The 72,089-nt window shown below is 41.3% G+C and overlaps 1 pseudogene; it reads right to left on the bottom strand.

The window, feature by feature from the left end:
* Positions 1-36,583: 36,583 nt before the first annotated feature.
* On the bottom strand, positions 36,584-41,878 carry LOC100972747 (mitogen-activated protein kinase 6-like; annotated as a pseudogene).
* Positions 41,879-72,089: the final 30,211 nt, after the last annotated feature.

Here is a 72,089-nt window from a genome sequence, read left to right as displayed (position 1 = left end):
GCCCCCCAAAGTGCTGGGATTATAGGCGTAAACCACTGTGCCTGGTCCTTTCCTAGACAAAACGAAGAACCTTTTTGGGCTAAGCCTGGAATTTTTGAGGTTGCCTGTCCTGCAACAATGCTAGCATTATTACATTAAAAATTGTAGCAATTTCGTAATGTTCTGTAATATCAAATATTCAGTCAATGTGCAAATAGTCTCATAGTCTCCACAGATTGAATCCAAATTTCAAAATGTCTATACATTGCAATTGGTTCATATGTCTCATAAATTTCTTTATTCCATACATTCTTACTTTTTTCCTCACAATTTATTTGTTGCTAATAAATGATGAATTTGTCTTGTAGTGATTCCTTCAATCTGAATTTTGCTGATTACATTCTAAAGTAAAGACCCTTTTCAGTCCCTTACACTTGTAATAATTCAGAAGTACTTCACCCAAGAATATTTCCCAGGCGGTGTTATGTTATTTCATCTGGTTGTCTCTTTTATTGCGATGCTCATTGACAATCATTACCTTGCTTCATTATTACATTAAGGGGTGCAAAATGGTGATATTCTAATTCTGTCATTCTTTCTTCATTAATAGCTAGAGCAAGTCTATTAAAAAAACTTCCTTTGATCAATTATTTGATGACCTGAGGTAAAATTATATAGGAAAGGCAAATAAATGGATAATCCCTTTTTCAAATTTACCACTTTTAAAAAATAATGAGTTGCTTTCTTAGCATCCACCAAAGATGACCCATGAATTTTTATTATTATCATTATCAATTTCATAGATCTGGAGATTTTTGATGTGTTTCAATCCATTGCAATCATCATTATCATCAATGGCTCAAATTGCTCTATTTTTGGCCATTCAGAGCCACTTCTGAATCCTTTTGACATGACCCCAATAGTCCTTGATAGTTTTCTTGCCTCTGGTGTAAAGATATTTCAGCTTCACCATGTATATTTATATTTATCACGTATATGAAGATATATATTTATGATGATGTACGTTACTATGCTCCACTTCTACAAGGAGACTTGGTTCCTTAGTGTGGGAAAAGGTATTTAGGAAGCATATTCTGTATTCTAGAGTTGATCACTGCTATTGGCTTGTTCATTGTTTCTATACTTTTTATTGGACATAATGTCAATGATAAAGTATATCTAGTTTATACCAATATTTCCAACTGAAATTTGGAACTACAGGTTTTCATTCAGCCTTATTGATCTTAAATGTCTATTTCTCTTCTCTCATTCTGAAAATATCAATTACCAATGACATTAATACAACAGTGCATTTGCTTTTTCCCATAATACATATAGAACTTTCTCAGAAAATTAACACTATCACCAAACATATGATTATTGAAGAAAGTTGAAGATTTACTTTTGGACAATACTTTTATCTTTAGGATATATCTCTCTAAGGGTATGTGATCAAATTACTGGTTGTGAAGTTTCTTGAGAGAATCTCTACATGTGGTTATGCCACCAATTTGACATGCAGTTAGGTTCACTTATTTCATTTTGCTGTAGGGTTTTAGGAATTATCTTTCCCCTTTAATTTTGTATTTTTAACTTTTTATTTTGAAATAATCATAGATTCACAGAAATTCACAAAAATAGCATAGAGATGTCATAAGTACTCTTTATCCAGTTTCACTTTACATTATTTTTGGACAATATCAAAGTCAGAGGTTTGACGTTGATAAAACGTGTGTGTGTAGTTTTATGTTATTTTGTCTCATGGATAGATTCGTGTAATCAGCATCACAATCAAGATACAGAACTATTCCATCCACAAAGATCTCCCTAATGCTACTCCTTTATAATTATGCCCACGTCCTCCCACTACCATGCCTAACTCTGACAACCATTAATCTGTTTTCCATCTCTATAATTTTGTTCATTTTGAGAATGTTATATAAATGGAATTATACCTCATGATATTTTGGATTGGCCTTAAAAAACAGGATAATGTCCTTGAAGTACATTCAAGTTGTGTGTATCAATAGTTGGTTTCTTTCTATTTCTGAGTGTTATTCCATGATATGAAAGCACTCCAGTTTGTTTAAGCATTCACCTACTGAGGGTCCTTTTGGCTATTTCCAGTTTTTGACTATATGAATAAAGGACCTATAAACAATAGTGTGCAGGCTTCTGTGTGGACATGAGTTTACATTTCTCTGGGATAAACACTCAATAGTGCAATTGCTGGATTGAATGCTAAGTGCATGTTTAGTTTTAAGAAGCCTACCAAACTTTTCCAGAGTGGCTGTAGCATTTTAAATTCCTACTAGCAATGTATGAGATATCCAATTTTTCTGCATCCTCATCAGCATTTGATGTTGTCACTACTTTTTGCTGAACTGTTCTAAGAAGTATATAGTGATATCTCATTGTGTCTTAATTTGCATTTCCCTAATGGCTACTGACGCTGAACATGTTTTCAGATGCTTATTTGCCATCTGCATATTATCTTTGACGAGGTACCTATTTATGTCTTTTGCCCATTTTCTAATTGGATTGTGTGTTTTGTTGTTGTTGATGAGCTTTGAGAGTTCTAGATATGAGCTCTTTGTCATAGATGTAGTTTGAAAATATTTTCTCCTTTTCATCGTCTTACAGGATCTTTCTCAGAGCAAAGAGTTTTCATTTTAAGTCTAATTTATTTAGTTTTTTTTTAGGGATTATGCTTTTGGTGTCATGTCTAAGAATGCTCAACAAAAGCCTAGGTCCTAAAGATGTTCTCCTATGTTATCTTCTAATATTTTTTATGGTTTTACATTTTACACTTAAATTTATGATTAATTTTGAGTTAATTTTTGGAGAAGGTGTGAAGTGCAGGTTGAGGTTCATTTTTTAACCTATGGATGTCTAACTACTGTGACTCTATGTGTTGAAAAACCCTATCCTTCCTTCATTAAACTGCTTTTATACCTTTGTAAAAAATCAGTTGGTTATATTGCATGGCTGTATTTCTGAGTTTTCTGTTCAGTTCCATTAATCTTTGTGGATCAAATGATCCTCAGCCAACAGCCCACTGTTTGATTGCTGTGACTACATAAGTCTTTAAGTCAAGGAGAGTGACTACTCACTTTTCTTTTTTCAGAATTGTTTAAGCTCTTCTAGTTAATTTGCTTTGCTATATAAATTTTAGAATAGGTCCAGCATGGTGGTGCACACCTGTAATCTAGCACTTTGGGAGGCTGAGGCAGGCAGATTGCTTAAGCTTGAAAGTTCAAGACCAGACTGGGCAACACGGCAAAACCCATCTCTCAAAAAAAAAAAAAAAAAAAAAAAAACACCCAAAAGATTAGCCAGGCATGGTGGTGCAAGCCTGTAGTCTCAGCTACTTGGCAGGCTGAAGTGAGAGAATCATTTGGGTTTGGAAGGTTGAGGCTGCAGTGAGCTGAGATTGCACCACTGCGCTCCAGCCTGGGCAACAGAGTGAAACCATGTCTCAAAAAAAATTTTTTTTAGTATAATCTTGTCTATATCTCCATAAAAATCTTGCTAGTTATTTTGACAGATATTGTGTTAAACTAGTATTTCATATTGGAGAGAACCGATGTCTTTAAGTTACACAGTCAATATGGTATCCTCTCCATTTATTTAGATCTTCTCTTTTATCTTCTCTTTCATTAGTTTTCAGCATGAACAGTTCTGAATGTGTTTTATTACATTTTATTTTTCTTGAGCTGTTGTAAATGGTATTGTGCTTTTACATTTGGTTTCACATGTTTGTTGCTGATGCAGAGAAATACAAATGTCTTCTGTATATTGATCTTATATCTCATAACCTTGCAGAACTCACTTATGAGTTCTATATGGCATTTTTTTTGTAGATTCCTTGGGATTCCCTATGTAGACCCCTATGTCATCTGCAAATAGGGGCAGTTTATTTCTTCCTTCCCAATCTGTGTAACTTTTATTTCCTTTTCTTACCTTATTGGTCTGGCTAGAACTTCCAATATTTTGAATAGCAATGGTTACAGTGGACATCCTTGCCTCTTTCCTGATCATGTGGGGAAAGCATTTCTCCCATTTGGATTTCAATCATCTTATTTAGTATGGTGGTTTATGTCTTCTGCCAAGTTTGGGGAAATTTCAGCCATTACTCCTTTGAGCACCTTTTCAGCCTCACCTTCTTTCTCTTCTTCTTCTGACTCTTCCATGACAAAAGTATTAGATCTTTTACTATAGCCACACATGTCCTTGAAGCTCTGTTCATTTTTTTCAGTCTATTTTCTCTCTGTCGTTAAGATTGGTTAATTTATATAGTTCTTTCTTCCAGTTAATTAATTATTTCCTCTGTCTTTTCCAGTCTGCTGTTGAGTCTCCTCTTTGAGTTTTTTTTTGTATTTTGGTTATTATAATTTTTGATTCTAAAATGTCCATTTGGTTCTTATTTATATCTTCTATTTCTTTGCTGAGACTTATTATTTTCTCATTTAAGTGATTTTATATATGCTCTTGAAGCACTTTTATGATGTTTGTTTTAAAATCCTTGTCAGATAATTCTAAAGTCTTATGTCATCTTAGTGTTTTCCTCTTTTGATTGTCTCTTTAAATTCAGTTGAAGAAATAGCTGGTTCTTGGTATGATGAGTGATTTTCAGTTAAGACCTGGAAATGTTGGGTATTATAAGATTCTGAATCTTACTGAAATCTTGTGTTTTAGGTCTCTGTAACACTGCTCCATGTTTAAGGGAGGGGGCACTGTCCTGTTATTGCCAAATGATGGTAAAAGTCCATGTTCCCCAGTCAGACACTTTTGACATCTGGGAAGAAGGGGATCCTTGCCATTGCTGGGTGGGGCTGAAGGTTCAAGCTCCCCACTGGATCTCTTTTGATAACACCGTGTCTGAGAGGAAGAGGGGCATCTTGATACATTTCCCCATGTGGTCGCCACTAATACCGTGGTGGTGGGTGGGCAGTGTTCTTTACCGTTGAGCAGGGATGAAAAGTCTTCACTCTCCAGTGAAACTTCTCTGATCCCACTCCAACCTGGAGAGTGTGGGGAACCTCATTGCTACTGGTGTGGATTGGAGTCCAGGCTCCCCATGTGGTTTCCACTGGCACTACGGGATGGAGAAGGCAGAGGGGACAAAAGTCCCAGTTCCTGATTCATCCTTCCCTAACACCTCCCTGGAGGAAGGGGAGATGTGTGCTTCATTGCAGCATGGTACAGGTCTAGGTCTCCAGTTGGCTTTTGCTGGTGGGTGTGAGTGGGGCTGTTTTCTGTAGTGTTGGGCTGGAATAGAGTGGTTATTGTCAAATATATTTTCTCTCTTGCCAGGCTGTCCCTTTCCTGGTCCTTTGAGTTGAAAACGAGGCTCTTGTTGGAGAAGTTTTTTGTCTGTTTCCACTGGAATTTCTAGGTTGCCAGCTTCTGCAGTATTTGGATCTGACTCTAATCAAGATCCAAACCCCCACTTAAGAGTTGTGGGATCTAGAGCAATAAGGCTTTGTTTCCCCATTTGTTAAATGTGAATAGTAGAAGTTCCTACCTTATGGGATTTTTGGGAGCATTATATGAGATAGTATACTAGCTCCCCAAGAACAGAGTTAGAACTCAGTACACATCACATATTATTTTATACACTCTTTTGGCAAAAGAATAGAGCCCCCAATAAGGAAATCTCATACCACTAGTGACATACAACTTCAATGTTAGTAGTACAAAGACAAGACATTAGTAACATGCATTTCAGTCTTCAAGAGCTATTTTCATTTCAATGATCTTTAAATTCTTATGATCACACCAAAAAGAAAGTCTCCAGTCATTTTTAACAGAATCGCCTGTTCATCTCACTTTTTTTAACAAAGAAAGATTCAGCTGTATTATAAGGCCAGAGTATTAATAGGCAAGAGTAATAGGTGAGAATTTAATTTAAATGTTCTGTTTTCATTCCATGCAATTTTACATTTACTTTATTTACATAGTAAGAAATATTTCTTTTCCATTTTATGCTAGTGATATCGTTTACTTTTTAAATAAATTTATTGACATTGGAAAAGTGCCCAACTGGCAAAAGACAGCAAACAACTCAAAAGTCCATCAATAGAAGAGTGCTTGAATAAATTATACACATCCACACAAAGGAGTACTATGCAGCTGTGAAAGGAAGGAGGAATATCCCTATAAATACCATAAAGTCACCCTACAGCCTAGTAAGTGAAGAAAAGCAAGGTGTAGAGAAGTGCATATAGTAGTCTATCATTTTCTAGAAAGTGGGAGAATACACACACACACACACACACACACACACACACGGATATATAAACCAGAAACTGAAGGAAAAAAAAAACATTATCTAAAGGAGAAGAGGTGACAAGGTGGAGGCAACAGGAATACAGGGTAGTCTTAGTTGAATACAATTTACTTTGAATATTTGACTTCAGAAACATAGAAATGTTTTTGCATAATGATAAAACAAAATTAGTGAATGCTGCTTCCAAGAAAATGGAATGGACATACTTTTCCTTATTCCTCCTGCTAACTACAACTTAAAATCCTGCACATTATACATAAATATAAGAAGGCTAAAAAAATGGAAAGAAGGAGGCAGACTAGCAGGAGACCTTGAGACCTGAGAAAGGGCATAATAATAATAAACGTTCTTTTTGCATCAAATACAGATCTTGTAAGAACTCATTCACTAGTATGAGAATAGCAAGCAGGAAGTCCACCCCCATGATTCCAATCACCTCCCACCAGGTCCCTCCTCCAACACTAGGGATTACAATTCCGTATGAGATTTGGGCAGGGACACAGACCCAAACCATATTATTCTTCCCCAGGCCCTCCTAAATCTCAGTCCTTCTCCCATTTCGAAATACAATCATGCCTTCTCAACAGTCTCCCAAAGTGTTAACTCACTTTAACATTAACTCAAAGTCCAAGTCCAAAGTTTCATCTGAGACAAGCCTAGTCTGTTCTGCTTATGAGCCTGTAAAGTCAAAAACAAGCTGGTTACTTCCAAGATACAAAGGGGGGACAGGCATTGGGTAAATGCTTCCATTCCAAAATGGAGAAATTGGCCAAAGCATAGGGGCTACAGGCCCCATGCAAGTCCAAAACCCAACAGGGCAGTCATTAAATCTTAAAGCTCCAAAATAATCTCCTTTGACCCCATGTCTTACATACAGGCCACACTGATGCAAGGGGTGGGCTCCCAAGGCCTTGGACAGCTCTGCTTCTGCGGCTTCACAGGTTACAGCCCTCCCCCACAACCTGAACCAGCTGCTTTCACAGGTTGGTATTGAGTGCTTGTGGCTTTTCCAGGCACACAGTCAAGCTGTCAGTGGATTTACTATCCTGGGGTCTTGAAGATGGTGGCCCTCTTCTCACAGCCTCACTAAGCACTGCTCCAGTGGAGAGATTCTATATGGGGGCTCCAACCCCACATTTCCCCTCTGCATTACCCTAATAGAGGTTCTCCATGAAGGCTCCACCCCTGCAACAGACTTCTGCCTGGACATCCATGCATTTCCATACAACCTCTGAAATCTAAGTGGAGGCTCCCAAGCCTCAACTGTTGCTCTCTGCACACCCATGGGCTTAACATCACATGGAAGTCACCAAGACTTGCAGTTTGCACCCTCTGGAGCAGTCGCCTGAGACATATCTGGTGCCCTTTTAGCCATGGCTGGTGTTGGAGTGGCCACAATGCAGGGCACCATGTCTGGATGCTGCACAGAGAAGTGGGACCCTGATCCTGGCCCAAGAAACAATTTTTCCCTCTTAGGCCTCCAGGCTTGTGATGGGAGGGGCTTCTGCAAAGGTCTCTGAAATGCCTTGGAGATATTTTCCCCATTGTCTTGGCTATTAACATTCAGGTCCTCTTATGCAAATTTCTGCAGCCAGCTTCAATTCCTCCACAGAAAATGGATTTTTCCTTTCTACCACATGGTCAGGCTGCAAATTTTCCAAACTTTTATGCTCTGCTTCCCTTTCAAATATAAGATCCAAATTCAGGCCCTTTCTTTGCTTATGCAAATGAGCATAGGCTTGCTATTTATTTATTTATTTATTTATTTATTTATTTAACAGAGTCTTGCTCTGTTGCCCAGGCTGGAGTGCAGTGTTGCCATCTCAGCTCACTGCAACCTCTGCCTCCCAGGTTTAAGTGACGCTCCTGTCTCAGCCTCGTGAGTAGCTGGGACTACAGACATGCATCACCATGCCCAGCTAATTTTTGTATTTTTAGTAGAGGCAAGGTTTCACCATGTTGGTCTGGCTGGTCTTGAACTCCTGACCTCAGGTGATCCACCTGCCTTGGCCTCCCACAGTGCTGGGATTACAGACATGAGCCACCACACCAGGACAAGCATAGACTTTTGGAAGCAGCCAGGCCACATATTGAATGTCTTGCTGCTTAGAAATTACTTCCACCAGATACCCTAAATCATCTCTCTCAAGTTCAAAGTTCAACAGATTTCTAGAGCAGGGGCACAATGCCGCCAATCTCTTTGCTAAAGCATAGCAAGAGTGACCTTTACTCCAGCTCCCATCTCCATCTGAGACCTCATCAGGCTGGACTTCACTGTCCATATCACTATCAGCATTTTGGTCACAACCATTCAACAAGTCTCTAGGAATTTCCAAACTTTCTCTCTTCTCCCTGTCTTCTTCTGAGCCCTCCAAAATGTTCCAACCTCTCCTTGTTATCCAGTTCCGAAGTCACTTCCACATTTTCAGGTATCTTTATAACAGTGCCCCACTTCTCTAGTACCGATTTTCTGTATTAGTCAGTTCTCACACTGCTGTAAAGACATACCTGAGACTGGGTAATTTGTAAAGAAAATAGGCTTAATCAGCTCATGCTTCTGCAGGCTATACAGGCTTCTGTTTCTGGGGAGGCCTTAGGAAACTTACAATCATAGTGGAAAGCAAAGGGGAAGCAGGCACATCTCCACATTGCTGGAAGGAGAGATAGAGAGAAAGGGGAAGTGCTACACACTTTTAAACAACCAGATCTTGTGAGAAATCAATCACTGTCACAAGAACAGCATGGGGGACGTTTAACCCCATGATGCAATCACCTCCCACCAGGACTGTCCTCCAACACTGGGGATTACAATTCCACATGAGATTTGGGTGGGGACACAGACCCAAACCATATCACCTGAAGTTCATTTTCCTGTACTACAGGAAAGCATCACAAAGCACAGCTTGGAGAGGCAAAAATCGCTAACATTCCTATACACCAACAACATCCAAACCAAGAGCCAAATCATGAACATAGTTCCATTCACCATTGCCACAAAAAGAACAAAATACCTAGGAATACAGATAACCAGGGAGGTGAAAGATCTCCACAATGAGAATTACAAAACAGTGCTCAAAGAAATCAGAGATAACAAAGAAATGAAAAACCATTCCATGCTCATGGATAGGAAGAATCAATATTGTTAAAATGACCATACTGCCCAAAGCAATTTATAGATTCAGTGCTACTCCTATCAAACTACCAATGACATTCTTCACAGAGCTAGAAAAAAACTATTTAAAAATGCATATGGAACCAGAAAAGAGTCTGAATAGCCAAGGTAATCTTAAGAAAAAAAAAAAAAAAAGCTGGAGGCATCACATTACCAGACTTCAAACTATGCTACAGGGCTATAGTAACCAAAACAGCATGGTACTGGTATAAAAACAGGCACATAAGCCAATGGGACAGAATAGAGAGCATAGAAATAATGCCACACACCATCTGATCTTCAACAAAGCTGACAAAAACAAGCAATGGGGAGAGGAATCCCTAGTAAATAAATGGCACTGGGATAACTGGCTAGCCATATGCAGAAGATTAATACTGTACCCCTAATTCCACCATATACAAAAATCAACTCAAGATGGATTAAAGACTTAAATATAAAACCAAAAGCTATAAAAACCCTTGAAGACAGCCGAGGAACTACCATTCAGTACACAGGAATGGGCAAAGATTTCATGATGAAGACACTGAAAGCAATTTCAACAAAAGGAAAAGTTGACAAATGGGATCTAATTACATTGAAGAGCTTCTGCACAGCAAAAGAAACTATCCACAGAATAAACAGACAACCTACAGTGCAGGAGAAAATATTTGTAAGCTATGCATCTGACAAAGGTCTAATATCCACCATTTACAAGCAACTTAAATGTACAAGAAAAAACAACCACACTACCCCATTAAAAATTGGGCAAAGGGCTTGAACAGACACTTTTCAACAGAAGACATACATGTAGCCAACGAGCATATGAAAAAATGCTTAGTATCACTAATCATTAGAGAAATGTAAATCCACAGTGAGATATCATCTCACACCAGTCAGAATTGTGATTATTAAAAAGTCAAAAATTAACAGATGCTGGTGAGGTTGCAGAGAAAAGGGAATGTTTACACACTGCTGGTGGGAGTGTAAATTAGCTCATTGTGGAAAACAGTGTGGCAATTCTGCAAAGAACTGAAAACAGAACTACCGTTCAACACAGCAATCCTATTACTGGGTGTATGCCCAAAGGAATAGAAATTGTTCTACCATAAAGATGCATGCATGTGTATATTCATGGCAGCACTATTCACAATAGCAAAGACACGGAATAAACCTAAATGCCCATCACAGTAGACTGGATAAAGAAAATGTGGTACATATATACCATGCAATACTATGTAGTCATAAAAAAGAAAGAGATCATGTCCTTTTCAGAAACATGGATGGAGCTGGAGGCCATTATCCTTAGCAAACCAACACAAGAACAGAAAACTAAATACCACATGTTTTCACTTATAAGTGGGAGCTAAATGATGAGAACACGTGGACACAAAGAGGGGAAAAACAGACACTGGGGTCTACTTGAGGGTGGAGGGTGGGAGGAGGAAGATGATCAGAAAAAAATAACTATCCAGTACTATGCTTAGGGCCTGAATGATAAAATAATCTGTACACCAAGCCCCCATGACATGAGTTTACCTGTATAAAAAACCTGCATATGTACTCCTGAACCTAAAATGAAAGTTTTATTAAAAAATAAAGCCAGGCATGGTGGCGTGCACCAGTTGTCCTAGGTACTTGGGAGGCTGAGGTGGGAGGATCACTTGAGCCCAGGAAGCTGAGGCTGCAGTGAGCTGTGACCACACCACTGCACTGCAGCCTGGGAAACAGAGCAAGACCCTGTCTCAAAAAAGAAGGAAGGAAAGAGAGAAAGAGAAAAAGGAAAGAAAGAAAGAAACAGACTGTTCATTGGCATTAGTAGGTGACCATAGAAAATGTTAGTAAAATTGGCAGGTGTGTATTTATGTAGAGAAGTAAAAATGTACATATAAGGAACACCTATCAACTTCAGGACAGTGGTTACCTCTGGAGAGGAAGAGGAAAAGGTAGAAAAGGGATGTTTTAGCTGTACCTGTGCATTTTTCATCCCAAAAATTTTGAGTCAAAGACAGTTAAATGTTACTTTTATTAAGACTGTCTGGTGACCAGGCATGGTGGCTTATGCCTGTAATCCCAGCACTTTGGGAGGCCAAGGTGGGTGGATCACTTGAGGTCAGGAGTTTGAGACCAGCCTGGGCAACATAGTGAAACATCGTCTCTACAAACAAAAATTAGCCAGGTGTGATGGCAGGTGCCGGTATTCCCAGCTACTCAGGAGGCTGAGGCAGGAGAATAACTTGAACCCTGGAGGCAGAGGTTGCAGTGAGCCAAGATCACACCACTGCACTCCAGCCTGGGTGACAGAGTGAGACTCTGCCTTAAAAAAAAAAAAAAAAGACTGTGTGGTGAGTACATGGAGGTCTGTATTTGTTTTCTATACATTTCTGTACTCAAACTATTTTGAAAATTTTAATAGTGAATAGAAATTGGAAACATTGAGTTTAAAATAATTCTTTGAGATAATTAATGTGGCAAAGTCCCCAAAGAAAATAGGGGAGGGGCAGACTCGAAGAGAAGGGGTCATGTCACAATATCCGATCCTGAAGAAAAATAAGGGGATTGTGACCATCAAACAACATCTAGGAGAATGTGATATTCAGGCTTTAAAATGAGACTGTGATCATCACCCTTTGGTCCACCACCTCCCATAGCTTCCAAAGACATCCTGCCAAAATGAAAATTGGATAATGTTATTCTCCTGCTTATATATATTCGGTAGTTGCCTTTTGTCCTAAGGATAAAAACCCAAATTCTTTCCAACTCCAGAAAACAACATTGCAGACACAGCAAATTTCATTCAGTCACCTGAACTTACTCTTGTATTTGGTGGTCTCATGATTAGGAACATGTGGTTGCCTCTTCTTGGAATGTCCATCTCTGCCCCGCTTCTTAGCCACCATACCAAGCTCAAGAAAATTGGTAAAATCTACCCTAACCCTAACTGTCTGAGCTGGTCATCCCCTTTTTCATGTCAACACTGAATCCTTTCGAAAAAAATTATCACAGTGTATTGCAATTAGTGGTTCATGTAACTGACTCACCTACTAGACTGACTTAGGTCAGAGTAGCTACCTATTAGATTCCGGTTCCCCAGGGCCTTAGACATGCCTGGTATATTGCAGGCTCTCGGTAGTATTTGATAAATGAATTAATTAAGACACATTTAAGTGAACATCAAGCTTTTATATTTAGTAAGATAATTTAGTATCAGACTTTCTCAGAATTTTTTTCAACTTAACAAAGTTAAATTGAGCAAAGAACAATTTTCAAATCAGGCAGCTCCCAGAACAAGATTAGGTTCAAAGCAATTCCAAGGCTGTCATGTCTGAGAATTTTTAAAGCTCTGAAATATTATACCTATCTTTCAGGATTAGAATCTGATGCAATTTAGAGAAATAAATTTGTGTTACTTTTTCAGCAAATGTTTAAATATAATTAATCAGAACTTACCTTTGAAACTAAGTCTACTGAGCCATGCTTTTTTATAAATGCTATTACTCTTTCAATAAGTAAACTAGTTTTTAAGTCAACTACTCTATTAGATGATGTAAATTACCAGGTCTCCTGGGCTCTGAAATCCATGAAATTCATTCTATACTGCCTGCTTGGTCTGGAAGAGTTAATTTTCTTTGAATACATGAGAAACTTCCTTATATAGGCTGATTATTTTACCATAACGTTAAGCCTCTATTTCACTTATGTATCTGCATTTGTTTCTAGAGTGCTTTGTTGTGTATTTCATGAAGAGCTGTTAATTATATGGGTAAGGATTGTGTTTTCACTCTCAAATATATCACAAAATGAATTTAATTAAGAATGTTTTAGAGGTCTGCTTTTTAGCAGGACATATGCAAATTACTCTGTGCTTTAACAAATTAAAAATCTGTTCCATGGAGTCAAATTATTATAGAAACACCAAATTGAACTTTGGATGGGTTTGTAACTTAATCACTCAGGGTGAGTTTCATGATGCTTAATTTCTCCTGGGTTTGTTTAATTATGAGTTTAAAGTACATTTATAATTACCATGAATCTTAACTTGGTTAGCTGTACATACACTGATTTTTTAAATTTATCACCATAAGGTCGTAGCAGACATTTTCTTACATATTCATGCTTCCTGAATAGACTTTAGAGTTGTTTACATATATTCTCTACAAAACTATATATTCTTGATTAGGCTTCATATTTATTATCGCACTTAAAAACCATAGAATACCATTTATCTGGCTAAGGGTGATCGGCATTTTATAGATGGAAAATAAAAAAACAAGGCTGGGAGGGTAGGGAACTTGCCCAAGTTCAAATGCCAGAAATGGTAGAACAGGATTTGGACTTGTGCCTTTCTGATTCCAGAGCTCATGCTTTCTGTCACTATTAGGCTGAAAGTGTCTTTAGCTGGGGCATCTGCCAGTGTTTCAGCACTGTGTCCTCCACAGCTGGCAGTACTGCATCTGGCTAGTAGGAGGTGCCGAATACTGTCTGGCTGAATAAATGAATGAATAAATAAACACTTGCAGTATTAAGTTGTATGAGAATATACAATGAAGAAATTCTCAAAAGAAACCTGGGATATATATGAATATTGTCTCAATTTTACAGGTGAAGAAACCAAGTTACAAATAGTAACTGGCAGATTTGAGTCACAGCAGGTTTTTTTGTCCCCAGAACCAGTTCTGTCTGCTTGCTGTATTAGTGAGTTCTCGCACTGCTATAAAGACATACTTGAGACTGGGTGATTTATAAAGAAAAGAGATTTAATCAGCTCATGGTTCTGCAGGCTGTACAGGCTTCTGCTTCTGGGAAGGCCTCATAAACTTACAGGCACATATTTACATGGCCAGCAGGAGAGAAAAAGAAAACAGGGAAGTGCTACACACTTCTAAACAACCAGATCTACATTGATTTTTGTACCCTGAAACTTTGCTGAAGTTGTTTATCAGCTGAAGGTGCCTTTGGGCAGAGACTGTGGAGTTTTCTAGATATAGAATTCTGTGATCTGCAAACAGGAATAGTTTGACTTCCTCTCTTCCTATTCGAATGCCCTTTATTTCTTTCTCTTGCCTGATTGCCTGATTAGAAGTTCTGGCCAGAACTTCTAATACTATGTTGAATAGGAGTGGTGAGAGAGGGCATCCTTGTCTTGGACCGGCTTTCAAAGGGAATGCTTCCAGCTTTTGCCAATTCAGTATGATGTTGGCTGTGGGTTTATCATAGATGGCTCTTATTATTTTGAGGTATGTTCCTTCAATACCTAGTTTATTGAGACTTTTTAACATGAAAGGATGTTGAATTTTATCAAAAGAGTTTTTGGCATCTATTCGGGTAATTATGTGGTATTTGTCTTTAGTTTTGTTTATGTGATGAATCACATTTATTGATTTGCATTTGTTGAACTAACCTTGCATCCCAGGAATTAAGCCTACTTGATCGTGGTGAATTAGCTTTTTGATGTGCTGCTGAATTTCATTTGCTAGTATTTTGTTGAGGACTTTTGTATTTATGTTCATCAAGGATATTGGCCTGACATTTTCCTTTTTTATTGCGTCTCTGACAGGTTTTGGTATCAGGATGATGCTGGCCTCATAGAATGAGTTGGTGAGGTGTCACTCCTCCTCAATTCTTTGGAATAGTTTCAGTAGGAATGGTACCAGCTCTTCTTTGTACATCCAGTAGAATTTGGCCGTGAGTCTACCTGGACCTGGGCTTTTTTTGGTTGGTAGGCTATTTTTTTACTGATTCAATGTAGGAGCTTGTTTTCGGTCCGTTCAGGGATTCAATTTCTTCCTGGTTCAGTCTTGGGAGGATGTATGTGTCCGGGAATGTATCCATTTCTTCTAGATTTTCTAGTTTGTGGACATAAAAGTGTTCATAGTAGTCTCTGATAGTTATTTGTATTTCTGCCAGGTCAGTGGTAATTTCCCTTTTGTCATTTCCAGTTGTGTTTATTTGGATCTTCTCTCTCTCCTTCTTTATTATTCTAGCTAGAAGTCTCTCTCTCTTATTTATTTATTTTTTTTTCAAAAAACCACTCCTGGATTCATTAATCTTTTGAATGGTTTTTTGTATCTCAATCTTCAGTTCAGTTCTGATTTTAGGTTGTTTCTTCTGCTAGCTTTTGGGCTGGTTTGATCTTGCTTCTCTAGTTCTTCTAGTTGTGATGTCACATTGCTAATTTGAGATCTTTCTAACTTTTTTATGTGGGCATTTAGTGCTATAAATTTTCCACTTAACACTGCCTTAGCTGTGTCCGTGAGATTCTGGTATATTGTATCTTTGTTCTCATTAGTTTCAAGTAACTTGATTTCTGCCTTAATTTCATTGTTAATCTACATGTCATTTCAGGGGCATCTTGTTTAATTTCCATGTAATTGTATGGTTTTGAGCAATTTTCTTAGTCTTGTATTTTATTATTATTGTGTTGTGTCTGATAGTGTGGTTGGTATGATTTCAGTTTTTGCATTTGCTGAGAATTATTTTGTGTCAGATTGTATGGTCAATTTTAGAGTATGTGCCATGTGGTAATGTGAAAAATGTGTATTCTGCTGTTGTTGGTTGAAGAGCTCTGCAGACATTATTAGGTCCATTTGGTCAAGTGCTGAGTTCAGGTCCTGAATACTTTAATTTTCTGTCTTGATGATCTGTCTAATACTGTCAGTGGGTTGTTGAAGTCTCCCACTATTATTGTGTGGGAGTCTAAGTCTCTTCATAGGTCACTAAGCACTTGCTTTATGAATCTGTGTATTCCTGTGTTGGATGCATATATATTTAGGATAGTTAGGTCTTCTTGTAGAATTCAACCCTTCACCACTATGTAAGGCCCTTATTTGTCTTTTTGGTTTAAAGTCTGTTTTGTCTGAAATTAGGATTGCAACCTCTGCTTTTTTCTGATTTCCACTTGCTTGGCAGATTTTTCTCCATTCATTTATTTTGAGCTTATGGGTGTCATTGCATGTGAGGTGTGTCTCTTGAAAACAACATGTTATTGGCTCTTGCTTCTTTATCTACCTTGCCACTCTGTGCCTTTTAATTGAGGTGCTTAACCCATTTACATTCAAGGTTAGTATTGATATGTGTATATTTGATCCTGTCATTGTGTTGTAAGCTGGTTCTTATGCTGGCTTGTTTGTGTGGTTGCTTTATAGTGTCACTGGTTTGTGTACTTAAGTGTGGTATTGTATTGGCTGGTAATGGTCTTTCCTTTCCATATTTAATGCGCCTTTCAGTAGCTCTTGTAAGGCAAGTCTGGTGGTAATGAATTCCCTCAGCATTTGCTTGTCTGGAAATGATCTTATTCTCCTTCATTTATGAAGCTTAGGTTGGCTGTATATGGAATTCTTGGTTGGAGATTTTTTTCTTTAAGAATGTTGAACATAGCTGCCCCCTGCCCCAGCCCCAATCTCTTCTGGCTTACAGGGTTTCTGCTGAAAGTTTCACTGTTAGTCTGATGGTATTCCCTTAGTAGGTGATCTGCCCTTTCTCTCTAGACACCTTTAACATTTTTTCTTTAATTTTTGACCTTGGAAAGTGTGATGATTATGTGTCTTGGGGATGATCTTCTTGGATAGTATCTTGCAGAGGTTCTCTGCATTTCTTGAATTTGTATGTTGGCCTCTCTAGTGAGGGTGGGGAAGTTTTCATAGACCATATCCTGAAATATGATTTCCAAGTTGTCTGCTTTCTTTTCATTCCTTTCAGGGCCACCAATGATTCAGAGATATGGCCTCTTTATATAATCTCATATTTCTCAGAGGTTTTGTTCATTCCTTTTCATTCTTTTTTATTTATTTTGTCTAGTTATCCTATTTCAGGAAGCTAAGCTTTAAGCTCTGAGATTCTTTCCTTTGGCGTGGTCTATTTTACTGTTAATATTTGTGATTGCATTTTGAAATTCTTTTTTCTTTTTCTTTTTTTTTTTTTTGAGACGGAGTCTCACTCTGTCGCCAAGGCTGGAGTGCAGTGGCACCATCTCAGCTCACTGCAACCTCTGCCTCCCGGGTTCAAGTGATTCTCCTGCCTCGGTCTCCCAGGTAGCTGGGACTACAGGTGCATGCCACCATGCCTGGCTAATTTTTTGTATTTTCAGTAGAGACAGGGTTTCATAATGTTGGCCAGGCTGGTCTTGAACTCCTGACCTCATGATCTGCCCACCTCGGCCTCCCAAAGTCCTGGGATTACAGGTGTGAGCCACCGCATCCAGCCTTCAAATTCTTATCGTGTGTTTTTCAGCTCTATTGGATGTTAGGTTTTTTTTTTTTTTTTTTTTTTTACTGCCTATTTTGTCTGTGAGCTCCTGTATCATTTCATTGTTATTCTTAGATTCCTTGGATTGGGTTTTGATGTTCTCTTGAATCTCAATTGTCTTCTTTCCTATCCATATTCTAAATTCTATTTCTGTATTTTCAGTCATCTGAGGCCAGTTAGGAACCCTAATGCTGTCGTTTGGAAGACAGAAAACACTGTGGCCATTTTAATTGCTGGAGTTCTTGTGCTGGTTCTTTCTCATCTCTTTGTGTGGATGTTCCTTAAACTGCAGAATAGTTTGAGTACAGTCAGTAGACTTCTTTTCTGGATGTTTCCAGAGAGCCGAGGCTTTGTGCAGGGACTTTATTTGTAGCTGACTTCTTGTTTTTTGTTTCATAGCGGGGTATGTTAGCAAAGTATTTTTGGTGTTGAAGTTTTGGGGTGTGATCCAGTAGGTGGTGCTTAGGTGTAATGGTCAGTAAGTAGGCTCTTACTCAGCCATGTGACTCCTCTGTATTAATTTCTTCACAGTTACAGCCATGCCCCCTCTCAGTGCTCTGAAAGTGTGGGCTCTTCTCCCATCTGAATACTGGCTACAGATCTCAGCTTGGCATTCCCGGGTTACACACCACAGCTCTGGGGTGATCTCAGGGCTTACATTTCCTCTCTAAGTTGGAGACAGTAGAAGAAAGGACCCTAGCAGTGGTTGTGGTCAGGGGTCTTTCACTTGTCTCCTAGGGCTCCACCCTAGAGAGATGCCAAGCTGCAATCATTTGGTATGATCAGCCTGGGACTGGGGAGCTGTGCTGTGAGCCCAAGCTGGGGGCCCCGACTGTTGATGAGTTGGGGAGATGGTGGGTGGGACTTCTGGGAGACAGACTGGCCTCTCCTTACAGCAACTCCAAGTTGCTGGAGGTGTGGAAGAGGCACTTAGGTTCTTTGCTCCGTTGCCAGTCTTAGGGCAGCAGGGGCAGTACCACTGCTGAGGAAGTGGGAGAGAGGCTTTTGGTCGTGCCTGGGAGCTCCACCTCTGAGAACTGTGGAGCCACTGCTACTGGGAGTGTTCAGCCAGAAGGTGGGGCAGCTGCACTGCTGGCTTTAACTGGGGGGCTCTGCTTGTTGGGGAGTAGGAGGGTTGAGGGCTCACTGGGAGGAGACTGGGCTCCTCTCCACATAGTGACTGTGGTGTGCTGTAAGCTCAGCTGTAGCCCTCAGGCTCTTTGTTTCTTCCCCAGGCGGAGGGTAGCTGGCACAGAACCGCTGCTGTGGCAGTGGCAGAGGGGCTGTCAGTCGCCCCTAGGAACCAACCTCTTCCCAGGGAAATTTAGAGCCACTAGCAGTGGGAATGCTCAGCCATGGGTGGGGCAGCTGTTCTGTGGTCCTGATCCCAGGCCTTGCCTGGTGAAAAGTCGGGGATGGGATTCTCAGGGTAAAGGGACTGAACTCCTTTCTGTAAGGTGGCTGCTGTGTGCTGGAGGTTTCAGCACAGAGACTAGGACCTTTGTTCCTTCTCTAGCACTGCAGCTGCAATGGTGGAAGGGTTGTTTGCCTGTTGACTCTGGGATTTCCTCCTGGGAGAAACGCTGAACCACTTCTAATTGAAGTGATCAGGCAGGGCAGGGTGGCTGCGCTGGCAGGGTCTGGACCAGCCGCTAGCCCCTGTGGACTCTCCAGAGCCTAGAGGTAGCAAAGGTGAGTGCTGCAAGACAGCAAAGATGGCAGTCACCCCTTCCTCTGGGAGCTCTGTCCCAGGGAGGTGCAGAGCTGCTTAAAGCTCGATAGCCCCAGCAGTGGGTGGCTGGAGTCCCAGCTCATGAAGTCCTGCCTAGGGAGGAGAAATGAGACCATCTGGCTCCTTTTCCGCAGGGCGGCTGCACTGCGCTGGGGTCCGATCCAGTCCCTGGTCACCTTGGGCTCCCCAGGCCCTGAAGGCAGCAGCAGTGAAATCGTGAAACAGCAAAGATGCGCACCCACCTCTCCCTCTGGTGGCTCAGGCCCAGGGAGGTGCGGAGCTGCTGCCAGCCCAAGAACACCAGTACGGGGTGGCTGGAGTCCCAAGTTGGGAGGTCTCACCCAGTAAGGAGAAATGGGTTCTGAGAGCAGCGTAAAAAAAGCAGTCCGGCTGCTTTTCCATAGAGTGGGGTCTGCTCACCTAGTCACCTCGGACTCTCTAGAGCCTGAAGGCAGCAGTAACAAAGGCTGTGAGACCACAAAGATGGTGGCCCACCTCCCTCCAGGAGCTCCATCTCAGTCAAGGCTTGGAGCTGCTGCCCGAGAACAGGCCTGAGAGCACCTGCTGTGGGTGGCTGGAGTTCCAGGCCAGTGGATCTTATCCCGTGGGGTGCCGGGGAAGTGAGGCCGCAGACCCTCACTGCTCAGTCCCCTGGACTCAGCCCCTTCTCTGGGTGTGTGAGGGAGCCTGACCTCCCTGCTTTCCTGAGGGGGTGTGAAGGAGCCCGACTCCCCTTTTGTGAGGGAGCCTGACCCCCTCTTTCCTGGGAGTGTGTGAGGGAGCCTGACCTCCTCCCTTTCCTGGGTGGGGGTGTGAGGGGGCCTAACTTCTTCCTTTCCTGAAGCTGCAGCTGCCATTGCTGGGATTCCCCTGGATCCAAGGCTTCCAGGGTTCCACATATGCCTGATGGGCAGTTCTGCCAATCTCTTTGTAGCTCTGCATGTCAGAATGAAAACCCTGGTGGAGTGGGTTCACAAATGGGTGTCCTGGCCTAAAGATTGTGAAGATCTGTGGATGAGTGTGGGCCCCCGGAGTCTCTCACTCACTCACCATTTCCCTGGGTAGGGAGCCTCCACGGACTCCGAGTCACTCCCAGGTGGGCAGTCGTCCTGTCTTACTCCTGTCCATTCTCCATGGGTCAAGTTGTTTCCTTGATGAATCGCAATGCATGCCCCTGGATGAAGTTGTAGTATTGAAGTTGTAGTATTTACTCTCCTGTTTTATTTCTCTCCGTAAGAGTATCACACACTGGCTGCTTCAAGTCGGCCATCTGCTTTTTTATTTTCTTTTTGTAGAGATGGGGGTCTCCCTGTGTTGCTCAGGCTGGTCTCAGACTCCTGGGCTCAAGTGATCCTCCAACCTTGGCTTCTAAAACTCTTGGGATTACAGGCGTGAGCCACTGTACACAGCCAACAGGTTCTTTTAGTTCTTGTTTTGTTGGATCTCTTTGTAATTGAATGTTCTTTTCTTACAATTATCTATTATTATGTTGATTTAATTGACATTGAAATCCTCAGATTGTCATTTTATTTCAACACATGTTTCCCTTTCCTGCCAGGTTCTTAAATAATAGATTCATTCTGGAACCATAAGACTACTTTTGATCAGAGCCCTGGACAGCTACACCACCCCACAGCCCCTGCTCCCCACAAATTTTCTGTGGCTGACATTCCAGTTTATTTTCTTCATCTTGTTCTAGAAACCCTCCTCCACCCCTTTACTGTTTTCTATAACCACATGGTACTTTACTTTTAAAATGTCTTCATTCTTTTTTTTTTGAGATGAGTTTCACTCTTTAGCCCAGGCTGCAGTGCAGTGGCACGATCTTGGCTCACTGTGACCTCTGCCTCCTGGGTTCAAGCGATTCTCCTGCCTCAGCCTCCCAAGCCGCTGGGACTACAGGCATGCACTGCCATGCCCAGCTAATTTTTGTATTTTTAGTAGAGAAGGGATTTCACCATATTGGCCAGGCTAGTCTTGAAATCCTGACCTCGTGATCCACCCGCCTCGTCCTCTCAAAGTGCTGGATTACAGATGTGAGCCACCGTGCCCTGCCAAATTGTCATCATTTTTAATGTTCTTTTTGATGAAAACCTTCAGTGCTCACACATACGTGACATTTGACCCTCCTATGCCATTGAGAAGCAGGAGAGCAATAACAATCTATATATGTTGGGCTTATTTTTGAATTATTCAGTGCTTCTTTAATTATGAGCTGGCTGTAGATGGTTGGAAGGAAAATGTCGGGAAGGCAGACTCATGATAGCATAACAGGTTAAGTGAACCAACATAGTTAAAACTCATAGCCCAGTGCCTGTCATGTAGCAAGTGGGAATCAATATGAGGGATGGTGATGATGGTGTTCTCCATGGTTCCCCCTTGGCTCAATGCTCTTCTATATCCAAAGACTCTCCGTAAATAACTCCAGTTATTCTTGTGGTTTACAAATTTCCTTTCACCATCTAATGATTTCAAGTTAGTCTACTTCCCCAGGTTTTAGACTAATGTATACTTTGACTGCTGGATATCTCTTCTCGGACGTGAGAGACAACTCTCAAATCCAGCATGTTCCCAACTCATCTAAACTGGCTTCTCTACATTTTTTCTCTCAGTTAAGTGTCTCATCCTCTACCTAGTGAAGCCAACTTAACAGCACAAGGAACACAGCTGACTTTCTGTTTTAACATTACTCAGTCATTGAGTGCTGTGTACTTTATCTCTTAAATATATGTCATAAAAGTTTCAACTTTTTTTCTGTCTCTATCATTGGGGTTTCTTATTTTGTCTCTGCCACCAGGGTGCATAATCCAAACCAAAAATGTTAGCTTTTCACTATCCTACTTAAAATTCTTCAGTGCGAAGTCTTGGCTCTTAAGCATTATACATAAGGCTCTGCAGATCTGCTGGTTGCTCCATTTCTGTTGCTATGGACATTTGTAGTTCCACAATTGCAGGTAACGCTTTTAGTTCCAGGAATGTACCATGCTGTTTTTCTTCTCCCTATCTCTGCCTATGCTCTTTCTACCTAAAATGGGTTCCTCATTCCCTATTACTTCTATTGCTGTTAATCTAATAATCTCTCCAGACCCAGCTCCATGCACATGTTTCCCAGACACTCTCACTGACAATGTAATAGACACTGGTACGAGCAGGGCTAAATGTTAAAATGAACAGTAGTATATGGTTTGGGGTGCTATTTTAGACTGAGTGAGGAGTGGGCATCTGAGCAGAGATCTGAAAGGAAGTGGAGTCAGGGAAATAGTGTTCCAGGGAGAAGGAAATCAAATCCAAAAAAAGGCCCTGAAGTGAGAATAAATGTAATCTATTGAAGAATAGAAAGAAAGACAATATGTCTGCAAACGAGTGGGCAGAGGGAAGAGTGGGTGGGAGATGAGCTTTGAGGACCAGATTGTGTAATGCTTTGTAGCATGTAAAGGAGATTGAATTTTCTTCCAAGTGGGATGTGGTGTTACTATAGAGTTGTAAAGACAGTTTTATTTAAGTGTAATTTAATACAATAAACTGCACATATTTAAAGGACACAATGCGATATATTTTAGCATATGTATATACCTATTACACCATCACCACAATCCACAACCAAGATAGTGAACATATCTGCCACCCCTTTGTAATCCCTTCCTCACACCCATCTCCTCCTCTAACCTCCTCTCCCAGCACACCCGTCCACAGCCAACCACTCACCTGCTGTCTGTCACTTTGGATTAATGTGCAATATCTAGAATATTTTATATAAAGAAGATGACACAGAATGTACTCTTTTGTGTGTGGCCTCTTTCACCAAGCAAGACTACTTTGAGATACATCCATGTTGTGGCATACATCAATAGTTATTTCTTTGTGTTGCTGGGTAGCATTCTATGGTATGGATATGCAACAGTTTATCCTTTTACCTGTTGATGGACATCTGAGATGTTCACAGTGTTTGGCTCTTACAAATAAAGCTGCTGTGAATATTTTTTATAATTTTTTGCATGGACATATGCTTTCACATCTCTTTGGTAAGTAACTATGAGTGGAATGCTTGGGCCATATGATAGGTGTGTGCCCAACTTTTAAAATAACTACCAAAGTGGCTGTACCATTTTACATTCTCATCAGCAGTGATGAGGGTTTGAGTTCTTCTGTAGAGTTCCCCACATTTAATATGATCAGCCTTTTAAATTTTAGTCTTTCTAATAGGCATATGTGGTACCTCACTGTGATTTTTATTAGCATTTCCCTTATAACTGATGATGTTGAATGTCTTTTCATGTGTTTATGGGAAATACACATATTGTCTTTGGTGTGATGCCTATTCAGATTCTTTGCCCATTTTTTAAACATTTTTTTCTTATTATGAATCCTGTATCAGATAATATTTGAAAATACTTTGTCTCAGTTTGTAGGGTGTCTTTTCATCCTCTTAACAGTGTTTTTCAATAAGTAGGTGGTTTTAATTCTGATGGTACCCAAATTATCAATGTGTTATTTTATTGTGTTATATTAAAAAGTTTACTTAGGCCATAACATTTTCTGCTATTTTTTCTTTTAAATTTTATGTAGTTTTAAGTTTTACGTTTAGATGTATGATCCATTTTGAGTTAATTTTTGTATATAGTGGGCATTATGTATTGAAGTTCTTTTTTTTCACGTAAAATATCCAATTCTTTCAGCAGCGTATATTGGAAAGACAATCTATTCTCCACTGAATTATTCTGCACTCTTGTTAAAAATCACTTGCTCACATATGTACCAATCTGTTTCTGGCTATTCTCTTCAATTGATCTTGATACCAACACATTGGTCTTAACACCAATACATATGTCTTAGTTATTTAAACTTTATATGAAGTCTTGATAGCAAACTGAATTAGTTCTCCAATCTTTTTTAAGTTGTTTTGGTTATTTTAGGTCCTTGGAACTTCCTTGTGAATTTTAGCATCAGTTTGTCAATTTCTATACAAAAGCATGCTGAGATATTGACTGTGATTGCATTGAATCTATAGATCAGTTTAGGGAGAGTTAAAATGTTAATAATGAGTCTTCTGAACCATAAACCTAGTATATCTCTCCATTCATTCAGGTTTTTAAATTTTTTCTTGATGATATCTTATAGTTTTCCATGCAAGCATATTTGTTTTCTATGCCACACATCAAAGTACTACAAACTTAACAACTTAAAACAACACACATTTATTATCTGGTAAAAGGAATCTAGGTAGAGTTTAGTTGGAGAATCTGATCAGGGGTTCCCAAGGTTGTGTGTTTGGGCTGCAGTCTCATCTGAGGTTCTAATGTCTCTTCAAAGATTAGCTCATTGTTCTCTATGTTCCTTTTATTGCAGCTGTGGAAATCGTGGTGGCTTGCTTCTCAGAGCCAGCAAGGAAGAGGGGAGAAAGCGAGAGAGATAGAAAGATAGATATACATAGAAAGAGAGACCAGCTTTTAAACTACTCACCTGAGTAGGTCAGGCCTATTTAGGATAGTCTCCTTTTTGATTAATTTAGTCAACTTATTAGTGACTTTAAATCCATCTGAAAAGCCCCTTCACCTTTGTCACATCCTATTTGTTAGAAGCCAGTTAAAGGTCCCGCCCACACTCAAGGGGAGGGAATTATACAAAGTCATGGCTGATTGGGGATAATTTTAGAATTACTCCTACTGTGACAGGTCTTTCACATCTTTTGACATATTTATCCTAAAGCAGTTCATATTCTTTTGATGCTATTGTGAATGGCATTTAAAGATTAATTTCTAATAGTCTGTTGTTAGCATACAGAAACAAAATAGATTTTTGTCTGTTGCTCTTGTATTCTGTAACCTTGACAAACTGATTTGTCTAAGCCTCAGTGATTTCACATTTAGGATGATAATGACAGCACATAGTTGTTAGGGTCATTTGAAGAATTTGACGTAATAGAATCTGACACATTATAAATACTCAATAAATGTTAACTATGACAATGATTAACTTTGAGCTTATTTTTGTGTGTTTTTCTCTCTTTGTAGACTGTGACCTCCTTGAAGGTAGGGACTAAATTGAATTCATTTTTGGATAGTACCTACTTACCACATTACTAGGTGCTCAATAAACATTTAGTATTTGTTGACTGAATGGTAGTGCAAATGAATAGAAGGATATTGAAGGAAGAGATATTAAATAAACAGAATAAACAAAAAGCGTTCAGCTTGGGAATGAGAATAGCATGGGAGGGGTGGAGTAGGTGAGATTGAGTCCTATGTTTCTGGCTTCAGTGATTACTGAATGAGAGTTCTGTTCACCATCAGGAAGGGGAAACTAAAAGTTTGTGGGAAAGAATAAAGCATTTGATTAGAACTCAAGAATTGAAAATGACAACAGTACATCTAAGTGTTGATATAATGAAGGTTTTGGCAATACACACACACACACACACACAGACATTTAAGTTGAACTCTTGATGCTCTAATTTTGATCCACTCTTGAGAACTTTGATCACAGCTGTTTAGAAAGATCAATTAAATGAATTATAGTGGAAGATTATTTACAAATAACATCATTTTAATGGATAAATCTAAAAAAAGTATTGTAATGATTGAAAATGATTTGTGGTCTTTGCATAAGATTCTTATTATTGGAGTTAGTTTTCAGGCAAATACCTAGTCATATATACAAGCTGGCAGAGGCCAGGACAGGTCATTGTTACCTGTTCTCTCTGGAAAGGCAAGAGTGAGACCATATCCTAAAGATTTATATGGGTTTTTTGAAGTATTTTTCTTTCTTTCTTTCTTTTAATCATTGTGTTCTTTGATGTTAAGAGGTCTCAGTCCCTGATATCTGGTCTTGGAATGTCAGGTCTTGAACATTTCAGATAAATGATTCTACTGTGTATAATGAAGTCAAGGTCAGGACAGATGCTCTATGGCTGAATGGATCTAGTTGTCTGAGGGTGGAGACCAGCCTCCAGTGTATTGACTGGGACTCTATGTGGTCTGGAGGCTCTGAGAGAATGAGGGGGCAGGTGATGGTGCCTGGGAGACCTCTCACCACAGTTGAAGTGAAATGTCGTTGTTAAATTTTCAAAAACCTTAAAGTTGCCTTTATAACTGAGATCTCCTGTGAGGTTTATTCCTTTGGACTTCTCAGAGGGAATTTAAGGCAGATAATGGAGATCATTCTCACAAAGGTAATGTGGGTTCTTTTGGGATGCTGGGAACATCTGGTGCCAGGAATACAAACAGTGAGGACAATGGGTGTTGTAATAACACACAAAAGGTTGCAAAGTGCTTTGATCCAGACTATTTTAAAGCGTGCTACAAATGCCATTGCTGTAAATGAAGTAAGGATGCAAGGTTTCTTCATTCTGGCTGGACTGCATCTGGCTGGGACTCCATATGTCTTCAGCTATTGCTCATGATGAGTGATTCACAGGATGGCTTTATTCAAGATAGATAAAGGGAGCAAGGAAGTGACATGTGCTTTTAGGGTAGGCCAATGATTGTGATCTGAAAAAGATCTATTATACTTATGTCACTTTTTCTTTCAAATCCCAGTTTAACTTGCAAAAAGAAAGATGTCTGATAATAAACGCCTTTTAAAATGGCTTAAACAAGACTATTCTAGCAACACAAGCATGGCAGACCTGGCTCTGTCATCCTTTCTGTTTACATATCTGTGATCCCTGAAATTATAGGTCAAGTTGAAAGCAATGCAATCATTGTGATTATTTCATCTGTTCATAAGAGCGGGTCAGTGTTTGAAATGAAGTGTCTTTCATTTTATTCTTGCACAAATGAACCTTGTCATTAAAAGAGTTACTTAAATGGCATTTGTTAATTTTGTGCTAACCTTCTTTTTGGAGGTGGGACAGTTCTACTTGTTAACATCAGCCACTATAAGAATGAGACTCCCAGTCCTGTCCCTTCACACAGGTCTCACCTGAAGCTGATGAGGACAAGGGGGGGTTGCTCCATGTAGCTGGGATCCAGGCACTTGGATTGAATGAGGCTCTGATGTTTCGATGCATGGCATCTATGGCTGGCCTGGTGCTGATGTCCAACAGGGAAAAGGGAGAGAAGGGAAAGTATGAGAGGATCACATGGGAGGTTTACTTGGACCAGACTTGGAGGTGGCATCTTCACTTTCACCATGTCCTGTAAGCCTGAATCTCATTCCTCGACACCTGGATGCTGCGTTCCCTAGGGCATGTCATCACTTTGCAGCAACATCTCTTCTCTGTAGAAGTTGGAGGACTGGCCATCTCTGCCATCAGTGTCATGTGAGACGAGCAAATAGTATATAGGTAAATTGAAGGAGTTGCAAAAATTTATGCATAAAACTATAGAAATTCATCTAAATTTTAATATTGGTTGTAACTGAAAAATTAAAATGAGTAAAGCTTTATTTATTATACTTTTAAGATATTTCTCAAATTGTCTTTAATGAGCACTTATTTTTATAATAAAAATAATCAATGTTTTATAAAGTGTACTAATCTGTTTCCTGTTGAAGTCAGAGCATGTGTAATATGCAGTTTAACTTAGACTTTTTCATATGTAAATTAGGTAAAAAAGGCTAACTACTCTTTGCAGTTTTCCATTTGGATATCTTTGTATAAAAATAATTTGCTGCAAAATTGGCATAAAAGTGAATAAATTTTATAAACAAATTTATATTTAAGAATAATATATAAAATATATCTTCTAATCTGCTGAAATCTCTAGATTATTGTGTAAATATTTATTTTTATTATGTTAGTTGCCTTAGAAGCTCATGGGAAGGAATCATACCTTTAATTTGTAATTCCGGAAGGTAAGATGAGAGATTTTTTTTAAAAAATTATTTTCTGAGACAGGGTCTTACTCTTTTGCTCAGGCTGGAGTGCAGTGGCGTGATTTCTGCTCATTGAAGCCTCAATCTCCTGAGCTCAGGTTATCCTCCCATTTCAGCCTCCCAAGTAGCTGGGCTTACAGGCATGTGTCACCACGCCTGGCTAATTTTTGTATTTTTAGTAGAGACAGGGTTTCACCATTTTGCCCAGGCTGATCTTGAACTCCTGACCTCAAGTGATCTGCCCACCTCAGCCTCCCAAAGTGCTGGAATTACAGGTGTGAGCCACCACACTTGGCCGAGAGATGTTTTAAGTTTATGTTGAAATATAGTTTAATAATGCCTCCAACTTAACTTGACCTTGGCTGGGAGGCCTTCTCTCTCTCTTCCCCCTTCCCTCTCTCTCTCACACACACACCATTGTTTTCACTGCTGATAGTACTTTCTGATGACAGGATTTGCTTCTGGATGGTATCTTTGGAATGCATTATCTTGATGTTCTGTCTTATATGTTTAAAATACCATAACCGAACAACTCACTTCCCAGTGAGCATGGTGCCTCTCTTATTCTCGGCCGGTGCTCTCTCCACAGGAACTTGACCAGCATTGCGACGCATTGTGACCCCTGATGCTGGATTTTATCTCTTCATGGAGTATCTTCTGCTTCTAAGTTTCCCCAGCCTGGCTGGTATGGAGAAGGAGGGATCCTTTCCCTTGTGTTAAAGCTATTTATGGCTGGAGTGTAGGTAGGGTGGGGATAGAAGGGAATTCAAATTTGTTTTAATGATACCTGGGATTTGTTTTAATCGAGTATGATAAGACATGCGGCCAGTCCTTTATATAAAAATTAACTGGGTGTAGTGGCCCTCCCTCCATGGGGGCCCACCTGGGGAAGCACTGAGGCGAGATGATTAGGTGGAGAGAGGGGGCTGCTGGTGGAAGCCTTTACTGTGCTGTCCTGGGAAGGAATGGGTGAGCAGGTTTAGCACTTGCTGACTTGAATCATTTCAGTGGGCTCTGGCACTTAGGGGTTGTTCCTAGATATCTTGTCCCTGGTCTGGGGTGACCAGAGCAGGGGGACAGGAGACAGAGCGTAAGAGCCACGTAGAGGAGGTGGTGGGAGTGGGCTCTGGATTGGCTTCTTTGCATTTGAAAGTCGCGCTCCTAGGTGAACTATTTGCTTTCTCTAGGAGAGCAAACTCTGGGAGGGGCAGTGTCTCCAGGGTAAGCAAGGCCCTAAATGCTAAAGAATCAAGAACACAGAAAATAAGAAAATGTAATTAATACAAAGTCCAATACTGCACCTCAGTACTTTCCCTCCAGTGGAGTAGATATGAGAATGCAGAAACCAACCAGAGGTAACCTGCTCAAATTACTTTTATTTATAGCACAATTACAACTAGGCCTTCCTATGGATACACACCTCTCTCTCTCTCTCTCTCACACACACACACACACACACAGAGTTCTTTAAAAATATTTTTGTATATTTTTATTTTTATAGATTTAGGGGGTACAATTGCAGTTTTGTTACATGGGTATATTGTGTAGTGGTGAAGTCTGGGCTTTTAGTGTAAGTATCATCCAAATAGTGTATGTACACATTAGGCAATTTCTAATGGATGTATACACTATTGGGATGATAGTTACACTATTTGGATGATAGTTACACTAAAATGGCTGAGCGTAATACCCATTGGAGACTTGGAAAAGTGGGTGGGTGGGAGCGGAGTGAGGGTTGAGAAATTACGTAATGGAGCACCAATGGCTAGTATTCCACAGTCAATGTCCATGTGTTCACATTATTTAGCTTCCACGTATATGTGAAAATATGTGGTATATGACTTTCTGTTTCTGAGTTATTTCACTTAGCGGCCTCTAGTTACATTCATGTTGCTGCAAAAGACATAATTTCATTCTTTTTCATGGCTGTTTAGTATGCCGTAGTATATATGTACCACATTTTCTTTATCCAATCATTGGCTGATGGACACTTAGGTTGTTTCCATATCTTTGCAATTGTGAATAGTGTTGCAATAATCATATGAGTGCAGGTCAGTTTTTGATATAATTATTTCTTTTTGGGGGGGCAGATACCCAGTGGTGGGATTGCTGAGTCAAATGGTAGTTCTATTTTAATTCTTTGAAAAATCTCCATAATGTTTTCCATAGAAATTATACTAATTTATAGTCCCATCAACAGCATTTAAGCATTCCATTTTCTTGACATTGACACCAACATCTGCTGTTTTTTTGACCTTTTAATAATAGCCAGCCATTCTGACCAGTGTAAGGTGGTGTCTCACTGTGATTTTAATTTGCGTCTCTCTGATGATTAGTGATGCTGAGCACCTTTCTTGTGCTTGTTGGTCACACACAGAGTCCTATGGGAGAGGCATGGAAGGCCGTGGCCCTAACATCTAGGTGTGAGTCTCCCTCGATGGGCCCTGAGGCACTCTCTGGGTGTAGAGACTTCCTCTCTTGATGACCGCGGGTACCATCATTGTCAAATGAATCCCATGCAAGAGCGAGTGTCTGAGTAAGGGCCTAGTGTCTGGCCAGAGGCTGGATTCAGAGCATGAGGAGAAACCAGCATTGAATTATGCAAGTTCAGGAACACAGCGTCATTGAATTATGCAAGTTCAGTGTTTTTATACCATGTGAACCCAATGTTGATCCCAGATATAATTAGTGCATGTTGTGCCTGCTTACATGCATGTGATACTAGATTTCCCATGTATGTAAGCTACGCACGCTATCATGTGGATCCTCATGATATGGGGCAGCCCTCACCAGGTGTGACTGCTGTCGTGTACTGGCATGACAAAAAGCTGTGACCAGCCCTGGGAGTCAGAGATGTAACTCAAATGCATGGGCACTCTACACCTGGCTTTGTGTTTCTAAGTGCAGAGACCTCTGCTCCAGGGACATTCCTTTCTCCTTCTGCTTCCCCTCCAGTGAAGGAGTGAGTTGCCCGATTGGCTGCTGACCTTCTTCCCCGACTGGGTGCAGCTAATCTATGAACAATCTGAAAGCACTGGAGGTTTGTTCCCTTCTCTCCTCCCGCAGTCCTGGCTGGGCACCCCAGCTGTGTGGCCCCCTGATTTCTTCCCAGGCCCCTGGGACACATACACAGAACCACCCCCTCACATCAACTCATCAGTAATGAAGGTGCCATTATGACCTCCATCTAGTGGGTGTCCAGTTGCCTCCTTTCTCAATGGTTACAAATGGCACTGGAGAAGAAAGTAATGCTGTTTGCTGTCCCCTGTCCTCCAGCATCACCAGCGCTTGTCCACACGTGTGGTAGGATGCAGAGTGCTCTGGGCAGGCCACTCAGAGGCCCAGGTCTGCTCCATGGTCCCAGGCGTTCCCTGGACCTGCTGGTGGTCTCCTCATTTGTTGAATGGATGGCTTCGTCTGAAGGCATCTGTGACGATGTGTGGTTTCTGCCTGCACTTCTTACCCCAGTCATAGAGACACTTGGAGGCCTCTCCCTGTGCCTCGACTTTGCCTCCTTTGTGCTCCCGGGGGACTTCCTGAGCAGGGTAATTTTATGCATGAAGGCTGAGGGTTTCCACACAGTGAGACTAGGGCCTGGCAATCATCTAAGCTCAAGATGAGGGAATGGGTTTCAGAAGGTCCCTTAACCACCTGAAATTGTGCGAGAAACGGTGTATATGAGGATTTTGGGTGTGTGAAAGAATGTTTTTGCAGGTCTTCTGAGGTTCCCTGGCTTCCCAAATGGGAGGAACTGCTGCTGTGGAGAAGGACTCCAGGATAGCGTGACCTGCAAGGGGAAATCGAGAAGCACAGGCAACTGAGATTGGCCATGTTACTGGGTGCCCTCCTGTCTCATCCAGTGACAAATGCAACCACAGCCTGAGGAAGTTTAACACCATCTCATCATGATATGCAGTCATTCTCCATTTTCCACCTGTTTAGTTGGACTTTAAGGATAAAGAGAAGATCCTAAATGAGATAGCTGAGATTTCAGACCAAGATATCATGGTTGATTCTAATATCAAAACACAAAATGATTATATTCTCAAAAGGATTAAGAAAAACCTTAGATTTTTGGTGACTTACGCCTGTAATCCCAGTACTTTGGGAGGCCAAGGTGGGTGGATTGCTTGAGGTCAGGAGTTCAAGACCAGCCTGGTCAACATGGTGAAACCCTGTCTCTACTAAAAATACAAAAAATTAGCTGGGCATGGTGGTAGGTGCCTGTAATCCCAGCTGCTCAGGAGGCTCAGGCACGAGAATCATTTGAACTTGGGAGGCGGAAGTTGTAGTGAGCCAAGATCACACCACTGCACTTCAGCCTAGGTGACAGAGCAACACTCTGTCTCAAAAAAAAAAAAAAAAAAACATAAACATAAAAATAGAAATAAAAAATAATAATAATAAAAAGAAAAACCTTAGATTTTATTCTCATGTAGAGGTCTCTGTAGAGCAAATGCACCAGGTAGTTCTCTATCTAATTTTGGACTGTGTGGGCATACTCTACTTTTTATATTACTTGCCAATCTTCTAGTTCAGAGACTCTAAAAGGATTGTCTTTTATGACAAGCCAGTTTAAAGCCCACAGTCAAACCTTTTTCTACTTCATTGAACTTTAGAAACTCCTATTGTTCTACACCTCTGTCTTATTTCTCTTGCCATTTCTGTTTATATTGGTCTCAGGAGTGACCTATATGACACATTATCCAAAGCCTCTGTGTTCATGAACTATATAATTGTAAGAAAAACGGTTATCCTGTTTTTGAACTATATGGGCTTTCAACTTGACATCCACCCAATCAGTGAATTCAGATTCTATTCAGTCAGAGGAATAAATGATGTCAAGAAAAAATAAGTGGTTATAACTGAGCAAAATATTTTACTAGCAAAGAAAACAATCCTAATGGGGACATTTGCATGTTCAGTCAAGGTGTAATTAAATGCCTGCAGAAAAATAACTGAAAATCATACCTGTCTCAGTGCTTTTAGACAGGGTTATAATGTGCATTGATTTTGTTTCTTGATGATGAATTAGCCCTTGAATTTCTGAGAGTTGAATTTGTGAATGCAGAAACACCAACATGTTTGCTACTTAGTTGAGGACCAAGAAATTGTCTTCAGCTCTGCATCAGTTTTGGTAGAAGCAAAAATTGCAACAAAGAGATGAATAGAAAAGTTGTTTCAATAATCTAGACATTTATTTCTCCCTCACATAACAGCCCAGAGCTAACCAGATAGCCCAGGGTAAATTAAGTGGCATTGCTCTCTGAGGCCACCCTGTTACCAGGTTCCTTAGGTGGCTCTGCCATCCTCAACAAGTAGATATCTCAGGGTCCAAGCAGGCTTCTCTAGCAGTTGCCATTTTCCAGCCAGTGAAAAGTGGGAAAGAGAAAGTGGATGTAAGCAGCTTCCTAGCGTGATGCAGAAGTTGCACATAACTTGCTGCCTGCCTTTATTAACTAAGTAGCAGTCATGTGGCCACACCCATGTTCAAGGAAGGCTGAGAAATGTCTGCATTTTATAGGTCAGGAAACCTATAAATGATAAATCAATGGCTCTATATTATAGAATAGTAACATCCTATTTTATGACTCTTGGTCCAGAGTTCTTCCATCATACTACTCAACAGGCATTATTATGCTGTTTTAGAGAGCTATCTAAGGAGAACACAAACTCCTTAGATAATTTGTACATCCTTCAGGTGGCAGCTCATAAGAGGCCTTCTTTATGATGCCTTCCCTGACTACTGAAAAATTGCAGTGTTCCTAGGGCTCCCCCTGAAGCTGGTTTCCCACTAATGTCTCATGGGTGGGGTAAGCCAGAGACACATAGCATGGTGGTTCTCAAGCTTCCTGGTCTCTGATCCTCTTTACATTTTTAAAAACTGTTGAGGACACAAAGGGCGTGTGTTTATGTGGGTGATATCTATATTTTCCAAGTTAGGGAATAAACCCGAGAAGATTAAAAATATATATTTATTAAATCCATTTAAAAATGAGAATGACAATTATACGACATATACATAATACATTTTAATAAAAATACCTATAGGCCAGGCGTGGTTGCTCACGCCTGTAATCCCAGCACTTTGGGAGGCCGAGGCGGGTGGATCACCTGAGGTCAGGAGTTCGAGACCAGCCTGGCCAGCACGGCGAAACTCCGTCTCTACTAAAAATACAAAAATTAGCTGGGCATGGTGGCGGGTGACTATAATCCCAGCTACTCGGGAGGCTGAGGCAGGAGAATCGCTTGAACTTGGGAGGCAGCGGTTGCAGTGAGCCGAGATCGCATCACTGCACTCCAGCCTGGGTGACAGAGTAAGACTCTGTCTCAAGAAACAAAAACAAAAACAAAAACAAAAACAAAAACAAACCCTATAATTTCTCAAACAAAACGAAACCAAAAAAAAAAAAAAAAAAAGAAGGAAAAAGTGGCATGTGTTACTTTTTTGTGGTTGTGTTACACTTTTGCTAATTAATGTCTGGCATAATAGGAAAGCAGTTGGATTCTCATATCTATTTCTGCATTTAGTCTGCTACAATGTGTTGTTTGGATTGAAGTATATAAAGAAAACCCAGTCTCACACATATATGTAGTTAGAAAATGGATATATTAATATCAAAAGGCTTTTCAGAAAATTGTGGATATTTGTCTTTGATACTATACCAGATTGGACCAGTGACAGTTTCTTAAAGGCTAATTGCAGCGTGAAGTCTGAAACCCTGCCAGTATCGTTTTATACTCCATAACATTCAAATCCAATGGGTTCTCTCACTTTGGATGGAGCTTTATAACCCATGTATGCTTTTGAACCTTCAAGCATTGGTTATTTGGAAAACATTGGTTCACCAAGTTATGCAGATTTTCCAAATGTCAATGTATTTCATTACGTGATATCAAAAAATTATATTTGTTGGAAGGACTACTGACTTTACCATGAAAGTCTTTATTTTGGAATGTTCTAAAATTTAAGTTTTGGCTTGAAAGATTGGATCTTATATCAGCAAGAAATACTGTCAGTTGTTTTCCTTGAAGTGACAAGCTCACTTGGTTCATCTTGGAAAAAATAAGGCCCAATTCTGAATAGCAATAGGTGGTTTGCAATATTTCTTTAAGTAAAAATGGTGTTGTATGAAAGAAGTGGTTAGTACAGCTTGCGACTCAAATGATCACATGTATTTTTGTGTGGCACAACCGTTATACTTTCCCATGCAGCTGAAGTGCTTCATACATACTTCCTATTTCATCACACAGAATATTACAAAGATGCGTACTCAAAGGTAGAGACTTAAAGTTAATAATTGTTACAGCTTCATCAATAAAGTGAAGTGCTTATGTAAAACTGGCAATTTTTTTAAACTTCAGCTTTGAGCTCACTGACTTCTAGCACAGTTTGGTGTCATTGTCTGATTCCTGCTAAACACCAGCAATTTAACCCACCATTAGTGCAAATGGCCGAAGAAGAACGAGATCATGTCCTTTGCAGGAGCATGGTTGGAGCTGGAGCCCATTATCATTAGCAAACTAATGCAGAACAGAAAACCAGATACCCCATGTTCTCACTTATAAATGGGAGCTAAATGATGAGAACACATAGGCACAAAGACGGGAACAATAGACAATGGAGCCTTTCGAGGATAGAGGGTGGGAGAAGGGAGAGGATCAGGAAAAATAACTATCGGGTACTAGGCTTAGTACCTGGGTGATCAAATAATGTGTACAACAAACCCTGGTGACATGAGTTTACCCATGTAACAAACCTGCACATCTACCCTGGAAGCTAAACTAAAAGTGAAAAAAAAGGAAACAGTTTTGATCTTGCAAGACCTCTTAGAGGGTCTCAGCACCCTCTCAGTGCTTGTGGAGTGGCCTGAGTGTTTTGGCACCCTGGTCCTGGAAGAAGGGCTGGGGAGGAGAGAGCTGTGGAGTGGTCAAGAGGAGAGCCATGAACCCCAACTGACCCAAGCACAGGTGCTGTCTTAGCCTGTGCAAGCTGCCGGAATACCATAGCCTGGGTGCCTTACACAGCCAGCATTTATTTTTCACAGGTCTGGAACTGGGAAGTCCAAGATAGAGGCAGTGGGAGATTTGGGGTCTGGTGAGAACCTGCTTTCTGATCATAGATGGCCACTTTCCTGCTTTGTCCTCACATGGCAGAAAAGAAGCGGGTGTCTCTGGGGTCCCTTTTTATAAGGGCACTAATTCCATCCATGAGGGCTCCACCCTCAGGATCTAATCACTTTCCAAAGGCCCCGCCTTTTAATACTATCTCATGGGGGGGTTAGGATTCTGACATTTGAATTTTGGTAGGACACGAGCATTCAGTCCATGCAGACACTGAATGCACAAGCAGGTGCTGTGGGCAAAGCTGGAGATGACAGCAGGGAGGAGCCTTTGATAAGCCAAGGGCAGCAGGCTCTGGTTGAAAAGAAGAGGGTATCAAAGACAGCAGAGCTTAGTGAAGAAGAGCTGGCTGAGATCAGCCAGGACGGATTAGACAGCTGGCAAGTGACCGCCTCCCTGAGACGACTTCAGTTTGCGGGAGTGGCTGTAGGTGGTACCAGTGGTGAGTGGGTGCAAAGCTCTTATGTTCCTAATCCCGCAGCATGCTCAGTATTGTATTGTCCTTTTTCTGTGTGCACCTAGGCTCTCCCCTCTCACGGGTAAGTGCTGGAGGGCAGGACCCATATCTACTTATAGCCTGGCCCAAAGTAGCTGCTTGATAGAAGTTTTCAGAATGAATAAAGATATAGACAACATTGTTTATTATAAACGATGATAAGTTCAGCTTAGCAGGACTGGCTATTAAAGAATAATGAAATAGAACAGGTTCAGGCAGAGAGGTGGGAAGAGAAAACTACATTGTGTTGGGCTAAAGGAGAAGCACAGTCTGCGTGGACAGCAGTCAAATCTGCAAGCAGTGAAATCTGACCCATTTCACTTCTTACCATCCTTAGCGTTTCTCTCTTTCACCGACTCTGGTCTTTTATTTTATTTTATTTTATTTTTCCTGGCCATGTTTTATTTGTTCTTTTTCTTCAAATAGTATAACTGAAGATGCAGATAGTATGCAATAAAATAAAATAGATGAAACAAATTCTAAGAGACTGTGATGCCACATGCTACGTTTAACCTAATTTTATTCATGCTTGCCTTGGGATGGGGAATAGATCATTCAGTAAAAATATACATTACTAAAATCAAAATATCTTATCATGTACAACTTTTAAACTACAATAATGATATACCTTAATTACTTCCATGCACACAAGTCTAACATTAGTTTTTTTTTTTAAATAAACACAATTAGGACTTCTAGGAGCATTTTATAATAAAGCATTTCCTAACGTTTCTTTGTAGATAGACCAAGCACCTACAAAATACAAATTCCTATACACAGTGAGCACGTTAGTTAAAATGAACACTTAAGTAAATTAAGTACTTGGACAGCCTTAGGATAAGCTGACATTATATACTAAGCTAGGTAGGCAACAAACCATAGTGTCAAATTGAAAAAGTGTATTTGCAAATAAATTTTTAAAACCAAATTAATTTTTATAATTAAATACAGAAAATATACTGATATGCTAAAATCAATAAGATGTGATATAGTAACACTTCACTATAAAGAATGCATACCAGAGCTTTTATAAACAGTGAGTGAGTCTTATTAAGAATAGTTTACTACAATAAACACTGGCTAAATAGAAGTGCATATTGTGAAGCACTGTGGGTGGTATATGTTTTGCTAATTACTCTTCTCACCTTGAGGTAGATAACACATGTGTATCAAATTTGGCATTCATTTTCAATTGCTACTGGTATCATGTCTTTTAAGAAATGTGTACGGTATGAAAAACTTGAAAATACTCATGAGTGAAAAACGTTTTTGGAAAAAAATAGATATTTTCATGCAATTATGTAGAGTCTCACTGTGTAAATTTCAAGGCAAGGTTTGTTTCCTGTAAAACAGATCATCGTTCTATGAGGGAATGTTCTTTACTCATCTTAGCGAATTTCGTCTCCTCTTGTGTTGCATTATTTTGCTTTATTCTTTAATTTTGTATGCAAATGACATGCCAGTTAAAATGAAAACCATGTCACATGTAGAAAAACAGTCTAGATTTTAAAAACCAATAATAAAATAAACCAACTAATAAAACCCTTACTAAATGACACCATCTGATTAAAGTAAAAAGTGACTTAAACACTAGTAATAAAAAAAGGCAAAACACATTTCATGAAGAATTCAAAGATAAATGTCTGCTGAATGTTTTAGCTCAGATGTTTCAGAATGCTGCTGTATGTTTGATGAGGAATTTGAGGGGAAGATTTCACAGCAGAAGGTGTTCCTGTGGCCTGTGTTGACTTAAGTGGTGACCCAACTGGACTGTGAAACTGCGGGATGCCTATGGACTGGAGCTGCTTGTTAGAGAGGAACTCCCCACTGTTGTTCAGAAATCCTTCCTCATTTCCTCTCTCCCCAAGCTTCTCATCCTCTACTGGCTCAGTTTCTAGCATTTCAGGATCTTCTTTCCTGCTAAAGAACTTGTCCAAGTAACTGGTCTAAGAGTTTTCCTTCTCAACTTGTTCATCCTTCCTTACCTCACAACAAAACTGATTTATGAGAAAACAGTCCTCCCCACCACTCACAAACTGGCTGTCTCAAGAAGATTGGTACGAGGCTTCTAAGTGAGCCAGATTTGTCCTTCCTTTTTCTTGTTTTTCTTGGCTTACTGACTTTGATATCAAACTTTTCAGTTCTAGTTGGGACACCGAGCTATTCAAGTCATTTAATTTATCAACAACATCAGTAGGCTCATTTTGGGAACTAAGTTGAATGGTTCCTGCAATAATGGAATCAAAGTCAAATCACTGATTCTTTTCTTTTTCTTTTCCAGCCAGTTGCTTTGATGCTTCCTCTAGTGCTATCTGGGCTTTAACCAATCCATTCCTTTCACATTCCGATTTGCCTTTCTTATCAGATTTTTTCTTTGCTTTGTTCTTTCCAGTTGGAAAGATCTATAATAAGCCTGGCTTCATAGTAATGGTTAACTTCACTCTCTCCAAACTAAGTTATCTAAATATGATGATGACCTCATTTTGTAGTTACAAACATGGCTACACTCCAGATGACAGTATTTGTTTTCATGATGATCTGGCTCACAAGGCTCAGTAGAGTAATTGATATCAAAAGCAGGATCCTCCAGATACTTTTCCCGATCTCCATTCAAATATTTTCAGGGATCAAATTGTACTTCTTCATCAGTGACATAAAACAGAGATCTTGGATCAAGCTGAACTTAATCAATATCAAAGTTGTTATGTATAGGCCAATCATGTTCTGAAAACTGACAATTATGGTACCTTTCCCAGTTACAAATGTGACTGTGAGTTTCATCCATAAGTAAAACATCATCAACTTTATCTTCAACATGAAAAGGATGACTTGAAATTAGCTCATCCATTGGAAAAGAGCATATGCTTATTTTCGGGGGAACCAGCCCCCAGTATTTCAACGTACATTCTTTTCTATTTTCCCTAAGTGTCGGCCGGTCTGAGAAATAAAGAGAAAGAGTACAAAAGAGAGAAATTTTACAGCTGGGCCTCCAGGGGTGACATTACCTATTGGTAGGTTCTGTGATGCTCCTTGAGCCACAAAACCAGCAAATTTTTATTAGGGATTTTAAAAGGGGAGGGGGGTACGAACAGGGAGTAAGTCACAAAGATCACATGCTTCAAAGGGCAATAAAAGATCACAAAGGCAGAGAGGCAGAGCAAGATCACAAGGCCAGGGCAAAATTAGAATTACTGATGAGGTTCCATGTCCAGCTGGGCATGCATTGTCATTGATAAACATCTTAACAGGAAACAAGGTTCGAGAGCAGACAACCGGTCTGACTAGAATTTGCCAGGCTGGAATTTCCTAATCCTAGCAAGCCTGAGGGCACTGCAGGAGACCAGGGCATATTTCATCCTTTATTTTCAACCGCATAAGGCAGACACTTCCAGAGTGGCCATCCATAGACCTCCCCTGGGAATGCATTCCTTCCCCAGGGTTATTCCTTGCTGGGAAAAGAATTCAGCGATATTTCTCCTATTCGCTTTCTGCAAGAAGAGAAATATGACTGTTCTGCCCGGCCCCACAGGCAGTCAGACCTTATGGTTATCTCCCTTGTTCCCTGAAAATCGCTGTTATCCTGTTCTTTTTTAGGATGCCCAGATTTCATATTTTTCAAACACACATGTTTTACAAACAATTTGTGCAGTTAACACAATCATCACAGGGTCCTAAGGTGACATACATCCTCAGCTTACGAAGATGATGGGATTAAGAGATTAAAGTAAAGACAGGCATAGGAAATTATAAGAGTATTGATTGAGGAAGTGATAAATGTCCATGAAATCTTCACAATTTATGTTCAGAGACTGCAGTAAAGACAGGCGTAAGAAATTATAAAAGTACTAATTTGGGGAACTAATAAACGTCCATGAAATCTTCACAATTTATATTCTTCTGCCAGGGCTCCAGCTGGTCCCTCCATTCGGGGTCCCTGACTTCCCACAACAGCTCATGTAAGGACAGGAGAGCACTTCTGCTGTTAACTGACCCATGGGGCTAAATGTCAAAATTTGTTTCAGGAAGCCCAGTGCTTCTCAACTAATTCCTGGAAGCAGCTGAGTTAAAGGTTTGTTTGGCTCAGTCATGTCTTTTCTAATGTAAACTGGAGTTATGCTGAGAAGCTCCTGACAATCTTTCTCATGTACAACAGGACTAGATTCTAAAATCAGCTGCATCTGTTCAAGTTCATGTGCACCTGCAAAAAGGATTTTACCAGTCAGCATTTCGAAAAGATGCAGACTGCAGCCCACATGTCAATGGCTTTAGTATAATTATTATGAGAAAGTAAATGATGTGGAGATCTGTATCATTTAGTAATCAATCCTTCAGAAAGATGATGCTTATGGGAATAATGAGGATCCATGATCCGTGCAAGACCAAAGTCACCTATCTTCAGCACCAAGTTTTCAGTATTAATGAAAAGAATAGCTGGTTTGAGATCTCTGTGCAGTACATTTGCAGAGTGAATATACTTGAGCCCCAGTAGCAGCTGATACATGAAAAACCTGGCATGCTCTTCCAGTAAAGGGCCTTGCTCCAGCACATTAGCCAAGTCTGTCTCCATGTACTCCTGAGCAATGTAAACACTGTTCAGCTCTGTAAGAGAGCCCACATTGTCTGTTAATTGGCTTCTGCTGGGACCAAGAATTTCAGACACTTTCACAGTGTTATTATGGTCAGGTCTTCTAATAATTTTGATATCATGTAGAGCATGTTGACACTCTGGGGATCAGTAAGGACAATTTTCTTGATGGCCACTCTTTTGTCACAGTCATTGTCTACAGCAGAAAAAACCAAGCCATTGCCTCTACAACTCAATGGTTTTAAGTCTATATACCTAGAGCCCAGATCAAAACCATGAATGTTCATGAAACTTTCAAATTTCTCTGCCATTTTGAAACCCTTACTATTGCCTTTTCTTTTCAAAATGTTGAACTTGTGTAAACAAGGAAGAAAACTGGCATCAAAAGGAAAGATTTTTCAAAAAGGGAGAAGAAAAATAATTATGCTTCCACAGCAAGATGGTTTCTTGATGTTCACTGCATATGCGAAACAGGCCTGTTGACTTCCCCTTAGACTGAAATCAAAAAGCTCTACTCATATCGAGAATTAAAAAGATTGCAGTACTCATAGTTCAAGAAAGGGGCAGCAACTCCACAAACATTTAAAGAAAACACTCAAGAAACTCAAATGGAATGAAATGACATACTATGCACTCATATTACTGTGTTAAACGATTTAACATTTAACAAACATGTGAATAAATATGCACACAACAGTCTTCTATGAACATTCTCCTCACAGTGCAGATCCATTCAGTGTTGGACTAGTCCTGAGCAGTGTTGTTCTAAGGAGCTGGTAGGCACCATTTCCGTTTTGCTTCTTTGCTTCCTTTGTTGCTGTATATTTCAACAGGAAGCCCTGGCGGCTGTTGCTTAACAGAAGATGTCTTTTGTTAGTGATCAGGTGGCTCCAGCTCAGCACACTCACAATCAAAGCTACTGTCCATCTTACTCTGATACAACGGGACTTCTCCGACTCCTCGAGAGAATGCGGGGCTGGCGGACAGCCCCCAGTGTCGGCTCAGGTCTCCAGTGTCGGCTCAGGTCTCCAGGCTCTCACTTTGCCACAGTCGCCGCCGTATAACCACGAACCAACTCTGGTCTTTTTTAAATGTGTGTTCTTTGGTGGGCAGGGGAGGATTGCGTGGGGTGGAAGTAGACTCTCTGTATCTGTGGGGAGCTTTGGTTGATGCTTCCAGAACCAAACCAGGCTAGAAGACTTTATGTTTGTGCTGCAGGTGGAAATTGGAAACCAGGAAATTGCATCAGCTAAATTTGATAGTGGAATGGCACTCCTTCCATAAGGGAAAGTCTGTCTTGTAGATTTAATCTCACAATCCTGCATTAGTCAAGGTGATACTGATGGATCATTTATATATATATATGCTGGTCTTTGCACGTATTGTCTCATGAACACACACAATAACCTTATAAGATTATTTTATGGATACGAATACGGGCTCAGAGATGTTAGGAAACTTGTTCAAGGTCAAAGAGTGTGGAAAATTCAAGCCCAAGTTGTTCTAAACGTGGTTGTTTTGGGAAGGAGGGTGGGATGTGCTTTCACTTGAAATACTAACTTTGACTCTAAAGGGCAACAGTTGAATTTAATTGCTGGGAAATCTAAGGATTTCTCTCCGTAAATAATACTAGGGCTCACTTCACAAGTAAAGAGGGAGTAAATTATCTACCTTTTAGAGGTGGATGATTAGCCTCAGGGTATTGGGCTGCTCTTTAGCTAATTAGTTTGCTGATGTATTAAATGGCTATTGATTCTAAAAGGTGAGCAGTTCATTTCCTACAGACCAATCAGGTCAAACATAATTTCTGTAATAATAATAATTATGAAATGTACATTCATGCTAGAAAGGGAGCTTGTCACGAGTATAATCTGAAGCTGCAGGAGGGTGAAGAAGTACAAGAGGGAAATCATCAACAAGAATGAACTGAACATGAATCCTTAATGGAAACCTAGCTACCCATTAAACAGCAGAGGTAATTGAGCTGTTTAATGGATATTTTAATTTTTACAGGCTATGAGATTGTAGTTTGAAAAATTATCTTTTGAAATAATAATGTGCACATAATTGATATACTGAGTTACCATAGAAATCACCTTCAGTACTATTAACACTGCTAATCATGTTGCCTCACCTTTAATGTGTTTCATAAGTCTAAATGCTTCCTAGCAGCTACATAAATCTATCTTACTTTATAGTTTAAGACTACTCTTTTTTCTGATTCTTTGATAAATTTAAGTCTCTGAAAGACATCCAGCTTATAAATTTAAACAAACATAAAACAAAACTCATATTTTCTGGTAGCAAATATCAGTTTAGAATTCTATTACTTGGGTTCCATTTTTCATATTTTTTTCTGTCACCTTATATCTGTAGAGTCTGCTTGAAGTCATTACTCCATTTGTCCATGCATTCATCTATCCATCCATGATCCATCATCCATCCATACATCCATCCATGCAACCATCCATCCATTCGTGATCATCCATCATCCATCCATCCATCCATCCATCCATGCATCAACCCATCCATCCATGCATCCATTCATGAGCCACCATCCATCCATCCAACCATCCATCCATGCATCCATCCATGCATTTATCCTAGCCATCTTTTAACTCATCACATAAATTAAGCACGAATTACATGCAAGTCTTTGTGCTATACAGGCACTCTGGAGCTTATAAAAATAAATTACACAATATGCCTCCTATTATCAAGTTTGCAATCCAGCAAGAAAAACTAGACTCAAATATACACTGTGTATATAAGAAAGTTTTTGGTAAATACCAGAAGAGTATACATGTAAAAATGTTATTGGAGAAAGAAATCTCTTCTGGATAGAGGCTGATATTTCTTCTTAGTTATTTCATATGCAATAGGCAACACAAATTGTACATTTTTCAAACTAAATTCACTAATTCTTCCTTCACCTACCACTAAATTTTCCCATCATCTGCATTCCCCATACTCAGTGGTTTCACTTGCTACCCACTTAAATTAGAAACTAGAAATAATAGAGTCATCTTTGACTCAGATTTCTACTGTACCTGAATTAATCACCAAATGTCAAATATTTTGCTTTCTAAAATTTTCTTGGATCTATTTCGTTCTTGCCATACTTCACACAACTATCTTGATAGAAACCTTCATGAGTTTACCCATTAGATTATTGCAATAGTTTATCAACTAGTTTTTCTGCCTCTTGTGCCTTGCAAAATCTCCTTTCACATAACAGCTGGTGTGATATATTTAGACAAAATCTGAAGTCCGTTGATCAAAAGTCTTCAATGGCTTCCGATAGCCAGCAACTTCCCTACTATGTTGTGTACAAAGCCAACCTCGACCTGTCCTCTGTATTTCTCTAGCCTCGTCTTCTTACTTAAGAGCTAGGATTTAGGATCTCTGAACTATGTTTTTTTTTCTTTTTGTAAATTATTTTAGTGCTTCTATGATGATTTAGAGGGACTATCTTCAAATCAATACAAATATTTCATAATTAATATCTGGCTGTTTTCTAATCAATTGAGTAATTTGTTGCACAGTAAGCCACCTCACATCTTTCAGCAAGAAATACATTACATTTGAATAGTAAATTACAGAATGAATTAGGACAAAATTCAAATTTGCTTTAAATATTTCTTTGGAGGAGGAGACGCCACACTTCTACTCAATGAAGAGAAACATTTTTACAATCCAGAAGTCTTTTATTTCATTTAAACAGTTAATATGCCATGAATCCATAGGGAATAGCTTCCTCAGCTCAGGCTCCTTCCCACTGGTTCTCACACAGTGCGTGTCTCTGGGTGGAGCAGGATGGCACTTCAGTTGAACCCAGGTACCTTTCTCTTTGGCTTCTTTCTTTTTCTGATCATGTTCCTTCAGGCGTTTCAGGAAGCTATCTCGGCTCTTAGAGTGCTTAATGTGCTCAATACGCACATTAATTCTCTTGGCAAGAATCTTTCCCTTAACTTGTTTGTTACAACAATGCCAACAGCACGCTGGGCAACAGTGCAGACTCTTCGTTTTGCCATGGTAACACTTGTGGGGCATTCCTTTTTGAACAGTACCCCTTCCCTTGATATCTACAATACCACCTCTCTTACAGATTTGCATAAACATGGCCAAAGAAACAACTCCATGTTTCTTTTTGTTGTTGTTTGGTTTTTTGAGATGGAGTCTCACTCTGTCACCCAGGCTGGAGTGCAGTGGCATGATCTCAGCTCACTGCAACCTACACCTCCTGGGTTCAAGCAATTCTCTTGCCTCAGCCTCCTGAGTAGCTGGGACTACAGGCACACGCTGCCAAGCCTGGCTAATTTTTTGTATTTTAGTACAGATGGGGTTTCACCGTGTTGCCCAGGCTGGTCATGAACTCCTGAGCTCAGGCAGTCCTCCTGCCTCAGCCTCCCAAAGTGCTGGGATTACAGGCGTGAGCCACTGTGCCCAGTCAACTTCATGTCTTCTAAAAGGCCTAGAGAACACGGGTCAGGTGTCTCTCCTCTTTCCCTTTGTGTTCGTCATTTTGGTGAATTACTGGAAGATGGTGGTTCCAGCTGAAAGGCCAGTTTTTGCTTTTAATTAGACAAAGTCTTGCTTTTTCACCCAGGCTGGAGTGTAGTGGTGCCATCGTGGCTCAGTGCGGCCTCGAACTGCTGGACTGAAGTGATCTTCCCACCTCGGCCTCCTGAGTAGCTGGGACCACAGGCATGTACCACCACACACAGTGAATTTTGGAAGTTTTTGGAGAGTAGGGGGTCTCACTGTGTTGCCCAGGCTGGTCTTGAACTCCTGGCCTCAAGCAATCCTCTTGCTTCAGCCTCCCAAAGTGCTGAGATGACAGGTGTGAGCCACCATACCTGGCCTAGTTCTGTTTATACAACTGCTATTTCTAGATTCTCTGCCTTGTACGTCATTCTCAAATACATTTCTGCAATTCACCTATCTGATTCCCATGTATCCTTTGAGTCTCAACTCAAAAGTCAATGTTCTGTAAGAAGCCTTTCCTAATCAGAACCGAGGGAGTAGGAGCCCTGCCTCTGTGCTTCTGTTTTATCCCATGTATCCCTATTATGCCCTCAAAAAAGATAAAGACTTCTCTCAGAAACATCTGGGCAAACACGGCAGAATGAAAATGGATCATAGAATCTCTGTCACTTAGTACCTGGTAAAATGGTCAAAAATTGTAAAATAAACCCCAAAGGCTCAGACTCCCTAAACTCTCTTCCTTCCTGCCCCCAAATTTACCACCACAAGTCAAACAATGAACAAAATCTAACACTAGTGACTTCAGAAAGTGATGAACAGGGGAAGGAAGAAGGTCCTTCCAAGGGAGGGTCACTTAAGTCCAGCCGTTCCAGGCTGCAGTGAGCCATGACAGCACCACCGCTCTCCAGCCTGGGTGAAAGAGTGAGACCTTGTCTAATTAAAAACAAAAACAAAAACAAAAAACCCCACAACAACTGTAGTTATTCCAGAGATCCCAAAGCCGAGCACTTGAGTAAGGAGATAAGGCTAGAGAGATACAGAGGATGGGTCAAGGTTGGCCTTGCACACACCACACTAGGGAAGGTGCCAGCTACAGGAGACCATTGAAGGCTTTTCATCAAGGGACTCCAGATTTTATTTAAATAGATTACACCAGCTGTTGCGTGAAAGACAGATTTGCAAGACACAAGAGGCAGAAAAACAGTTGCAATAATCAAATGGTAACTCATGAAGGTTTCTACTAACATAGTTGTACCAAGCATGGAAAGAAAGGGATAAATCTGAGAAAATTTTAGAAAGTAAAATATTTGGCACTTGGTGATTAATTCAGGAAGGTATAGTAGAAATCTGAATCAAGGATTATTCTATTGTTTCTAGTTTCTACTTTAAGTGGGGAGCACGTGAAACCACTGAGTATAGGGAATGCAGATGATGAGAAAGTTTAGTGGCAGGTGGAGGAAGAATTAGTGAAGTTAGTCTGAAAAATGATGGAGTAGAGGGCATTGCTACTACCTCCGTCCTGGGGAGCTGCTTCCTAGGAGTATCTTGACTAAGATCCAGGAGCAGGCTGGCTGATGAGGGTATGAGGCTTCCTGCACTGACGGTGGCTAGTGAAAGAGAAACATGAAACCTGGGACCCAGTCTAGGATAATATCTGAGAGCACAGATTTTGAAGTCAGGCAGCTTCTACCTCTAGTTATGTGATTTTGGGCATAACCAAACTTCTAACTTAACTTCTCAGTGACTCAGCTTCCTCATCTGTAAAATGGGGATGAAAACAGCTCCCACCTCAAAGTGAAGCTGTAATGGTTAAAATTGGTTAATATATTTAAAGTAATTAAGACAGCATGTGCATGTAGTACCCCTAGGTAAGGGTCAGCTACTCCCATCTCAGACTCAGGATAAAAGTGAACTACATGGGCATTGTTGTTTTTGCTCTCTTCTGTTTGGTAGGCAGCAGAAATGCTGGAGAAATGGGAGAAGCACATTCTCAGGCCCTTCCCTGAGTTAGGGGAATGATCCACCATCTGCTGTTATCCTCTGAAGAGAGAATGGAGCCCAGGCGTCCTCACAGAGCCTGTGCTGGGCCTCTGCTGGGCTTCTCCATCTGGTCTCCTGTGCCTTCAGGTTAGAGGAAAGTGTGTACAGCTAGATCTTCCTAGGCTTCAAACTATAGTGCTGAGGGGGATAACAAAGAGATGCCTCCCACACTGTGTATCAGCAAGCAGAGTCTGGTCATGAGCACCCTGCCCAGGAGGAGCACCAAGAGACAAGTTCTGAACGTGAAGAAAAATGCACCAGGACAGTGAGGGGTCAGCCTATCATCTGGAAAATCCAAAAACAGGGGACATTCCACTCTAGTAATTTACACTATAGAAAACCCTGGAAAGCTTACATTCAATAAGGTAAGGCCTTAAAGAAAAGCTGATAAGGGCTGGGCGCTGTGGCTCATGCCTGTAACTCCAGCCCTTTGAAAGGCCGAGGCGGGCAGATCACGAGGTCAAGAGATCAAGACCATCCTGGCCAACATGATGAAACCCCATCTCTACTAAAAATACAAAAATTAGCCGGGCGTGGTGGCATGCGCATGTAGTCCCAGCTACTTGGGAGGCTGAGGCAGGAGAATTGCTTGGACCTGAGAGGTGGAGGTTGCAGCAGTGAGCGGAGATCACGCCACTGCACCCCAGCCTGGGTGACAGAGTGAGACTCTGTCTCAAAAAAAAAAAAAAGAAAAAAAAGAAAAAAAAAGCTGATAAAACTGGCATGAATATAACAGAACTAAAGGAACAGGTTAAGAACCCAAACAACATCATCCCAGAACTATTACCTATACTGAGAAGAACTAAGAGGAAAATAGGCACAGCTGAACACAAAATGATAAATAACTGGCTTGAGCTAATCAACAGGAATCCAAAGAAAACTGAAAAAGATGCATTCATTGAGAGCAAAAAGTAATTGATAGAGAAGACAAAATAATCCAGCTAAATGATAGAGTGCTGGGAGGACAGAGTTCACCAAATGGGACAGAAAAATAATCGTGAGTATAAAATAAAACAAAAATCTCCTTAATGAAGAGCCAGGTGCGTGGGTTAAAGGTCACTCTGTGCTCAAGGGAAAGCAGATAAAGAATTGCTGACCCTGAACTCAATCCTCACGAAGTCATTAACCTCGCTGAAAACAAGGGCAATCTTCAGGCATCCAGGCAGACGCAGCAGCACCTACCCCGGAGCTGGCCTCATACACCCCCGCTGCCAGGCTCAAAGTAAGAACACAGTGTCCACAGGTTTCCATGGTAATGAAGCTGTGCCAAAATATACACCCATCAGAATTAACATTTCACCCTGGTACTCTGGGGCAGCATAACCAGTTCTCGGCCGCGCAGTCGCGGTCAGGATGGGATTGGACGTGTGGATGGAGCTGCGGCGGGAAGCTTGTTTCCTTTGTGGTACTGCATGTCTGGTCTCGCCCTCACCGACGTGCTCCACCGCCCTGGCTTCCTTACCATGCCGTGGGCACTGTGAGCTCCTCCCCACGTTGAGGTTTGACACTTGATGTTTCCTGGAGTGTTCTTCTCCTGCCTCTGGCCTCATCCAACCCCGAAAGCTGACCTCTTCCATCACCTCATCACACAGCCTGACCTGTCATCTGCTGTGTCCCCTCCTCCCCTTCCCACCTGCAGCTTTTGTTCATTTCCTTTATGGCCCTTACTTTTTACTGTCTGCCTCTCATGGAATGAAGCCCATAAGCTCAGGGGCCTCACTTTCTGTATCCTTAGTGCTTAGAGCAGGGCTTGGCATCCATTAGCTGCTCAATAATCATTCGCTGGAGAAGAGAAGGAAGGAAAAGATGGAGTGAGGAAAGATGAAAGGAGGGCTTGGGCTGAGCCTTTATAGGTGGATTGAATGTTGGACGGATTCAGAGGATTCCAGGTGTATGGGGTGTTGACTAGAAAGAGAAGAGGAGAAATAGGCATCTGAAAACCAGATCCAAGTCTCATGAAGAAAACAGCTCATCAAATATTGCCCTTTACTTGGGCTTTGAATTAAATGTTAACTTTTTATTCCACTACCTTTGAGATTATGATAAATTATAAAATACTGTTTATAGCTATTTTATTTTAGTTTTTAAGACATGGGGTCATGCTTTGTCACCCAGGCTGGAGTGCAGTGGCACCATCAGATCATCCCTCACTGCAACCTTGAACTCCTGGACCTAAGTGATCCTTTGGCCTCTCTCCTGAGTAGCTGGACCACAGGCATGAGACACCACGCCTGGATAATTGCAGCTCTTTATCCTATCAGTACTCAGAGCTCTAAGTAGCTGTATAACAGGGACTCTCATGAATTGGGCATCAGCCACAGAACACTATAGAGCAGGTTATTTTATGGGTAGCTTGGGGTGGATGAAATAAATCCTGGGATAAATTATGACATGGAGATTTGAATGCTTGAACTATAGATTTTGTCCAGAAAAGGCTTCTTGCTAGCTACTGGGATTTTAAAAAATCAATGTTTTCTGTTATGTGATTATTATCTTAGAAATATACAGTTGCTTCTTCTTATTAGTGGCAGTTGTATTCTATAATGTCGCTGTGAACTCTGAATTAGTAAATTCAGAAGCATTGCTCCCAGGAAAAATACAGGGTTAGGTCACTGCAAGCCTCTAGTCAAAACATTTTTGTCCACTGATCAATACATGAGCTTGTTTTTTGTGTGTTTCTATTTAAAGACACCTTGCTTAATACATATCATTGATTCATTAACATTGAACTCATGGACAACAGCACTGTAACTCGTGTCTGAAGGAAGCTTATCTAATGCATGTATTTTTCCCCTTAAATAACATCACAGCCTTCTTGCACTTAGGAACCATAGACAGCACCATAGTTAGGGTGTTATTTTAAACAGCAGAATCATCAACAAAAAGCCCCCCAAAATGCAAAAAACATGGCACCAAATGGAATGTGGGGAGGATACTTGTTTGCAGTGTGAGAGCTGAAACAAGAAGGCAGAGGGTTTGACTTCAGCTGGGAGCGTGCATTGGGTTTCTCAAATTTTTTGCCTCTCTATCCATGTCTGCAAGGACTGTACAAACACTGTGAATATTGACTTTGGAGTGACAAATACATTTTAGTAAGCAGATGAATTCACAAACCTTGAATCAGTGAATAGCAAAGATGGAGTGTATTTTCTAATTTCTTAAGATGTGAGTCTGAGTTTGGTAAATGTTAGTAAAGATAGGTAGTCCAAAGTCACCCAAATCGCATTAGAGCTCTGTTGCTGCTATCACAAGACCTTGATTACGGTTTAGATTTTTAAAAAGTTTTGAAGCATTTTCAGCCCATGGTGAATATATGTATTGATTCATTATTGAACAAATATTTGTAAGAATACATGTTTTCTACTATTCTGGAGGCTTTATAAAAACATAAAACTTTTATAATAACATATAGTCTCTTTGTGATTTACAGATTTTTAACTACTTTCATGAGCACATCTCCTTTAATTCCCCTCACCTCTTGAAAGGTGCTTGGGAACCCTGTCATTAGTGGAAGGTCTGAGAATGGGGACAGCTCTCTAGATTCTGGGGGTAAAATGTAAGGGGGGACCTGGCCTAGAGAAACTTGTCTTGCTAGGAGCTAGAGTATATTATGAGGCCAGCACCAGAAGCCAAGTTTTATTTTAATGACCACATCACATGGGCCCCTTAACCAGTCACCAGTGGTGTGATCCTAGAGCCTTCATGTGGGCCAGTCGGCCCAGGCACCAACAGCCCCCTAGAGAGGTGGGCAGGTGCCTGCAGGAGACTGTGAAGTACTCTGAAGGCAAATGATAAACTAAGCAAGGTGTGGTGAGGTAGACCAGCTGTTGGTCAATAAATGACACCTTGCCCAGTGTTAAGAGCACAGTTTCTGGAGCCAGATATCTTGGGTTCCAAATCAGCTCTGTTTCTTAATAGCTGTGTGACTTTCAGGGATGATATGTTTAGCCTCTCTGTGCATCAATTCATTTATCTGTGAAAGTGGGACAATAATATACTAACATCATAAGGCCATTGTAATAATGAAATAAATTACAACTATGAAGTACTATATAAGCTCAGACTGTGACAGGTACACCCCAAAAATATTGTGGGTTCCATTCCAGACCACTGCAGTAAAGCAAATATTGCAATAAAATGAGTCACATACATTTTTTCCCTAGTTCATATAAAAGTTATGCTTACAGTGCACTGTAATCTATTGAGTATGCAGTTGTGTTGTGTGTAAAAAATAATGTACATATCTTAATTTAAAATATTTTATTGCTAAAAATGCTAACAATGATCTGAGCCTTCAGCAAACCATCATCTTTTTGCTGGTGAAGGGTCTTGCTTTGACGTTGATGGCTGCTGAATGATCAGGGTGGTGGTTGCTGAAGGTTGTGGTGGCTGTGGCAGTTTCTTAAGACAACAATGGAGTTTGCCAGAGCAATTGACTCTTCCTTTTATGAAAGATTTCTCTGTAGCATGCAATGCTGTTTTATAGCATTTTACCTGCAATAGAACTTCTTTCAAAATTGGAGCCAACCCTCTCAAACTCTGCTGCTGCTTTATGAACTAAGTTTATGCAGTATTCTAAATCCTTTATTGTTATTACAACAATGTTAATAGCACCTTCACCAAGAGTAGATTCTATCTTAAGAAACCACTTTCTTTGCTCCTCCTTCATAAGGAGCAGTTCCTCATCTGTTCAAGTTTTATCATGAGATTGCAGAAATTCAGTCCCACCTTGATTGTAGAAATTCAGTCCCACCTTCAGGCTCCACTTCTAGTTCTCTTGCTATTTCTATCGCATCTGCTGTTGCTTCCTCCACTGAAAGCTTGAACCCGTCAAAATCACCCATGAAGGTTAAAATTAACTTCTTCCAAACTACAGTTAATGTTGATATTTTGATGTCATGAATCATGAATGTTCTAGAGTGGCATCTAGAAGAATGAATACTTTCCAGAATGTTTTCAATTTCCTTTTCTAGTCCATCAGAGGAATCACCATCTATGGCAGTTATAGTGTTAGGGAATGTATTTCTTAAATTACAAGACTTGAAAGTTGGAATTAGTCCTTGAACCATGGGCTTCAGAAGGGATGTTGTGTTTGCAGGTCTGAAAATATCCTTGTACCTCTCTGTCAGGACTCTTGAGTGACCAAGTGCATTGTCAATGAGCAGTAATATTTTGAAAGGACTCTTGTTTTTTTTTTAAGTCATAGTGAGGAAGGAGACCACCAGTTCTGCTGCTCTCCGCCTTGCCTAGTTTATAAGACAGGAGAAAAAGGAGAAAGCAAAAAGTTAAAAAGAAAAAAAGTAAGATAAATAGCCAGATGACCTTGGGGCCACCACCCTGCCCTGATGGTTAAATAATAATAATAATAATAATAATATCAACCCCTGACCTCAACTATTTGTGTTATCTGTAAATTCCAGACATTGTATGAGGAAGCATTGTAAAACTTTCTGTTCTGTTAGCTGATGCATGTAGCCCCCAGTCACATTCCCCATGCTTGTGACCCTTTCACGTAGACCCCTTAAAGTTGTGAGCCCTTAAAAAGGCCAAGAATTTTTTTTGGGGAGTTCAGCTCTTAAGATGCAAGTCTGCTGAAGCTCCCGGCCGAATAAAGCCGCTTCCTTCTTTAACCTGGTGTCTGAGGAGTTTTGTCTGTAGCTCGTCCTGCTACATTTCTTGGTTCCCTGACCAGGAAGCAAGGTGAGGCAGCCCCTTAGGCAGCTTTTGCCTGCCCTGTGGAGCATCCCTTTGGGTGACCCTAGCTGGCTTGAGTGACACAGATCCTGAGAACACTCCCAGGTAGGCATTTGCCCTGGTGGAATGTCTCATCAGAGCACTGCGCCACAGGCCCCCATGGAGGATCAACACAGTGGCTGAACACTGGGAAGGAACTGATGCTTGGAGCTGGACATCTGGAATATGGTAAGACTGGTCTTAGGAACTTGCCCACTCCATTTGAGTGGAAGCGTGGCCTGATCACCCACAGTGTGCCTTTATTGGCACTTTGGTTTTGGTTTTGATTTTGACTTGGCTTGAATTGCTTGGTGAACAGGTGTGCATTTATCGGCACTTTGGTTTTGGTTTTGATTCTGATTTGGTGTGAATTTCTTGATGAGTGAGTGACCTTTTTACCCTTTGCCCTTTTTCCCTTCTTGTGGCAAGAGTGGCTCGCCACCCCAATTATGAACATAGGAACTGAAAGTGTGTGAAAGTGTGTGAATGGAGGGGCCTAATTAGGCTCATCAGCTGAGAAGTGGGGAGTCACAGATCTCTTAGTGTGAACTGTGTGCTCCGTGAAAGTGTGGGGCTGACTAAGACTAGTGGCGATCTACATACCGCTAATAGGAGCTGCCCTACAGCTCAGAGTTGTAGTGGGAATAAGGACCTCTCCAAAGCCAAGCAGCATCTAAAAACTCCCATAATAGGAGATGGTGTAGTCGGCCAAAACGAGAGAAAGAGTGAGTGTGCAAGAGTGAATGTGCTGCGTCATAAAAGGAGCAATAGAAGAAAAGTCGTCAAAACATCAAAACTGACTCTACTGGAGTGCATGTTACAGAATCTTAAGAAAGGTTTTGGAGGGGATTATAGAGTTAAGTTAACCCCCCAGAGGTTGAGAACTCTCTGTGAATTAAAATTGCCTTCTTTTGGTGTTAGATGGCTGACTGAAGGAACTTTAAACAAGGAACAATTGGCCATGTATTTAAGGTGGTGACAAGGGTTGGAGGACAGCCAGTGTACCCAGATCAAATTCCTTTATATTGACTCATGGCTAAATATAATATAGACAAAACCGGCATAGATCCAGCCCTGTTTAATGGCTTATTGCAAAAAAGCCAAAAGTGAAAGTAAGAGCAGCTTTGCCAGCAGACACAGAGTTAAAAGGGGAGTCCCAGAGACAGCAAGAGAAGCCAGTTGTACAGGAACTGCCAAAGGCAACAGAAATTCTTTCTCCCTAAGTCCCAGCCGACCCCCACTTTACCGAGGCCAACAGCCGCCTCAGAAACCAGATTCAGGAGCTAACATGCCCCAGGTCTCACGAGGATCAGAGACTCCAGAGGCCAGGGAAGGAGATCAAGATAGTCAAGCGGGGGCCGTCTCAGATCTGGTTGTGCTCGAGCTATGAAAATGCCTCTCACGGAGATGCGAGGACCTATCTATTATGATGACCAGGGCCACATCCGGAGGGGGCAACCGACTTTCATCTATCAGCCCTTTTCAACCACTGATCTACTAAACTGGAAACACTCTGAACCCTGCCACCTTGCTCCCGGTATCAGAGAGCCCTGTCGTGCATAACTGTGTGGAAGTATTGGACTCAGTTTACTCCAGCAGACCTGATCTCCGGGACCAGCCTTGGGCATCAGTAGACTGGAAGCTATATGTGGACAGGAGCAGCTTCATCAACCCACAAGGAGAGAGATGTGCGGGATATGCGGTGGAACCCTGGACACTGTCGTTGAAGCCAGATCATTGCTCTAAGGCACTTCAGCCCAGAAAGATGAGCTCATTGCTTTAATTCGGGCCTTAGAACTCAGTTAAGGTAAGACTGTAAACATTTACACTGACTCTCGGTATGCCTTTTTAACCCTCCAAGTGCATGCAGCATTATATAAAGAAAAAGGGCCTGTCGAACTCTGGGGGAAGGACAAAAAGGACCCGGAGGATGCAACTCAGCTTCAACGTTTGCAGAGGTACCAAGAGGCACTTCTGCAGGGGCTAAGAGTTAGTAGAAGGAAAGCAATTAATATAAGGAAGATTTCAGAAGTGCTTCAGGGAGCTGAAGAAAGGCTAAGTCAGTTTTATGAAAAACTCTGTGAAGCATTCTGGTTTACACCCCATTTAACCCTGAGACTGCTGAAAATCAGCTTATGGTAAATACTTCATTTGTAAGGCAAGCCCAGGGTGACATCAAGCAGAAGCTGCAGGCATGAATACCACCCAGTCTATAAAAGTAGCTACCAAGGTCTGTCTTAACTGTGACCAGGGAACAAAACAGGAAAAAGCAAAAGCAACAAGTGCAGCAGCTAGGAATGCCAAGGGTTAAATCCCTATCCCCAGCCCAGCTGTATCTGAATAAAAGGGGGCTGGAGACCGGTATTAGGAGAAGAACAAAGGAAAAAGAAAGGAAAAAATAAAAGTGTGAGAAAGAAAACAAAAGGTAAATCAGAAAGAAACGAGAGACAGACAGCAGTGCACGGGGGCAAGGCCCGTGCCGTTGCCCGGCCCTGCCGGCTGGCCGAAGGAGCAGGAGAACTCAGGAATGAAAAAGGAAAGTAAATTAAAGGCTTAAGAAAAAGGCCAATCTGTTGGCAACAGCTCTTATAGAAAGAGAGATTAGCAATGTCAGAGGATGTAGACGCAGATGTAGATGTGGAAGAAATCAAGTTAGGCAGGGATTCAAGAGCCAGACAAGGCTAGAAAGAAATTAATGTGTGAGATGCAAAAAAGGACACTGGAAGGATAAATGTTCAGAAGACAATGAGGGAAATGGCCAAGTGCTGCCCCACCTTGGAGGAACCAAATACTGATCTGATCAGGCTGGCAGGAGCTAAAGGATGTAAGGACTAGGACAGACTGGGCACCTTCTCATTAGGCTCCCAGGAGCCCATGGTCACATTAGAAGTCAAAGGCAGCAAAATTCTGCCGTATCTGGATTCCAATTTCTCACTGATAGCTAAGCCACTAGATAAAATTACAAAGAAAGAAAAAAAAAAATCCTCCTCTAGGAAACTGAACAGGAGAAGGAGCCATGCCTTGTGAAAACTTGCTTATAAACTTTACAGAATTTCCCCGTGCTGGCGGCTATCGGTACATGCTGGTGCTTGTTTGCTGCTTTTCAGAGTAAGTTGAAGCTTTCCCTATCAGGACAGAAAAAGTATGAGAAGTGACTAAAGTACTGTTAAAAAACATTATCCCCAGGTTTAGACTGCCTCCAACTTTAAAGTCAGACAATAGGCCGGCATTTGTAGCTGAAATAGTGCAAGATTTAACAAGACTATTAAAAATAAAATAAAAGTTGCATACAGCCTATCAGCCGAAAAGTTCAGGAAAAAGTAGAACACATGAACTGGACACTCAAGCAGCTACTGAGGAAATATTGCCAGGAAATTCATTTGAAGTAGAATCAGGTTTTTGCCTATGGTCCTCCTCCGAGTCAGGTGCACCCCCACCAAACAAACTGGGTATTTGCCCTATAAGATTTTGTTCGGTCAGCCACTCCCAAATCATAGGTCAAATTAAAAATGACCTCCAGGAACTAAAGGAATTAACCTTAAGAAAGCAAATGCAGGCTTTAGAAATAGCCATGCAAAGTGTTGATAATTAAATATATGAAAATGCCTATAAGCCTGACACCCCTTTAAATCTGATAAATCTGTTTCAGTTAAAAAGTAGAATCTAATTTCTCTAGGTCCCATATAGGATGGGCCCTATACTGTAATCTTGTCCACTCCCACTGCTGTTAAAGTTGCAGGTGTTATGTCTTGGATCCACCACCATCGGCTAACACCATCAGCTCAGGACAGGTAAACCAGCCAGCAAGACCCAGATCATCCAACCCGGCTAATCCTGAGATGAGACCAAGCTGCTGCTGAGGACAACAGCCCTGCTCTGATTACTCTGGAGGCTGACCAGTCTATGTACGGCTGAAGCTTGAAGAAACAATAAGCCCTGCATTAGTCATACACCAGAAGCTGAGTAGTCTAAGCATGGCTGAAGCTTGAGGACTTGTCAAGCAAATAATGTAGTTAGAAATCTTAGGACTAGGGGTTTTCCTGTATACTAACTGTTTTACTATTGTTCTGTCACTGTGCTCAATCTTTTTCTCAGGTAAGGACCTATTTTGTCCTTGCTGGATATAAATATGCTGTACATTGCTTTGTTGTTGTTACCCCCCTTAACTATGCTAAAAGAAACACCTATAGAAAGGTGTCCCCACTGTACACATACTACTTGGTCAAGGAACCCAAACCCGTCTGGCCCAGCAACAATTCTGAGCCTTTAAGTCATTCTCTGAGCATATAAACTAGAAGTTACCAGAGCCTCCTCCTTTAGCAAAAAAAAAAAAAACCAAAAAACAAAAAACAAAAAAAACCCCAAAAAAACCCAAAAAAACCAACCAACCAAAACAAACCTATTTATTCAGCTAGCTGAAAACATTGCCAGCAGCCTAGGCGTTTCCTTATGTTATGTTTGTAGAAAGGCTAACATAAGAGACCAATGGCCTTGAGAAGCAAAAAAGTTAATGCCTCAAGATAACTTTACTTTAACTGACTCTTTCCCCAAACAGACACCCACAAGTTCAAGCGTCTGGCTCTTAAAAACTTCTATTATTAAGAAATACTGTGTTGCTTGCTAGGAAAAGGCTTTTACAAACAGGTGAGCTCCTAAGTTTCCCTATCTATGCCTTCCAAGAAAAAAAAAAAGCATAGCTATAAAACATTAAAAAGATAATAAGTGGCCCCCTGGAAAGGTTGTACAGTACTATAGGCCAGCCATGTGGGCACAAGATGGCTCATAAGGATACTGAACCCCCATCTACATGCTCAATCAAATCATATGGTTGCAGGCTGTCTTAGAAATAATCACTAATAAAACTGGCAGAGCTTTAGAAGAATTTCAGGGATGAGATAGCTCCTAACTCCTTTGATTGATCCTTATGTTACCTATGTTGGGCGTTATAACAGAATCCCATAGATGGGGTAGCTTAAACAATACAAATGTACTTCTCATAGTTCTGGAGGAGGGGAAGTTGAAGATTAGGGTGCTGACATATCTACTGTCTGGTGAGGCAGCCATTTTGTTATAGTACCCTTACATGTCAGAGAGTAGAGAGAGAAAGAGGTGAGGAGAAAGAGAGAGCGACAGAGCAGAGAGATGGAAAGAGATAAAGAGTGAGTGAGGGAGCAAGTACTCCTGTGTTTTCTTATAAGGTCCCTAATCCCATTCATGAGGACTCCACCCTCATGAATCACTCTCTAAAGACCCCACCTCCAACCACCATCAATTAGGAGTTAAGATTTTGACATTTGAATTTGAGTGGAGTGGTAAAGGAAAGTGATTTACCCACAACACTTGTGAAACCAAAGAACAGCTTTTCTTTTTTCTTTTTTACTAAAATTTTATTTTAAGTTCCAGGATACATGTGCAGAATGTGTAGGTTTGTTACATAGGTAAACGTGTGCCATGGTGGTTTGCTGCACCCATCAACTCATCACCTAGGTATTAAGTCCAGCATGCATTAGCTATTTACCCTGATGCTCTCCCTCCCCCATCCAACACTGACAAGCTGTGGTGTATGTTGTTCCCCTCCCTGTGTCCATGTGTTCTCATTGTTCAGCTCCCACTTATGAGTGAGAATATGCAGTATTTGGTTTTCTGTTCCTGTGTTAGTTTGCTGAGAATGATGGCTTACAGCTTAATCCATGTCCCTGTAAAAGACATTATCTCATTCTTTTTTATGGCTGCATAGTATTCCATGGTGTGTATGTACTACATTTTCTTTATCCAGGCTATCATTGATGGGCATTTGGATTGATTCCATGTCTTTGGTTTTGTGAATAGTGAATGAGCAAGCAGTTCTACACCAAGCAGTTATCCATATCTTTGCAGAAACTAGTGAATGTTTTACAATTTAATTCACTTCTGACACTAACTACCCACAGTGCAGGTTCCAAGGTTAAGAGGTAAATCCCACAAACCTGTGCCCCACTTCAGATGCCAATCACAAGTAATGGGTACCCAGGGTGCCTACACTTCTCTCTGACTTGGCTACAAATTGGTGGTTCCCATGACCTCTTCCTAAGTTTCAATAATTTGTGATAATAGCTCACAGAACTCAGGAAAACACCTTCCTTACAATTACTGGTCTATTATAAAGGATGTTTTAAAGAATACTGATGAGCAGCCAGATGAAGAGGTACCTAAGGTGAAGTCTAGGGTGATCCCAAGCATAAGAGCTTCTGTCCCATGGAGTTGGGCCACACCACCCTCCAGACATATGGATGCACTCACCAACCAGGGAGCTCTCCAAACCCCATAGGTTAGGGATATTATGGAGGCTTCATTGGGTAGGCATCATCAATTATTAACTCAGTCTCCAATCCTTCTCCCCTCTCTGAAAATAAGGGGGTAGGGCTGAATGTTTCAAGCTTCTCACCATGGCTTGTTATCTCTGATGAGAAGTCCCTATCCTGAAGCTCTCCAGGAGCCCACCAAGGGTTACCTCTTAGAATAAAGACACCTGTATTACCCTGGTAATTTTAAGGGGTTTAGAAGTTCTGTGTCAGGAACTAAGGGCAGAGATCAAATATGTTTTCTTGTATCACAGAAGGACACAAATGTTCAGCCCTTAACAATCCTCTTGCAGGTTTGTGTGTCGGTTGCACAAAAGCATGGCTTTGTGGAGAATATATATGGTGCATTTATTTAAATGTGATTTCACAGCTGAAAGTATTTTTCTAAAAGTCTAAATTAGTTTCAAAAGATTGCACCAAATCCCTTAGAACATGCAGCAAAACAAAAACAAAACTCAGCAGGATTCTAAATGCTGTTCTGAAATATATATAATTTGTGTTTTAAATTGGCCTCTGATTCTATTCCTCACAGCAATGCTTCTAAATCCTAATCACCACCCTTTAAGTTACATCCCACCTCTCCCCTTCCTTCACTTGACCCTTCCTCCTATTTCCTGGCAAAAACACACATCACCAGACATGAGTTCCCTTTGCTGGTGCTTTCTAGCTTCAGGCACATGTGTTTCTATATTGTTCCCTTCTTTCCTCTCTCAAAGTAAGGATGATCGCTTTCATATTTTGGTCCTTTCTTTTTTTTTTTCTTCGAGACAGAGTTTTGCTCTTGTTGCCCAGGCTGGAGTGCAATGGCATGATCTCAGCTCACTGTAGCCTCCGGCTCCAGGGTTCAAGTGATTCTCCTGCCTCAGCCTCTTGAGTAGCTGGAATTACAGGCATGCACCACCACACCCAGCTAATTTTTTGTAGTTAGTAGAGACGGGCTTTCACCATGTTGGTTAGGCTGGTCTCGAACTCCTGACTTCAGGTGATCAGCCCACCTCGGCCTCCCAAAGTGCTGGGATTACAGGTGTGAGCTACTGCGCCTGGCCTTTTTGGTCTTTTCTTTTAAAAATTTTTATTTTAGTAAAAACACTTAACATGAGATCCACCCTCTTAACAAATTTTAAGTGCACAATATAAAATATAATATAATATAATATAATATAATATAATATAATATAATATAAATAAAAACGTCAATGATCATATAGTGAAGACTGGCATGGTGGTTGCCAGGGGCTGGAGAGGGGCCATGGAAGTTGCTATCAGTGAGCATACAGTTTCAGCCAAGCAAGATGAAGCTCTAGAGATCTGCTGTCCCACATGGCACTCCTTGAATTGTCTGTCTGTCATTTTATTTTCATTTTAAGTCTGTCAGCTCAGCTTGTTCTTTGGGTCAGTTCTTCCCACGCTTCCTTCAGGCTTGCTGCAGAGACTATTCTCCTTGTTCTGGTATGTGTTCAGTGTTTCTCCATAGGCCCCCTGTTTGTCATCAATAGCCATGCTTTTGGGTCTTCCTTCCAAAAACATGAGTTCTTAAATTTGCTGTCTTCTTGAGTTACCACTTGATTTCTCTCCTTTCTGATATAACAAAGCTTCTTCAAAGAATAGTCTACAAAAACAATCTGCACTTCTGACCTTTCCTTTTGCATTCCCCAATGTGTCAAGCATGGGTTTTTTCTTGAATGATGTTTTGAAGCTTGTGTCTTAAAGGTTGGCCCTGACTGACTCCCACACCTGCCATGGCCGAGCCCTCTTCTTAGTGCTCTTTCTGACTGTCTGCAGCTCAGGACACACATGACTCTCCAACCTTCCCCACCCTCTCCCGCAGGCCTTCTACGGTCCCAGGCTTTCTGCTGCATACACTGAAGGGCCACGAAGTACAGTCATCTGGACTTGGCACCCGGAATACAAGGATGGAAAGCATCATTTCTGCCAGCTTCTTATGGTCCTGAGGCGAGATAGTCATGAGAGAGGAAAACTGCAATGACTTCTGACCACTGCCAGCCTCGCTTCCTGCGTTTTCTTCTTCGGCTTACTCTTGCCAAGTTGGAGTTGCCTAACTTCCAAGAGGTTATTTGCTCTTTTTTTTTCTCACTCCACAAACTCTTCCCAGGCAGTTCAGTCCACTCCCATCTACCAGTCACTATACGCCGATGAATGCCAATATTATTATTTCCAGCTTAGACATTGTTCTTGGATTGCAGATGTGAGGTTTGACTTGTTTACTAGACATTGCTGGCTGAGGATCCCTAGCATAACATGGCCCAATTTCAATTTATTTCCAAAGCTGTCTCATCTCCTTTGTTCTCTGTAATGATGTTGCTATCCATTCGATCAACATACTCAGAAATATCACCCCCTCCTTCCTTCTTCCAAGATAAGTGAGTTGCTCACGACATGATCATGTTTTGGCAGTGTACTCTGTCCATTCCCATCACTTAGTAAGAATCATCTAGGTTATGCTGAAGTATGAAGTTAATCTCCAAATTTCTCTGGCTCAGTACAGAAAAAGTCCATTTCTCCCTTCTGCAATGCACCCAATGCAGGTCTGCAGGGTCTCTGCTGTGCGTTGTCCCTCAGGGACTCAGGCTGAAGAGGCCCCCTTGTCTTATCTGGCCACCTCCTCTGCACATGGCTCAGGATTTTCCAGGAAAGGGGTTGAGCAGAGGCTTTTCAGTGCTGGGCCTGGATGTGACATAAGATGCTTCTGCTCACAGCCTTGTGGTCAGAACAAGTCACATCATCCCTCCTACTTGCAGGGGTGCTGGGCAGCGTAGTCATCCACAGATCAGGAGAGGGAGCAGAGGCAGGTGTTCCCGGGCTGCAGCGATCTCCACTGCACTGCTGTGGGCTGAACTGTGCCCTCCACCCCACCAAGCTTATATGCTGCCAGCCTCACCCTCCACACCTTAGAATGTGGCTGTATCTCGACATAGGGTCCTTACAGAGGTAGTTAAGTTAAAGCAGGGTCGTTAGGGTGGGCCCTAAGGTACTCTGACTGGTGTTTTTATGAGAAGAGGAGATTAGGACTTACAGGGAGAGACACTAGGTATGTGAGCACACAGAGAAAAGACCATGTGAAGACAAGAAGAAGGCAACTGTCTCCAATCCAGACGGAGATGCCAGGCACAGCCCTTCTGTCACAACCCTCAGAAGGAACCAACCCTGCCGACACCTTGGCCTTGTACTTCTGGCCTCCAGAACCGCAGGAAAGTACATTTCTGTTGCTTAGGCCGCTCAGCCTGTGGCACTTTGTTACAGCTTCTCACCCAGTTCAGGCCCTTTTAATTGATTGCTGGGCCTTTGCAGTTGTTTTTGCTTCTAATATATTCATCTCTCAATTTATTTCTGGAGGCTGCCACCCGAGGGGCAGAACTTCAATTGTGTCCCTAATCGGAAACCTTGCTGGGATCATGTGGTCTACAGCACAAGGTTGCTAAAGCATCTTCCGCCAGAATTCTGTGAGTATCTGGTTAGGTGGGTCTGGAATATACTGAGTTTAAAAAAGTTAAATAGGTTTCTTTACTGCAAGATGTTTCAGAGACTTTAATATGCTACTCTGCTGTATGAATCTCCAGGCAGGAAATCTTATAAAATGTGTTTCTGAAATGAATTTGCACATAAGACCCTGTTTTCTTGGAGCCTGTGATAGTGGGTGAATGCCCAATCTCTAGTGGGACTTGCAAGACTTTGCAATTGGGCAGACATATTTCTTTTCACCTTATCTCCCTCTGTCTCTATGGAGATGCTCCCATCGCATCAAAGTTCTTCTTATTACTTACACATGGGGTGGCAGCTGTGACATGCACCCATCACATCTCCCTCCAAGAGACCCTACAGGTGAGCACAGTTGGTTGGCAGCCCCTGGTGTCTGCGCCTCCAGGCCCACTGCTCCCTTGGGCGGCTCCCAGTCAGTGGCAAGGTAGCGGGGTTCTGGAGGAGGCCCATTTCTACCTGAAGTGGGGAAGCTGGGCTCCTCTAAGAGGCAAACTTCTCAGAGACTCCACTGTGGCCCTGCTGAGGCTGAGAACTGTGCTTTTGGTCTGAGCGCATTCTCCCCATTCTCCTTCCTGCCCCCGTTCCTTGCGCGGGCCTTAGACCAGCTAGCTGTCTGCAGGCTTTCCCTGCCCACGGCTGCCCCTCCTTTCCCCTTCACAGCCGTTTCCGCCCACATGCGCCGTGCATGGTTAATCGCACCGTGCCATCCACTTCTCTGAGGACCTGAGTTAGCACACAAAGTATGTTCGTTCCCTGTGTCCTCACCTCTCCCTGATGTATCTTCTCCCTTCCTCTGCTGGCTGTCTGTTGGGAATCTTGGGAAAGGAATTTATGAGTAATGTTCCAGGCAGTCTAGCTTTTAGGGTGAATGACTGGTTCTGACTTATGTCAATACATCCTTGAGTCATGCCAAGAACTGTGGGATGATCAAGGACCACGGACCAGTGACCTGGAAGCATCGATGGCTCCAAGCTGCTGGCACCACTGTCCTTGGAATTACCGAGTGTGATTTTTAGAGTTACGGGCACATTTCTCAGGTCCCATAAATGTGTTGGATGGTGAATTACAGGACTTTTGAGTATATAGTGAGCGGACTACAATTGTGCTGTATGTAGCCCACTGCTTTGTGCGTGAGGCGATTTTAGGCCATTGAAGGAGTTCAGCTGTCCTCCATATGAGTCATTTCCTAGACAGTGTACTCTGCAAAAGCCCAAATAACTTCACAAATGTAACAGTTTAAGCTCTTATCAGCCATGTATACCACACTGAGATGAGTATATCATATTTCACATAATATAAAATAGAAGTAACATCATACATTTCACTCTTATTTCTCCTTCTGGAAGCCACCATGCCCTAACTCATTCTCTTTCTAAATTTCAAAACATCCAAACATTTCCCAGCTTATTTTATTTGCAACACAAACTAGCATTTTTCTTTTTATTCATAAGCTAAAAACTTTATCACTGAAATCATTTTATACTGCCACGTCTCATTCTTCACTCTCTCAGTACAGTGCTCTTCTCATTGGTTAGTCAATAGTTTATAAGAGTTCCATATTTTTATCTTTGATTGAGATATATTAATTGATTAGAGATACTTTTACAATTGTAATTAAAAAGTTTAATCATTAAATTTAATGAGACAGGTATACGGAGGTTCAGAAGAAATGTAAGGAAGTGAGACAAGAAGAGAAAGGGCCTGGGATACGAAAAGTGAGGTTAGGAAAATAAACGGAAGACCACGTTGATACTGACTTGAAAACGTGGAAGGTTTGCTAATTAATCAGTGCTAACATGACCACAAAACATATGTTACTATTTTTACTACTGGAACCCACTGTTGAGTAGTCAGAGTTGCAGGATAAAGTGTCTGAAAACATATAAAACAGATAAAATGATGAAAGTGTAAACAGGCACATCTTTTCTGAAGGCAGTTTGGTGTGCACTAAAGTGCAGAATATACCTTGCATTCTACTCCCATGAATATAACAGAAAGTAATTACTGAGTCGGGCGCGGTGGCCCATGCCTGTAACCCCAGCACTTTGGGAGGCCTAGGTGTTGGATCATTTGAGGTCAGGAGTTTGAGACCAGCCTAGCCAACATGGTGAAACTCCCTCTCTACTAAAACTACAAAAATTAGCCGGGCATGGTATTGCATGCCTGTAATCCCAGCTACTAGAGAGGCTGAGGCATGAGAATCGCTTCAACCCGGGAGGCAGAAGTTGCAGTAAGCTGAGAGATCGCACCACTGCACTCCCGCCTGGGTGACAGAGTGAGACTCTGTCTCAAAAAAAAAAAAAAAAAAAAAAAAGTGCAAGGATGTTTATTACAGTATAGTAAATCGCAAGCAGGAAAATCCTAAATGTATTATGTTGGTACTAAAATAATTGTGGTCTTTGCCGTTAAAAGTAGTAAATCCATGGAGAGTGGGTTAAATAAATGATAGTTTATGTATACACACAAATACCATGTGGCTGGTAAAAATGATGGTGTAAATTATATTTACAGACTGATAAACGTAAAAAGTATCTGGGACATAGCATTATTGAAAAGAAAGCAGGCTAGTCAATACTATAATTATTTTGTAAAAGTCTCTTATGGACATAAGTTATATATTTACATGGCCATATTTTGCACAGGAAATATGAAAAAGTATATATATCAAACAGTAATGGCTTATTTTTGTCTTCTGGGAGTTTTGCAGGTGCTTCCCTCTTTACACCATTATATGTCATCTGAAGTTTTGTTCTGATTCTGTATTATTTCATTTCTAAAAGAAAAGCCCCAAAACCAAGTGCTGTTTTCCTGGTCTGTGGAAACAGAGTCTCCGAGGAATTAGGCTAGACATGGTAAGAACAAAGTTCTGTTGTGATAAAAGCTTTGGCCTGAGGTTCCAACCATTAAGTTTGCCAGCTCAGACTTGATCTTGAACGAAGGCGGGGTTCTGTGACTGGAGACCATTGGTGTGTCCAAAAACCTCAGATCTCCCAGCTTCAGGCTTCTTTGAGGGCAGTGCTAAATTGGTTGAAACCTTATTTGAGGCAGTTCCTGAAAAGGGTAGGGGAAATTTCCTGCTGATAAAAGGCATCTTGTGTCTTGTGCATCCTTAGCAAATTGCCAATTAGCAAAGAAGAGAGGGCAGATGAAGTACCAGCCAATTTGAAATTGGTGTGGACTTCCATCAAGGTATATTAATTCATTTTATCTAGATGATTCGAAATTAGTTGCTTTTTTCTTTCAATCCTAAAAGGATAATTTTCTTCATGTTCTTCTTGTCATGTCAGCCAAATCCTATAGTGTCAACTTTCAGTAAATGTATCTTAGAAATAACTATGGACCAATCTAGATCTTTCTCTCTCTATCATCTATACAGTTTAGAGATTTTAAAACTCTTACCACTTAGTTTGAAATTTTATTTTAATTTATAAAATGATATATTCTTATGTAAAAAATTCAGACAATAAAGATGATGTATTTAAAGTAAAAGGCAAAAGTTGTCTGTTTTAACTTCATCCCCATTTTTTCACTCCCTTGAGGAAACCACAATGAACTGCTTCGTCTGTTCAAACATACACTTATATGCCAAGACTTTCCTCTCACAGAATATGCAGTATGTTTCCTTTTTTAAAGAAAAAACCGGCCGGGCGCGGTGGCTCACGCCTGTAATCCCAGCACTTTGGGAGGCCGAGGCGGGCGGATCACGAGGTCAGGAGATCGAGACCATCCTGGCTAACACGGTGAAACCCCGTCTCTACTAAAAATACAAAAAATTAGCCGGGCGTGGTAGCGGGCGCCTGTAGTCCCAGCTACTCGGGAGGCTGAGGCAGGAGAATGGCGTGAACCCGGGAGGCGGAGCTTGCAGTGAGCCGAGATCGCGCCACTGCACTCCAGCCTGGGCGACAGAGCGAGACTCCGTCTCAAAAAAAAAAAAAAAAAAAAAAAAAAAAAGAAAAAACCCCTCAATATTGTAGCATAAACATTAATGGCTGCATGGTATAGCATAATGTGAGCATATCATCATTTATTTAACCATCCCCATGACAACCAACATTTAGGTTGTCTCTATTTTTTTTCTGTTTTAAATAAAACTTAATGTACATCTTGCACATGTGTCATTATGCAAGTCTAGAATCCTGGATGGAGAATTGTCAAGCCAAAAGTGTGAGCATTTTGATAGACCAAGTATCAGCAGGATTGATGACTTTGGAGCACTTCACAAGCCGAGGTGCAAAGATTTCTTTCTCCCAACTGCCGTCTTCTCTGTGTCCTCCAACAGGCACAGTCTGTGACAGATGAGAACAGGTTCAAATTGGCTCCAGGCCGAAGTTTCCACAGAGCTGAGAAGAATGATCTGCATAATCAGTCTCTCACCAGGGAGCTCCTGGAGCTCAGACAGGCCCTCAGCAAGGCACGCACGTTCCTGTAAGGACGTGGGGATCTGGGCAGTGCTGCACTGAATAACGTAGCATAAGACATCAAGACTCAATGTGTTAACAATAGGAACGAAAGAACAGGGAGCTCCATGGACCTGCTGCTTCCCCTAAAACCCCGTGACACTTTTGTTTCTGATATCTGTGCTAAACTTTAGGAAAATTTTACTTTAAAATCTTGTGATAGAGAATTCTGTCATTTTTTGATTTTTAGGGAATTTTTAGAGAATTTTTCAATTTTTAGAGAATTCTGTCAAGTGTTTTCCAGGTGTGGGAAGCCCCAAAGCCATGGTGACATTAGCTTATCTGCAGCATGTGTTCCCATCCTGACCAAGCATTGGTGTTGACAGGATTTAGGGCAACAATTCCCCTGTGGCTCCATCGAGATGAGTTGGGCTGCTTCAAATCAATGTGTAGCGGATACAGTTTCCCAATTTTGCATGCTGTCAATAATAAGGATCTGCTGATTTCTGTTTCTCTACTCCCCAGAATTGTTACCATTTTTTGTCAATGATAGTTTCAAAGCTTGGCCACCCCTTTGGAGGTGCTCCAGGTTGATTGTCCCTGGAAGGAGGTGCTCCAGATTATGACAATGGAGCAAGAACTGCTGAAATGGAGGGGTAGATTCCAATCATCCAATGCAGCTCCGTGTCCTGAGAGATAATTGTCTAAGGTGTTGTGGAATAGCCACATCATGGAGTAAAATCGAGAGTGGAGGTGTTACACACAGTGGACAGTTCCATGCAAAGCCAGAGTGCTGAAGGCTGATGAAGCAAATTCACTCATGTAAATTCCCTCAAAATACATTTATTGAGCACATCCTTGGCACTGTTCTACAGGTTGGAGGTATGGAGATAAAGTCCCCATTTTCATGGATCTCACGATGGATAGTGTGAGAATTACGCGAAGAAGCTTAAGTCAAAAGGCAGAGAGCCACCCCTTTGGAGGTGTTCCAGGTTGATGGCTGTCCCCGGAAGGAGGTGCTCCCAACCACGAAAATGGGGCAGGAACTGTAGGGTCCTGGAGCTTATGGAGTAAAGTGCTGTTAAGTTTGGGTGTTTCATTGGCTTGTAGGGATGTTGAAACTTTCCTGACCCAACCAGCCTTCTCTTGACTTGCTTCAGAGTAAAAATGTGGCAGCAGACATGAAGCAGCATTTCTGGTGCTGAACTTTACTGGCAGTCCTAGCCATAGCTGAGTTGTCAAAAGCCAGTTACACAAATGGCATTGACCTTCCTAGCTGTCTTCTCATGCAGCATGTCCTGGTAAAGCTGTCGAGTGGCAAATGAGAATCCTTTTCTGGTCTCAGTGATGGAGATGTTTTCATTTTCACCCACACCCCTAATTTTTACTGATAATAAAACTCACGGACGTCCTGGTCCCTAGTGAAGCCAGACTACTAAGGCTTAAGAATGAAGATGATCAGCTTGTACCCACACCCATGAGCCAGTTAGAAGAGGATGATCTATACAGAGACCATTGTGAAACCTGGCAGTGTGTGACAATTGCCTGAAATGGGGACATGGCATCAAAAAGTATTTTAGGAGTTGATGGGGGAAAAAATCTCTTCTGGATACGGGAGAGGCTGACAACTGAAACTAGATATGTCCCAGGTATCTCAAGTTCCATATGACCGAAAGTGACACCACTAACATTCCTTCAGAAGTGTCACCCTCTGTTACAATCACCTTGGACAAGCTGCATTTGTTCCCTAAACCTCCAGCTTCCAAACTTAAAAATAGGGGCACTATCTCAAAGGATTGTTGTGAGAATTCTTTCAACACATATTTGTGGACCCACCAACAATACCTTTGTTTCTATTCTAGGCACAGGGTATAAAAAATTGAAAAAAGAGACAAAAATCCCTGATTTCATAGATCTTTAGATCACAAATCATCCCATGAGATGATTTATAAGCTGTGAATTTCAACACAAATGTTCACTTGTAGGTATTCAGCAGCATTTGGTGACCCCAGTGGGACACTGCTGTGGCACCTGTCCTATCTGGGTGCCTGGGAGAGTCATCAGCTGCCCACACATCAACAAACTGAGGAAGTGCAGTGCGTTACCGTGTAGTTACCATGGTAACAGCACCAACACCTGCAGCTCAGGTGACTTTTGATTTGAGGTTTGAATTGAAAGCCGCTGCAGCTTGTCCTTGGCTATTGTATCTTGACACATACTCCCGTTCCTCCTAATTGGAAGACAGGAGCCTCTTCTTGTGCTGGGTTCTGCAGCTTTGGAAGATAATGTCTCCTTCTGATGCCTCTCTCACACTTACCCTGACATCAAGGAACCCTCCAAATTCTTTAGAACAAAATGCAGAAAACCCCATCTGGCTGTTTTGTATCCTGTAGTGATAGACAAGCAGATAGAAATTTCAGTTTATTGACAGAGGCATCATGTCTTCTTATTTAGATTCTAAAATCCACACATTAAGTTAGCCAAAATCAAAGTTGAAGGCCATTTGTTACCTCTGTGTAACTTAGTCTGCACGCCTGGTATGGTGCTTTTTTAGGAGACTTCCATCAACATTTAAGATACTTTTCAGGCCTTTTTCAGATGGTAGGCTGCTGTTTTGAATGTGACTGGTTGTGAGTAGTCATAAATTAGCTCAGTTGTATCCAAGTTATTGTCCAATAAAAAGCAAATCAAAACTTCGGAGAAAGTATTTGAAAGTATTATTGCAAGATGGGGGAAGGGAACCATTGCTGGGGCAGGGGACTATTGCAATAGGGAGAGTGCTCTAAACTTAAGATCTCTGAGCACCTCTAGAGTTAGGCAAGAATTTTTCTTTCTTTTTTTAGAGACAGAGTCTCACTCTGCACCCAGACTGGAGTACAGTGGCATGATCATAGCAGCCTCAAACTCCTGGGCTTCAGCGATCCTCCTGCCTCAGACTCCTGAGGAACTGGGACTGACTACAGGTGTGCACCACCACACCTAGAAAGTTTATAAATTTTTTGTAGAGATGGGGTCTCATTATGTTGCCCAAACTGGTCTTGAACTCCTGGGCTAAAGTGGGTGGTGAGGTGGGTGGTAGTGATGGGTGATGGGTGGTGGTGGTGAGGTGGGTGGTAGTGATGGGTGATGGGTGGTGGTGGTGGGTGGTGGTGGAATGGGTGGTGGGTGGGGTGAGGGGTGGGAAGTGGGTGGTGGGGTGGAGGGTGAGTGGTGGGGGTTGTTGGGGGTAGGAGATGGGTGGGGGGTGGGAAGTGGAGGGTGGGAGGTGGGGTTAGGGGTGAGAGGTGGAGGTGGGGTGGGATTTCTTGACATTTTCTGTTTCCCAGGATCAGAGGGCTCAAGCAAAGTTTAACATTGTCATTATAATATTTCTAGGGCTGGAAAGAATTTTAGAGTCTAGTTTCACCCTCTCATTTTACCGGTGAAGCAACTGAGGCCCTGACAGAGTTTTCCACCAAATCCGTCGAATTGGCTAAAGGCACAGAGAAGAAACTGCATGAGGGATGCTAAGACTTAGAACTATTCTAGTCTTCATGAACGTATATGCACAGGGTTATGGGGAGGTCGAAACGAGATCATTTTGAAGAGTCTTTGGAAAGTTAAAAGCAAGACTTAAAATAAGCAAAACATTTAAAATGGACATTCATTCTCTCTCTCAGCACCCCGACCTTGTTCTTCCAGATCTTCTAACAACCTGCATTTACCTACTGTGTTGACTTATCATCTGCCTCTCTGCACTACAATACAAGCTCTATGGGAGTAGGGGTTTTGGTTTTCTAGTTTGTTACTAATGGATTGTTAATATGCAGAATGGTTCTTACAGGCCAGGTACTCAACAAATATTTACTGAAAAATCAATAAGCCCAGGGAGTCATGAGCCCTAGAAATAAAGAAATCTTTAAAATATCATCAGCTTTTTGGTAGACTTCTGCAATCACCCAGCAATTATCTATGGGGAGCTTCAGAGTTCTCGGCATTCTCTCTGGATCTGGGGTTTGAGTGGTAAAGGAAACGGACCACGTCCTGCTGATCTTCCTGTGGGGAAGCCCAGCAGCAACTGGAAACTGATAGAGAAGTAAAATATCAGACAGTGACCCAAACAGCGAAGAGAATTCAAGGAGGGAGTATCACATCTTAGATTGGAGGTCAGGGTAGAAGAATGACCCAAACAGCGAAGA

The sequence above is a fragment of the Pan paniscus genome, chromosome 7, assembly GCF_029289425.2.
Source record: "Pan paniscus chromosome 7, NHGRI_mPanPan1-v2.0_pri, whole genome shotgun sequence".
Classification (NCBI taxonomy): Eukaryota; Metazoa; Chordata; class Mammalia; order Primates; family Hominidae; genus Pan; species Pan paniscus.
This window is presented reverse-complemented; position numbering and strand designations above follow the sequence as displayed.